Source organism: Peromyscus leucopus, chromosome 20 (assembly GCF_004664715.2).
Source record: "Peromyscus leucopus breed LL Stock chromosome 20, UCI_PerLeu_2.1, whole genome shotgun sequence".
NCBI classification, from domain to species: domain Eukaryota; kingdom Metazoa; phylum Chordata; class Mammalia; order Rodentia; family Cricetidae; genus Peromyscus; species Peromyscus leucopus.
Genome location: NC_051080.1, coordinates 2080430 through 2149439, shown reverse-complemented (window position 1 = coordinate 2149439; position 69010 = coordinate 2080430). Strand labels below are relative to the sequence as shown.

Below are 69010 nucleotides of genomic sequence, written 5' to 3'. Positions count from 1 at the left end.
ACTTGGGAGGCAGAAGCAAATGGATCTCTGTGAGTTCCAGGTCAGCTAGGCTACATTGTGAGACCTTGTCTCAAAAATAAAGAAAGAAAAGAAAAGAAAAGACGAGAAGAGAAAAGAAAAAAGAAAAGAAAAGAAAGGATTTAGGAAGTAAATGAAACTTAGAAAGCCCAAGAAATAAGTGAAACTCACAGGTCTTAGGAAGATCTTGAAGCTTACAGGATTCCAAGAATTCCATCCCAGGGTTGTGTAAGCGATAACAATCGATGGAGAGAAGAGACTGAGCAGCCAAGCTACGTACATGTTGTGCCAAGAGCACTAGAAATATAGATTTCACAAATCATCACTCATGTGGGGGTGGGCTTTTCTGCAACACAGCTACCTTTGAGTCACCTGTGGGTCTGTAAGTGAACCATATAAATTCACTGGTTCACTAAGCTAGGCTTGAATAGGATAGGGATTTGCTTGTTGTTTGTTTGTTTGTTTGTTTTAACTGGGTGCCCTGCCTAGGATGGATAGGTGTTTGCATTTTCCCAGGAAAAGCCACATAACACATTTATGTCTAATGATTCCCCTCTTGAGATCCTGAATGCACAAGCAGAGGAAACTAATAAGAAGAAAATCAAAGAGGGTGATGCCCAGGATTCATAGCAAGAGGTGGATTCTAGGCCATGGCTCTTCTTTCACACTCAGACTGGCACTGCTTCTCCATCATCCACTGCCTCAGGGTCCCCAGCCACTCAGTCCTTCCAAGGTATTTCTGCTGCCTGCTACCCGCTCTGCTCTACTGCTTCCCATGCTCCCTGCGGCTGCTGAGACAGCTGGGGAGACCAGCTCCAGGCTGCTTGTGTCAGCGCTGGCGTTGGTTTGCTGCACGGTTCCTACTTGGTCACCAGCACCTTGTTCTGTTGTTCTGGGAATCAGACTTAGAAAGCGGAAGTTGGGGCTGGAGACGATATATGAGTAATGTACTTGCTGCACACACAGGAGAACCTGGGTTTGATCCCCAGAATGTCAAAAGCCAAGTATGCTTGTAATTTCAGTGCCAAGGAGGCAGACAGGTAGATCCTTGAGGTCCCTGGTCCAGCAGCCTAATTTAATTGGTGAGCCCCTGGTCCCAGGGAGAGACTTTGTCTCAAAAAACAAGGCAGACAGTTCCTGAAGAAGAACATCCAAGGTATATCTCTGATCTACATGCATGTGCATGTATACACATACACACATACAAACATAAATACATACATACACAACACACACAGAGAGAGAGAGAGAGAGAGAGAGAGAGAGAGAGGAGGAGAGAGAAACAGGAAGTGAAAAGCTCAGTCACAGTAGACTTGAGAATCCTGCTGGCCTGGCAAGAGTGTCAGTGATCCCCTTTGGCATGGACCCCCAGCATACTGTGACAGAAGTCATTACCTCTGCTACATCAAGTGCCACAGCCAGCACAGCCAGGAACATCACAGGGACTTGGACACAGGGTAATGGTAGACAGACACACAGGACTCCGGGTTCACTTCCGGAGTGAGTAATTTTTATTTTTCCCACTGTTGTTTAGTTAGATACTAGGGATAGCACTGCCAGCAGACCTTGACCAAATAGCCTATTTGACTGCATTGGGTTCTTCCCGCCATACTTCCCGGCCCTTGTGGCCCTGTTTTTCCCTAGAGGACATCCCTCCTAGGCTTTGTCTCATGCCCCCAAGTTTTCTGCAGTCCAGAGCCACATCTGAGTCAGGGTTCGTGCTGAGAAAGGAGCTGCAGATCATCTACAGCATTACACTTTGTTCAGGTTCGTTCTCCTGGCCTGCGGCATTTAAAATAGCAAACAGCAAGGATGCTAACGAGGATGCTGGGGCGGGGAGTCCTTGGCATTCTTACCCAGTGGCGGACTCTGCATGCCAGGCAAAATGCGCTCAACAGTGCAAGAGTGGTATGACCGTTATGACGGTGACCGCCGACTGCCTTCGGTTTTGATTTGAGGCCCACGTCACCAGAAAGGATCCATTAGAACCATAAACCTGGTTAAAAGGCCGTAGATGGGGAGGTCATAGGCCCTAAGTGGGGAAAACCTACTACTGTTGCTTTGGTAAGGGGACATGTTGTCAAACTCTCTCAAAGGTTGATTTTAATACCCATAGATCAGTGCTGCTCTCAGCCTCGATAAGAGAAGCTTCTTTTTACTGTGGGCAGAGATACACACAGAGACTCATAACTTGTCAAAGCACTGAGAAAAATTGGCTGTTGAGTGTTCAGCCCTAAATGGGATCTGGCTCTCTCTGTCTCCCTCCCTTCCATGAAAGTGGAAAGAGTCTAAGAAATGACGCTTGAGGTCATGACCTTCATGTATTCAGAAGCAGATGCACATACATACACACATACATACATACATACATACATACATACATACATACATACATACGGGAGGGGGCAGGTATAACAAGGCAGGTCTAGAACATTGACTCTTTTGCTCACTCAGTGGCCAGCTGACTGAGTGAGTATTCTGGGCCTGGGCTTTTCTTGTCCACTGGTTACATAGGCCAGGAAAGTAAGGCTATCTCACTGATCAATGGCTTCACCTCTAGCCCTAATTCTCCTCTTTTTCCTGAGACAGCAGACCTGGCAGCAGCCACTTGAGACAACACACACACTTGGCAGGGTTCAGCACAACTTTTCCCACATGGTCTCCTATGGGCTCAGACCAAGATATGATACCCTAATTCTGTGCCCTCCCTACTCAGCCAGGCTCTTTATGGAACCCACCCACCACATGAATTTCTCTAACCTGGCCACGGGAGGAGATCCAGACAGATGAAAAGACAGCCGGTGTAGTGAACAAGAGACGGGATGCAACCTCTTGACCACAATGTCCAGTTCCAGGGCTACACTTTCTAGTTCTATGATGGTGAGCTTTTCAGCCTCAGTATTTATCATCTGTCAAATGGAGTGAATAGTGACATTCTGGCTGCATAACCAGGGTCTTATTTGAAACACTCAGGGCATGGAAATAGTGTTCACTTTTAATCATTTTTAATTTATTTATTTATGTGTGGGAGGGTTTTGTCTGCATGTTTATCTATGTACCACAAGCATCCCTGATGCCCATGGAGTCTGCATCTGACCCCCAACCACTGGAGTTACAGATGGTTGTGAGCTGACAAGTGAGTGCTGGGAATGAAACCAAAGTCCTCTGGAAGAGAAGCCGGTGCTTTTAACTGCTGAGCCATTGTTCCCGCCCTATGGTGTTAACATTTTACAAAGAGAAATATTTCAGTCTGTGTCCTTCCCATCTGCAGCAATACCAGCAGCTCACAAAACACCACCACAAAAACATTATATTCCAGAACTGTTAGGTTTTTGACAAAGATAGTGTTTCTTAATCCTCACAACAGTACTAGGAGGTGATTACTAATGTCTTTGTGTTTCAGAAGTAGACAGTAAGGTTCAAAAGATTAAGAGCTTTTCCAAAACAATGCAACCAACTAAATGGTAGATGTAGGATTTGAACCATGGCCAACTGGTTCCACGCTCAATGCACACGTGCAGACTTGAATCAAGTACTGGATCCGTAAGTGCCCAAGGGGACACACAGTGAATGCCCTGTGTGGAACTGGTGAGCTCCTCGACTTTCAGGCAGTACCTCCTACCTTTTCTTCCAATGGAAAGTAATAAAATATTTGGAGATCATCAAGTTACAAATATTGCCAGCGATTGTGTGAGTCACCATAGCACAGAAATGCTAGTCAATACTAGTCAAATGTATAAATAAAAGCAGCCTTGTTTCCTCCTTCCAACTTGTATGTTTTATAATTTCTTCGACTGTTTAGCAGCCCCAATATAATACTAAATAAGATTAGTACCATTCCCAGTCTTATAGGAAAAGCATTAAGACCTTCAACATTTAATGTTTACTATAAAGGAACTTTCTCTGTCTCTGTCTCTCCCCCTCAGACCCACCCCCGTCTCTCTCTCTCTCTCTCTCTCTCTCTCTCTCTCTCTCTCTCTCTCTCTCTCTCTCTCTCTCTCTCTCACACACACACACACACACACACACACACACACACACACATTTGCCCCATGTGACTGTAGAAGTTTTACAATCCAAAATCTGATGGAAGAGCTGGCAAGCTGAAGATCATAGTTCAAATCCGAAAACTGAGTCCCAGGTCCACCTGCCAGGGAGTCACCAGCAGGTGCCCGCCATCTTGTTCGTTCACTCCGTGCTATCTGGTTTAGTGATGAGTGAACGTTCGATTTCTTCAGGTGTTTTTGCATTTGTTCAGGTGGCCATGAGTGTTTTTCTTCTATAATATGACAATATACCAAATATGGGTTTTCCTTTTCATTTCTGGAGGGTGAATCAAGTAACTGAGTCTTAATGTTGACCAACCTTTCATTTCTGGGATAAACCTCCCATAGCATGATGTGGCATCCTTTTTACATACCCCTAAGTCAAATTTGCTCTTATCTTCTTGAGAATTTTGGAATCTGTGTTTTTGAGGGATGTGAACATGTTTAGGTTTTTTACAATGTCTTAGTGTGGTCCCATAAACAAAACAAAAGGTGTTGACTCTTCTGTCTTCTGGTAGAGTTTGTATAGAATTGGTATTATTTTGTAATTAATCCTACATGTCCTTCAGGGCCTAGATACACAGTCATTGCATCTGAGAAACCTTTTTTAGTCTCACAACACTGTCTAATAATAATAATAATAATAATAATAATAATAAGAAGAAGAAGAAGAAGAAGAAGAAGAAGAAGAAGAAGAAGAAGAAGAAGCACCTGCTGCATGTGGTGAGGGCGCAGGCCCTAAAGAATAAGTAGACATTTAACATTTTCATTGTGTTTATCTTTCTAATGGCCCTGTAAGAAGATGCTATTTTATTGTTTTGTAAATGTGTAAAATCAGGCTCTGAATTGTTAAATAATGTACCCGAGAGCTTACAGTCTCTCATCTAACCATTACTTTTTTTACTAAGAGCCCACTGAACTTCAAAAATAGGAGGAAATGAGCCCAACACAGAGCCTGCAGAATGCAGTTCTCACACCACAGACTCAGGTGTGACCGGGCCTGGTTAATCATGTGGATTTCCAGGATCCTCCCCACTCCCCTGTGATGGGAACTCCAGGGAGCTGCAACCAAGAGTGTGTATTTTAAACAAGCACCCAAACGACTTGAATACACACAGTGGGTCCCAGAGTAGCCATTGCACTAACTACATCCACTTCGTAAGAACAGCTGTTTGTGAATCCCCCACCCATCCCCACCTAGACCATGAACTTCCTGCAGGATGCTCTGCCTTTGTCTCTGTGTGGCCAAACACAGTCCCTCACCTCCATCATGGTGTGAGACATTTGTCTAAGTAGAATGAGAAGAAATTGGAGCAGCCTACACTCACACTCATGCTCAGACTGGTCTCAAGCCTCCTCACCGACTCAGAGTCCCAAACCATTATCACTGGGAAAATGAAGGACACATAGACTGTGTTCTTGCCTTAAGAGCTTCAGGGTCTTAGAGGCTCTCTCAGTCCAGCCCCCTGAAATCATACAGAAATAAAAATTGGGAGAAAAAAACAGTTCTCCCAATGTCACACAAGTACCTCATTCCCAGTATGAGGCTTTGGCCATTTTACAACTGGAGTGTTCAATTTCAGAGGGACTCCCACAGAAGTCCGATGGGAAGGGGAGTTCATGAGAAGGAGTCAACAAAAAACCTAGTTGGATTTACATGAGATATTATAGAGAGAGAAAGGTAGGGACTGGGTATCCCAAAAACCTCACATCATCACAGTATAAGTAAATTCTTGTCCTTTTTTTTCCTATGAAAATGGAATTCACACAATCCTGCCTGGATCTCTCTGCCTTTTAAAGCCCAGAACTTGACAAATCAATCTTTGAACTTGATGGAAAGAGGGCAGGGGTGATGAGTAGAGAGTATGACCAGATTCTATTCCATTCTACTCAGGGGGCAAAGCTCGCCTCTTGCCCAGTCCCAACCTCTGAAAGCCTCGGGCTGTACCTTTCCATTAACATTCACTCAGGGCTGACTTGGCTGTTGGGAGTCCAGTATGAAGGCAGCTAGGGTCTGAGTGGGCTGAATCCGTGGAAGGGCTGAGAAGCTGCGAATTCAAGGACTAAGACGCCTGTCACTGAGAGCACCAGAATGAAAGTGCTGGGAGGGAAACCTGCTCCTGCCCTGCCTCACCTCTCTACCCCGCAAAAGTTACCGGGCAGCTCTCAGCTGTTGAAGCCCAGAAACAGAATGTGAACCGGCAGGTGGAGGTTAGGATTCCACGCCTCCTCCTGGGACTGGACTGTTTTCTTAGCTAAAGTGGAAGTTCAAATTCACTGACTGCTGGAGCTCCCTTCCTGCTCCATGTGTCTGGGGACTAGTTCCTGCTTATGGCTGTGTTCATGTTTATACCACGGGTGTACCAGAAAACCACCAACAACCCGCCACGACTCTGCCCAGCTCGCCCTCTTACTTCCATAGACATCTCCACCTGGCTGTGGTCTCGGAAGCCCTGCTGAGAGTGTTCAACCTCCTCTACTGCCACTTTGCCATCTGAAGCCCCTGGAGCGCCTCCTCCCGACACTTTCCATTCTTCATCCCAGATGCTCAGGGCCAGCAAAAGCACCCGTTCTTTGTGAACCCCTCCTGTATCTGCCAGGCTCTCCTCCATCCCCCAAGGGTGAGACAAGGGCCCCATCAAGGTCTGTCTTCTGTTCGCTCTGACCACTGACTACCAAACCAATGGCCCAACCATTCCTCATCTCCCTGGAAGCTCCAGCCCGGCATCAGGGCTTTGTGAGGAAAAAGCTGAAATCTTCTCCACACCTTCAGAAACTCCTCATGAGTGGCACATCCCTGGGTAGAGACTCCAGGGAGTCCCTGAATGAAAGGGAAAGTGAGGCACCCGGTGTGTCGAGACAGGGCTGCTCTGCTGTGCAAACAGGAGCAGATTTTTCTGGAGATCCCACTTGGATGTTCTGTTTCAGCCTGGCCAGGGAGGGAGCACTCATAGGGACATAAATCCGGCCTGTGCTGGGTGGAGTGTGCTGTGCACTGAAAAGCTGTGCTGTAATGACCTGAGTGTCTATCCAGGGCTCAGCTAGTTTTCCCTGCAGATAAGTAACTTCAAAGCAAAGCTCTTGTCTGAAGGGGGGACACTCTGTGGGAAATGCTTCTCAAGAACAGAACTTCTGCCAAGAAAGAAAATTTCTATAGATTCCCCCAGCTCACCACCTGGAAAGGCCACGGTCCCCCAATCTGGCAAATCCTTCCTGACCATGTTGCACCAGCCCTTACTCCAGGGCCATCCCTGGCCCCCTCCTACTAGAGGAAAACCTCCTGAGCACCCCAGCCACCCCTCCCTCAAAGGCTCATCCCTTCCCCAGGAGCCCCGCTTTTATCACTCCCAAATCTCCTTTCTCTGTGGACCCCACTTCCACCAAAGCTTGACATCCAATAGACACTGCACAATATCCATTGCAAATGAAGTTTATTATGCAGACACCCAAACCACAGTGCTGAGAAAACAGAGTCCCTTTGAGAGGCTATGTACACAGAGGCATAGTTCCCCGGGCCACTGTTGGGGGATGGAGGAGGGAGGCTACCTGGGGTCCCCAGCAGAGCACCATCTGGAAAGGACTGCCAGATGGGCAATGCAAGGAGGCCAGGCACGGGACATGGGTTGAAGACACACTGGGGCAACACAGATTCTCCTCCAGAACACAGTGCGTATCTCTGACTCTAATTGTTTATGAGAGGTCTTTCATCAACCCCCTCTCCAAAAACAAGAAATGCCATCAGAGGTGGATTACAAAAACTGGGGTTGCTCCGAGTTAAAGATACAGAGATACAGCTGACATTCTGGAATCAAAGCGTAGGGAGAAGACCCATCTCTATCTAAAAGAGAAGGTCACCCCGGAGCCACAACCTTCCCCTGAACCAGAACCCCCCCTTTCAGAGCCAGATACTGCGCCCCCAGATCCTGATCCTCCCCTGGAGCCTCCTCCAGAGCTATATCCTCCTCCTCCTCCTCCGGAGCCTCCCCTGGAGCCTCCCCCAGAGCTATATCCTCCTCCGGATCCTCCCCTGGAGCCTCCCCCAGAGCTATATCCTCCTCCTCCTCCTCCGGATCCTCCTCTAGATCCTCCCCCAGAGCTGTATCCTCCTCCGGATCCTCCCCTGGAACCTCCTCCAGAGCTGTATCCTCCTCCGGCTCCTCCTCCAGAGCCTCCTCCAGAGCTGTATCCTCCTCCAGATCCTCCTCTAGATCCTCCTCCAGAGCTGTATCCTCCTCCAGATCCAGACCCTCCCCTGGAGCCAGAGCTTCTGCCTCCAGAGCCATGGGTGCTACCTCCACCTCCTCCATAAGACCCTCTTCCTCCGGAACTTTGACCTCCAGAGCCAAAGCCAGCCTTCGATGCCACGGTTGAGGAAATGGTGCTGCTTGTCACGGCTGTGGGAGAGATGATGTCAACCCAGGAGTTCTGACCACCTCTACCCACCACCGCCCCATTAAGACAGGCACATGCCCCACTACGTACACACAGACACGTTGTCGTTGAAGTCTCCAGACATCCTGCCAGGGAGGGGGAAAAAATTGTGACTGAGCATCTGGACTCCGTGTGGATGAACAAAGTTGTTTTACAACTTCCACCTCCTAATGTGCAGCTCAGCTACTTCAGTCAGCCACACCTTCTACGCTGACAGATGACAGAGGATGACAAATGTGGCGACAGACCCCATGCATCTCTACAACCTGAATCTCAATCCATCCCAAGATCTCGCTCCAATCAAAACACACACTTGCTTTGTAGATCCAGAGCGGCCGAAAGTCCCAGTCACTTCTGACTGTGTACCCCACGTTGTGTTTACGGCCACCTCAGGGAATCTGCAATGCAGAGTTCACGCCACACCCAACATTTCAAAATGAGGCCTCACCATGAACATTCAGCAGAAGGAACTGAAACTCTGTGAAGCTGCCTACCCTTCCCAGGTTTCCTGCCGTTTCCACCGAAGCCTTGGCTGTTCCAGCCCAGGTTCCAGTGCCTGCCAGCTCCTTCATGGGAACAGGAGGCATTGCCTTTCAGACATGTTTAGGGCAGTGGCTTGGAAAGGCAGCTCCTTTGTCATACTAGCTACTGACACCCAGGGCTTTTCCTCTCCCGATAGCTTCAGCCACCTTAAGTCCCCTAAGGATGCTGATGGCAGAGGAAGAAAGTGCTCCTCTTTAAAGTAGTCAGGTGATTCTGTTTGTCATTCTAGAGGCCTTAAAAGAAAAAAAGTGTGTCCCTCCAACACATTTGAGGCCATCTCCCCATTCTGGGCCAAACCATGGAGGGAAAGGAAGCTAGTCACCCTATAGACTTAGAGATATACCCTTCAGTCTCTCTACCTATGTTCATGTCATTTTGTGTTCTCTTTTAAAGAAGGCCAGGATGTTTAAATTACCACCTAGTTTAACGTCTTGTAACAGGTCCTGTTCGCCATTCTCTATTGATAAGAGGACAATGTTATGGTTCTCATCCTGAATGTCTGCTTGGAGAAACAAACTGATGCTAATCTCACTAGCCAGAGGCCCTGCCCAGTCCTCAACCTTCTCTCCCTTCACTCCTGCCCTGACTCCAGGAGACAGGAGAGTGTACATCATGACACCCTCTGTAGTGACGCCCCTCACCTGCACTCCTCCCCCTCCAGCAGCTTGCGGTAGGTGGCGATCTCCACATCCAGGGCCAGCTTGGTGTTCATGAGCTCCTGGTAGTCCCGAAGCAACTTGGCCAGGTTCTCCCGGGCCTGCTGCATGGCCTCCTCCAAGTCAGTGAGCTTGGTCCTGGCATCTTTGATGGCATGCTCTCCACGCTGCTCTGCATCTGCGATGGACTCTTGTACACTCTTACACTATGAGGAGAGAAGAAGAGAAGGCCTCTGTGTTGCAGAGTACGGTCAGCCTGACAGAGGAGATGAAGGACAAGGCACTTGGTGTGGGAGGCCAGAATCACTGGCCCTGGAAGTAACGCCCTCTTTGGAGTTAACAGATGTTGCAGACCACTGTGCTGTGACCTGTAGCTGCTGTCTTCAAGCTAGCTTCCTCCCATATCCCTTTGACTGAACCCATATGCTTTCCCTGCAATGCCCTCGACCCTCCTAACACAAGAACGCATCATCCATCCCGTTCTATGTGCAAATGAAGAAACTCTATTCTGCATAACTTCTGCTACCTCTTAAGCAGACTCTGCCCCAGCAATCAGCTCCAAAGCCAAGGTCCAATGTGGACCAGCTTCCTCCCACTCACCGCCCCTCATGAACACAGGCATCGCAGTGGCTGCCTAGGGGCTGCACCATGATGGAACAGGAAGCTGTGTCTCTGGTCACACAGCAAGCCAAACAAGATCTTGCTTTATTTGCTGTTACTTCCTTTAAGTCAAGCAATCCTTCCCCTTTGCTGATCTTCACCTCAGAATGTGTCTTGAACTACTCTGCAGGTCTTAAATAGCATTGATCCGGAAGAGATTGGGATTGGTGTAAACGTCTCGGTTTCTCTTCTGTCTCGTAATCTCTCTTCTACACTTGGGGGGAATGACAGAGGTGGGGACCCACTCTGAGCCCCAGGCCTCACCTGCTTCTTCACATGTGATATCTCCCCTTGCAGCCTTTGGATTGTGCGGTTCAGCTCACTGATCTCCATCTTGACCTCTTTCAAGCTGTCCCCATGTTTTACAGCAGTGACCTGGAGTTCTTCATACTGATGAGGGAAAGGGGAGACAGTTCACAGGGAAGTCCTGTCTGAGGAAGGCTTAGTCCGAGCTAAAGAGGGCCAGTGCCAGGCCAGGGGTGGTCAACCAACCTAAGAAACAATCTCACATGCCCCTGAGGATTTAGTGCAAGTCTCTGAACTGTCTTAGAAATGATGCTCAGCTTTCATCAGACAAACATTCCGATGCCCTTCCCAGACCTGACCCAGATAGGGGTGAGGCTCCGCTGTGGCTCCCTCTGCATCCCCAGGACTTGCCTTGCTGTGGTACAGCTCCTCTGTCTCGGTCTTGCTCTTCTGGGCGATGAGCTCATATTGATTCTGAACCTCAGCAATGATGCTGTCCAGGTCAAGGTTCCGGTTGTTGTCCATGGACAGGATGACATTGGTGTCAGTAACATTCTGCTGTAGCTGGGACAGTTCCTACAACACACACACACACGCACAGTGATGAGCCATGACCTTCTGCCCACAGCCACAGAGAGGGAGAGGCCTCCTTTCCCTGACATTGAGGAAAGGTAGACTCTCAAACTAAGCATGCCTTGGGTGGGATGGAAAGTGGTACCCCCACAGGGTTATCCTCAGGATGGAGAAGATGGCAGGAAGGTATTGGTGGGCATCCTAGTAAAATGCCCTCACCACCAGGCCAGTCGGCCTAGCAAGAACCTGGTCCGTGGCAGATTCCTTTAAGTTTCCTTCCTATCTCAGAAGTGGGCTGGGGAGAGAACGGGAGGCATGATGAATTTTAACCTCTGGAGTACAATGGGCACATGGACACAGGGAAGTTCTGTGCTGGACATGCAGGGGATGGAGGAAAGGAAAGGTGACCTGCTGTTTCCAAACCTCACATGACATCAGAAGAAATCCCTCTCCCCCATTCCTGCTCTAGGGAAACCGCTTACAGGACTGCAATGGTCTCACTGCATTGAAGTCAGCCAATCAACAACGCCATTCCGGCAGGCTTTTTCAACAATTGGAAAGGACTTTTCTTTGGTGGGAAAGGTGGGAAGTTGGGGTCTGTTGGGGACAGCTCCCTTTACCATGTCATAGAGTGTTCTCAGGAAATCAGCTTCCTGCATCAGTATGTCCACCTTGGCCTGCAGCTCTGTCTTGTCCATGTAGGAACTGTCCACATCCTGCAGAGAAGTCAGAGGCCTCTCGATCAACTCATATGCCCCACCTTGAGTGGCCCCCTGCATGGGTCCCATATTCTCTCTGCTGCCTCCACCTAATGCCTGTCAGTTAGCCACCTCCAGCATCCCAGGGCACTTCCAGATGAGCTGCATCTCCACAGACCCTCATTTAACATAGAAACTACCTTTGTAGTGAGCGCCACGCACAGATCAGCTGCTCAGACACCCCAGCATCGTGAGAGCTTGCAATGGGCCGAACATTACCGACTAGTCTCCCTTGCTTGGAGACATGGTGTGTTCCCATAATAGATGCGATGGCTTTGGTGCCCTTCCTCAATCTTCATGCCTCCCACCCTGCTTGTCCATCCAAACTCTCCTGAATTTACCTGGACTATTCTCTAAAATCCTTGCAGGACCTGGGCTAACACTTTGTAGTTTTCTAGCTCAAACCTTTATCAGCATAACTCATCAGTAAGCAGACATTCTAAAGAGTCCCATTCCTCCTCTGCTTTTTAGAGGAATAAAGCGCTTTTTTCTGTGGGCGTTTTTCATGACACTCTTTAAGTGGGTAATCAATGGAGGTGCTCTCCCAAATACAATAGGCAAATTGGAAAATCACCTATGGAAGTTAGCACACAGAGACCCTGTTCTTCTCAAAAAAAAAAAAAAAAAGCCAGCTCCTGGTGTGCCGCACCCTGTTGCTGGCTCTGTGTGTGCACTCACACGGGTTTTCTGGCTCTCCTTCTAGACACAGTGAGGTGTCAGGCAGTTCTATTCCTACCCTGCCCAGGGCATTCTCTTGCTTACCTTTTTGATCGTCACAAACTCATTCTCCGCAGATGTGCGCTTGTTGATTTCATCCTCATACCTGTTGAGCCCCCAGAAGACAGCAGCAGTTAGACTGGCTCTGTTTGGCCAGCTCCCTCCTTTCCCTTTTTCTACTGGAAGATTCACCTCTCTTTAAATGCTTAGATTAAAACTATGAAAGTTCGACATGAAGGTAGCTTTCTATTCATTAATCTGAGCAAATGCAAGCTCCAAAACCCCGCCTTCTTTGTAACCCACAAAGATGCCCCTCCACACCCCCCTGGTGCACCAGCATGAGGTCAGCAAGTGGATGGCTGCAGTCAAAACTCCATCTCCACTCTGGGTTTCCTCAGCCACCTACCTCTTCTTAAAGTCTTCCACGAGATCCTGCATGTTGTTCAAGTCTGAATCCTGCGAGTTTCTTTCTGCAGAAAGACTGTCCACTCGTTTCTTGAGCATGCCAATATAGGCCTGGAAGATGGGGTCCAGGTTGGTGGTGCGGGTGCCCACATCCAGCTGCTGCAGCAGCTCCCATTTGGTCTGCAGCACCTGGTTCTGCTGCTCCAGAAACCGAACCTGCAGTGGTCAGATGGGAGAATCCATAAGGTCCGGATCACCTGTCACACCAGGGAGCCACTCTTGCCCCCAAGAACCTCTGGTGCTGCTCCAGGAGATGTAGAAGTCACAATGCTTCACCCTCACCATCCACGGGAGGCTGGAAAACACTAGGCAGGGTTTCTGAGCCCCACCCCCAACATCACACATGGAGAGCATGTACAGACTTCTGACACCGAGTCTGTCCCGCTCGGCTCTCAGAACTCTCCTACTTCATGATCACTGTTTTGTTCACAGCTGCTCCCTAGACACCAGGCACTTCTAGGACTCTGCCAAGGTCCCATAAATTCTGGAGAAAACAGAAAGCAGGCATCTGCTGGCCTGGTAGCAGATGGCACCAAACAGGAGAGTCCTGGGGGGTGAGCAGAGCTCCTCCGCCTGAGTTTTAAGAACCTTGTAAATTCCTGTCTAATTCAAGGCAGAGGGAACAAGACAGGAACACCCCAAAGTGACACCAATAGAGACTTTATGGGTCACCAAAACGAGATGGTTCTCTTGAGAGCTGGAATTCTATTCATCCCCAGACATATTTCAAGTACAGGCTCCCAGACTGTATTAGACAAATAATGCACAGGAGAGACAAAACCTATCCTTTCTCGATACCACCTTCCAATCCTGCTGTCACCTGGCCCAACATGCTCTGCCACTACTTGCCTATTTCAGCTTTTCTATGACGGCAAATTTTTCTATAAATGGTATATATTTGGACTGAAAAATCAAATGCGAAGAAACTGTTGTACAATGTGTGGCCCCCAAAGCCGGCATCTCTTCCATTTGAAATCCGCAAAGGCCCCTGGCTTTGGTGGCCACATCAATGACTCCCGACAGCCTCTCCTTGCCTTTTCACCCAGCACCACAAGCGCAGCAGCCCCGCATCTCACCCCAGAAGGCGCGGGCCTCTCCCACTCACCTTGTCGATAAAAGAGGCGAATTTGTTGTTGAGAGTTTTGATCTGCTCTCTCTCCTGAGACTTCACGTTCTGGATCTCTGGGTCGACTTTGACATCGAGAGGCTGCAAGAGGCTCTGGTTGACGGAGACTTCGTGGATGCCTCCACCAGGGAATCCTCCAGGCCCCCCAAAGCCGCCGCCGCCTCCAAAACGGCCTCCACCAAAGCTGCCTCCACCAAAGCCGCCTCCACCAAATCCACCGCCTCCGAATCCACTGCCACCTCCGAATCCACTGCCACCTCCAAATCCACCGCCTCCTCCAAATCCTCTGCCTCCTCCGAAGCCAGAGCCACCTCCGAAGCCAGAGCCACCTCCGAAGCCACCGCCGCCTCCGAAGCTGCTGCCGCCTCCAAAGCTGCTGCCGCCTCCGAAGCCTCTGCCACCAAATCCACTGCCGCAGCCAGCCACGCTAGTAGAGATGCTCTTGTACCCTCCGAGGCCAACAAGACTCTGACTGCCAAAGCCACCTCCACCAGAGCCTCCTCTGCCACCACCATGGCGGCTCAAGCAGGAGAAGCTGCTGGTTGATCTCCGGCCCCCTCCAGAGACCACAGCCGAACCACTGCTGAAGCCACGGAATCCTCCACCACCTCCTCCGCCTCCTGCTCTTCGAGACTTGCACGAGATCTGACAGCTCATGATGTTTTTTACTCAGCAAGGGAAGCAGAAGATCCAAGAAGATCCAAGAAGAACCCGGAGACTGAACTGTGCTGTTGGGAGACTCGCAGGGTCCCCTTATATATCTGCCAACTAGGTGTTGGTGAGCTTGGGTGTGGGCCCGCTTATGCATGGGTTTGGTCTGCCTGGAAGCTATTCTCGGTGAGTGATTATCAACCTAATGGCCATTAAAACATCTACTAATCAGCTCCACTCCAGAACCTGCTTCGATTGCGAACTCCTGTTTATCTGCGCATCTGTCACGCAATTTGATTTTTGTAAAATCATCAAAGAAGAGATTAGGATTTGCGTTTCTCAACTTGAAAAAAAAATGTCCTGCAAAATGCTGCTCCCTGTTCTGGACCGACCCATGGGAAGCTGGCCACCACCCATGCCTGTGTGGGCTTACTATCTAGCTTACCAGGGGAGGAAGGTGGGATTTGAGGCTCTGAGAGCACGCACTCCAGCTTTCCAGCTCTCTTGCTTCCCTGTGGCCCAAGGGGGATGGGAAGACAGTCTCTACATATGGTGACTGTGGTGGAGAATCAGCCTTTGCTTATAAAGAGGAACGGGCCTGCCATGCTGCAACAGTGTAGCCATTGATCAGCTCATCTCAGCCCCCTTCTTCCCAGGCCACACCAAACAGACACATGGCCGAGCATTAGGGAAGGGATCCTTTTCAGCCCTGTCACCACGAACTTTGACGACCATCAACTCTATCGATTTCTGCGTGAGAGCAGAGGAGATGAAGGGGGAAGGGGCAAGAGTTGGCTCTTAAGTCTGTGTGACTCAGGGCCCTCGTGAAAGTCTCGCAAAGGCCACACGGCTTTGAGATCCAAGAGTGGACCAACTCTTGCTCAGAAATCGTGTACTGCCTTGTGATTCGGAAGGCCATGAGAAGGCAGGCTCTTCACTGCCTTCAAAGACGGGTGAGCTTTGGGGAACCCAACCAGTCTGTCTATGCAGGGTCATCAGCTGCACAGCACGTTCACACCAAATCCGGGCAGCCTCTCCTGTTCAAGTGGCTGCTCACGGGACAGATGCTGCAGAGAAACAGAACCAAGGCCAAATCAGAGGTTCTAGCTTTACATCGCAGTCTGGCCATGTATTGGCTTATATGACCTTGAATTAAGCTTTGTGGTTTCGTTGCCTTAGCTACAGAGTAGAAAACTGATATGCAATGTTTTGGTAACTATGCGATCATAAATGTTAAATGCTGTTATTTTGAGTGAAACAAAGGCATTTTCTTTTCCTTTCAACCTCAGTGTGCTAGTCTCTCTTCTAATGGCTTAGGTCACACTTTCACTGTTTGAGAGAATGGCATTGTATAACTCACATTCTGTGAGCCTAGGTTGCTCAGTTTCCTCTGCTATAGAAAGCAGGGGAGGAGGAAGAAAGAAGGGAGAAGAGAAAGAGAGGGAGGAACAGGAATAGGAGAAGAAGGAGGCGGAGGAGGAGGAGGAAGAACACATTGCAGGATACAATGCTAGTTAATGACTGAAACTCAATGCATTGGATTGAACCCTCTTCTTCTCCCCTTCCCGGCCCTGTGTGGTAACCACACAGCGGGGTGGGAACAGAGATAAGGACGGGGAACGTGTTGGGCTGTTTGATTTACAGTGAAAGATGCTGAACGAAGCTGAACGAAGCAGCCCAAGAGTCTCCTCGATTTTTTCCCAATCCAGCTTATATAATTACAATCATGCAAATCAACTATAGAGCTAAAAGCTCCGGAGTCTCACTCCAAAGCCAAATGTGTCATTATCTATGGGTATCTCAGCAACGCCCTAATTGTCCATTGCTCCACGTATGACTCTGCCGAGGCCATGCCAGCTCCAGAGGGTCTTAATCCCTAAGTGAAGAAAAGGAATAAACACGCAGGGGGCATTTGCTGCGTCCTAGTTTTGTGCCCAGTGCCTGGTCAACACAAACATTTTGATTCTGCTCTCTCGAGTCTCCACTGAGCACCTGCCCCTTCTAGACCCAGCCTGTGGTGTGTGAAAATCAAGTTGGGGGAGAATCCTCTTCGTCTATTGAAAAGTGGAGGTTAGAAGTGTGGAGATTTTATTTCTATGTGTTTTGTTTTTAATTTAACCTTTTTAAAAATAATTTTGATGTATTTTTAAATATAGCATGTTTGGCATTATTAAAGGGGGTGAGATGGGAATTAAGACCCTTGGTCTGGCTGTGGTTTGATGTTTATGTCCATGGGAATCTTAATCCCACCCAGATCCTCAGATCCTCACTGTGTTACAAAGACATTAGCTCCCGTGAAAAGGACAGCTTTTGTCTCTCAAAACAGAGCAGGAATCCTGGGGCACAAACCCCTTCCTGCTGCCAGCAAGCTCCAGCCCCTGGTGCTTCTCAGGGGTTTGCAAAAGCCTGTCTGCTGGCCAGTGGGGCAGAACACTGAGCCCTCGGTGGTAAGCAGAGGGAGAGTCATTCTCTAACCCACAGAAGTGAAGTTTAAGCAGAGGTGGGTGCTGAGAGCAGGAAGTCTTCCGCTCCACACCGCCTTAGCATCGTGTCCCTTACAGCCTCCTCGGCACAATGTTCCCCATGTTATAATGAACCTGCTCCTAGACTTACGCAGAGAAGAGCCAAGGTCATATTCATCTTTACCAGAAACCTCCCTCTCCCAGCGTAGTCACCCCAGGAATAAGCCTGTGACCAAAACCTCCTCATTTCTGAGGTTTGGTTTGGGACTGCAGGCTGGCCCTGGTCCAGGACTACAGTGGTGAGCTTGCCTGAGTCTTTGCAGCCTCCCCTGTATAGTCCCTGAAGATCTTGGGAATGGTCACACGTCTCTGTGTCTCTCTAGCAGGGTTCCCTCTTCCTAACCTCGAACGAGCTCATCTCCCTTTCCCAACGTCTGTGCATTAGCTGAACAGAATAAACACCCAGGCACTCTCGGGATACTAAATAAGTGTTTGGGTTTTTTAAAAGCAAAAAATAAAACAAACCACAGCCCTCCTCCTCCAGCCCCTGATTGCTGAAAGTGGCAAAAACCCAGAGTAGAGCTAGTCACGTCCCACGGTGGCCAGCAAGCCTGCACTGCCTGCAGCCCCCTTCTGTTTCCCTCCCAGCACCAAGACGCTGCTCCAAAGAGCACCACCATGGAGCCAGTGGCTGCAAGCAAAGGTGGGTCAGCCTGGCAGACGCCCAGCGGGAGCCACTTGCTCAACTTCTTCCTCCGGGGCCTTTCTTTACAAACGATTATTCTAAACTGCTTACTCAGTCCAAGTCCCAGGCCCTGACCCAGTTCCCCATCCCGACTCAAGCCTCCTCTTCATGTCTTACCTAACCTGTTCATTTTTCAGTAGTTTGGGCTCTGTTCGCCCCCCTCTTCTGAAAGAAAAGCATGGGACCGCTGGCTTTAAGGGGCCCTAGTCAAACTGGCTGTTCCTGAAAAGGCTAAGTGGCAGTTCCCTTCCTCTGCAGGACAGTCCCAGACGGAGGACATTCCAGGACACACATGTCGGCTTCTGGGAAAAGCAGGCTGTGCAAGCTTCAGAGGCAGATGGACTATGAGGACAGGAGTGGGCAGGGCCCAGTGACCAGCAGGCATCATCTGTCATACGTTTGTGGAATGCAGTAATTGGTGAAAAACAAATCAATAAGTCAACGAAGGAAAACACTAGCATAGAACTTGGTAATGAATGAAAGTCACTTCCCTTCCCTTTTGCTGTGGACATATATGACACATGTAATTTAATTCTAATTGTGAGCGTGTGTGTGTGTGTGTGTGTGTGTGTGTTTGGGTGTTTTGAAACGGAGCCCCTTAACCCAGGCTAGCACTGAGCTCAAGGTCCTCCTGCTCTAGGCTCCCAAGTGTGAGGATTATAGACATGTACTGCCATGCCCAGCCTTCTGGCCCAGAAAACTGTATTCCGTATTGTGGATTTGCTCTCTACATGGTGGATCTGCAGCTGCATCTACTCAGCTTTTTGTGCAGGCATCATAAAGGTTCATGGAGACCTGTGCCCTGTTAGCTAACACGGTACGTAAGTGTGGTCCCATGCCTTCATTCATACAGAGAAAACTGTCATCCATGGACAGCACTACTGTTCCAGCCACAACCCTCCTTCCAGACATACAGTTACCACATTCTCCCCGGCCAGATCCAGGCACTGTCCATTTCCTACAAAGCCACTCAAACCTAGAAGAACCAGGTCGTCAGATACCCGACCCTAGGCAGGATCCAAACAGGAGCATCATCGCAGCTGTGGGGTCATGTGGTCCTCATGGTTCAGAGACTCCCCAGGCTCTTCACATTCAGTGTTCCCCCCCCCCGTCTCACCCAGCCCCTCAAAAGTGGGGGGCCCTCCTACCAATCCCATACCACACTGCCACCACTGACTGTCCTAATTCACACCTGACCTCCCTTCCCCTCCCCTCCAACACCAGTAGGAAGAGCTCCTTCTTGTCAGAGTTCCCGTATTGCCTCCGTGGGGATAATCGTAGGCGGAGGCTGGTGGAGCGACGCCCTCTCCCCAAAAAAATGAATCAAAATGTGCATTGAAACAAATTTTATTTTGAAAGTCTAAATGTGAGCAATCCCTGCTGCTCTGTCTAGCAATGAACTTCTTATAAACCATCTAAAACAAGCACAGGCTTTATCTCGGGTGAGATTTGGAGAAAGGCAACTGTTCAGAACTCTTTGAATAGCTTTGTGTTTCTTGACATCGAAAACAATGGATCTTGAGAATTCTTCTTTAAAAAACCCTTTAAATCCAAAACAAAACAAAACAAAATTAAATGAAACCATTGCTAATTAAGTGGTTAGAAATAGAGCTAGTACAGTCATTCAGCCCGACTGTATTAAATTTATGACCTGAATTATATTTTTATGGGCTTTGGGCACACTTCACAGCCCATTGGGTATTCAGAGAAGTGTGTTCACCTCTGGTTAATGGACTTACAAGCGAAGCTGTGTGGTAACCCAGGAAGAGTGCTTAGAAGCAAAGGTCAAGTCCTTGGACCATGTGCCTGTCACCTCACATGTCACCTCACTCAGTTCGTTGCCTGTGGACCGAAGGCCTTAGTGACCATCGGAGAGCCGCTTGGAGAAGGTGTCAGAGGACCTGGGTCCCCTGACTCGTGACCACTCTGGGCCCAACCCCTAGCCATTCTGGGCCTTGGGTTTCTCCTCTGTGAAATGTGGGTGCTGGACTCCAGAGCCAAGGGGTTCAGATAACAACCATGCTTCAAGAACTTCCAGAGATAAGCCCTTTTAAGGGCTGAGGCAGCTGTTGGGGAGCCTAGGGACAAAATATGCTATGCAATCCCTGTGTCCAACCATTCCCAGGCAGGTTCAAAGAAAAGGTGGACTGCAGGAGCCCTGCAGAGCAGAGAGGAAGGGAGAGTAGTCAGATCTCACCAGCTGGTGACCGGGTTTTGCCTGCGGGGTGAACAGACATTATAGGATCTGGACAGACAAGCTTCCTTGTATTTGGTGCCCCCAATCTGAGCTCCTGGGGATGGTCATCCCTGATCCTTCAGAGATGTCTAGAGCAGACCCACACATAGATACCTCTTTGAAACTCCTTTTTGCCTCCAAAATGGAGTTGAACCACTGTGAACCAGCTCTGCAGCTCTGCTCTCTCCCCGTCCCTCAGTGTCCTCCTCCTCCAAGGCACCAGGGCAGGTGGCCACTTCACCTCCCCTTCTGGGGTACCGCACCCACCATGCAGGAATACTTTAAAGAAATCTCTAAAAGACTGGAGTCTCTGGCCATGTGTAATTATCTCCAAGCCTCTCTCAGACACCAGCATCTAAACTGTGTCCGCCGCCCACCTCGACCCACCTGCCTTGTTTGGGTCTGCATGCCTCTGTGCTGTGTCTCCCACATCGAGGAAGACCCAAAGATGCAGGTGTCATCAAGTGTCTGAACAGAATCCTCACTGCAGGTTTAACTCCATGCCAGCTGTTCCCTGTCAAGCAGAAATAATGTCTCTGTAGTAAGAAAAATTACAATGTCAGAATTTTACGATGAAGATGTTATACAGGCTTGTCCAGGCAAATCCATGAAGCCAGATCATTGCCAACATACATTATCATTGCCCTGCCGGGTACAGATGCTGGGAAGCAGGAAGAAGGGCCTGGCTTCGCCAACCAGGTCTCCCCAGACCCCTCCCATGCCACAGAAGAGACAGCATCTGGAGTTACTGTCCCCCAGGAGCAGAGCAGGAGACAGGGGGCCAAAGCAGCCGCTCCACTTCTCTTTGGCATCCTTGGTGGGACCGGAAAGTCCTCTCATTGGATCAGTACTTCCGTGTGTGTGTGTGTGTGTGTGTGTGTGTGTGTGTGTGTGTGTGTGAATCTGTGTCTGTGTGTGTATACTTGAGTGTGTGTGATAGTGTATATGTGCGTGTTTCTGTGTGTGTGTGAATGTTGTGTGTTGAGTATGTGTCTGTGTGTATATTTTAGTGTATGTGTGTGAGTGTGTATGTATGTGTGAGTGTTGTGTGTTGAGTGTGTGTGTGCATGTGTGTGTGTCTGTGAGTGTGTGTGCATGTGTGTGTGAGTGCTGTGTGTTGAGTGTGTGTGTAGTTTCCTATTCTCATTCTCAATCTGCTAACAACCCAATGAGAGGAGAATCATGACAGATTGGGAAATGGGGACAGAAGAGTTTCTCCAAGGTACACAGAGTCTATGCCCAGGACATCTGTTTATGGTGTTCATCACAGGGATTCCCAGTATCTCTGCGAACTCCAGACTGTTGGTGGTGCGGTGTGCTCACCCTCCTGACTTCCTTTCCACCTGCCCCTCCTTCTCCCCCCCCCCACCATTCCACCCCAGCTCTCCTGAGAGAGGTCTTTGTTCCTTTAAACATATGCTCCTTGTTCTTCTGTCACATCTCTGCCTCCACTCCCCCTTCTTCTCTTATACCAGGTTGAGTGTCAAGGAACACTTGGGTTCTCAGATCGCCAACTCCTCAGCTTGGTTCTTAAGCAGGAGTCCCTGGCTGCACTCAGGGCCACCTGTGTGAGTTTGAATGCTGACCCAGGAGCAGTTTCTTCCTTGAGAAGGAATCTCACATGTTCACAGGCTTTATGACCTAAATATATTCGCCTCTGTCCTGAACTGCCCTGACTTCCCTGTGTTTCTCACTAGCTGCTCCAGGCCATGGCGCCCAGAACCAACGTTGGCACATGACAGTGCCCGATCAGATCCCAATTGGCTGTCTTTTCCTAGGCCACTGCTCCCCAAGCACATACCAAGACACGTGTGGAGAGAACTTTGCTGTGTCTGGATTCTCTTGGTTTCTGCTCACACCCCAGAGGGTGGAGATGGTGGGTGGGCCGGCACAGAGTGGGAGGGGCTGAGGGAGTGTTGAGCCACAGGACTAGGAGAGAGGAAAAGAACTACAAATTGTCAGGCTGATGAGGAAGAAGAGCAGACCCCTGGCTCTCTGAAGTCTCGGGAGTCCAGATGCCACAAACTGGAAGGGACAGGAAATCTTGTCATGCTTCCTCTCTGTGAGGAGAGAGCATAGCTTACCTCCTGTCGGGTGTGTGACATCAGCAGGAAACTACCATGGGACTTTTAAAGGACATATTTCAGAGACCCTTGTCCTGTTGACTTTGGGAACACAAAAACAGTGTGAAGACAAAGAGTTAAGAAAAGAGGGAATGGCCTACTTTACCCAAAGGCCTGCTTCGGGTGCAGTGGGAGTCCAGGCATAAAGCTGGGCTGCCTCCTCACCATAGGGGGTACCCAGCCTCCCTGGGAGAAGGCCATGACAGCTGAGGGAGGACTGCAAGACAGAGCGCGAATCCCTGAGTTCCAGGGTTCTCCGGAAGAAGACACGGAGGATGGTCCACTAGGTAAATGACTGGACCTGAGAGGGAGGGACAAAGCACCTGGGAAGCAGGGAGCCAGTGCTGGAGGATGAACACATTCGCCCAGCTCCTCCCTCAGATTTGGTCTCTTACTCACTACACACCCTCCTGGGCTCTCCTTTCACATCCTTCCTCCCTAGATGAGCAATGGGACACGGAGCCCTGCTCCTGCCTGGGAGTGCTCCAGCTACAAGAGATACCTGCCCCAGCCCCTGGCACCATGGCCCTCTGGGCAGTTTAGACCCATCTTGATTCACTCTAGATCAGGCAAGAACCCACTTTACCTTGAAAAGCAGATTTCGCCTTTGTCCCAAACAATGGCACCTGTCTGCCACCCAAGGGCGAGCAGTCCTGCTCCCCAGTTCCCCTACGACCCTGGAAAGGAAAGTTGCCCCGCCGAGGAAAAGATTCTCTCCCTGTCATTTGGGGCTTCTCTCTGCCCTACGCTCAGTATTTATTTTCAATGCCTGTGGTATCCCCATGGAAATGATTTTGAGGGATTATCTATTTAGGGGAGACAGCGATGATTCTAATCCTGACAATGGGGCCCTTCAACGAACATAGCATCGGTGCTGTCCTGAGCCTGGTTGGCCTCTGTCTCTTGACCTGTGAAGAAAAGATAACAGCGCCAGGATTAGCTAAAGGACCAGCTGTGCCCACAACATTCAGCACGGCCCCCAGCGCAAAGCACATGTGTCCCCTTGTCCACGGTTTGCCCCTTCTTCCTGCCAATCCCAGCAAGCTCTGGGCTCCTCCCTCGGGCCAGTGCCAAGCATCCAGCCCTTATATAGCAGCCTTGGGGAATGGACTTCCTCATAATAAATGGATTTTGTTTTTTTTTTAGTGTGTGTGTGTGTGTGTACACTCATGTAGCGTGTTGGGGAGGTTCCTGTGGAGGACAAAAGAGGCCATCAGATTCCCCTGAAGCTGAAGTTACAGACAGCTGTGAGAGCTGCCCACCATGGATGTTGAGGACCGAACCCTGGACCTTTGGAAGAGCAGCAGGCGTTCCTAACTGCCAAGCCTCCTCCCCAGCGCCACTTTTGCTTTTAGAGTTGCTTCTCATTGAAATTTCAGCTGCACGTATTTGTGGGGCAGAGGGCAATGACTCAACAGGGGTGGCCAGCATGTACCGATCAAGCCAAGACATCCACATTTCTACTCCAGGGAAGGTACTTGCGTGCTTGAAGACACAGGAAAATGAAGGGCAGGACACATCTCTTGGCCATCAAGGAAGTGGTCCTGCCCAGGAACCTCAGATGCACCTCATCCCACACTCGGTACCTTGTCAAGGAGGAGCAGCAGGGACAGAGCCCCTGCAGGTCACCCCTGTACATGTCATTCGCTTTGGCAACCTCCCCTTGAAATAACTATGGTCAGCACTAAGGCATTTCACACACAGTAGAGTCTCTAAGGAGCGAAGAGGACTGCTGAGGACCACAGATCCCACATCTGTCAGCTCCACCCTCTCTGGCCCAATTCCCTGCACTGGGGGACAAAAACTGAGCTGAGGTTTTCTGCCCCGTGAAGGGGTTTCTCCCTCATGGCCTCTGGACAGACAGCTCAGAAACCTGGCAGAGATCCCCTTAGCTACTTGCTGTCTTCACATTTAAGAGGACGAGGCCCAGCTGAGTGACTCGTGGAGGTCGGTGACAAAGCAGGATCCCGGCCCAGCTGCTCCCTCACCAACCTGTACCAGCCCAGCTGCTCCCTCACCAACCTGTACCAGCCCAGACAGCACTAATTTCACAGCCAGAACAAAGGGCTCAGGAGCAAAGCTCAGGAGCAAAGGCAGGGGCCTAATCAACACCGCAGTCAACACTCAATTACCCATAATGATGGGAAGTAGGGAGCACACAGTTGTGTCCTTTACAGCCGTCTAAATCTTTCATTGCAGTGCTTCCTTCCCTTGCGGCTGTCAGGGCACCAGATCAGCTGCACCTCCCTACTGGTTTCCCTGCAGATGGGCCAGGAAAGGGGCTGATTAATTTTGTTCAGGACCAAGTTGCCCAACCCCCGCCTCAGCAGTCACGGGTTGGTGGCAGCTTTGCCGTGAAATGACTGCATTTCCCCTGCTCCTGCTAAGCACACACCTCTCTGCGGTGGCACGTGGCAGGCTACATATACCAGCGAGGCGGCCCAAGGCTTCTGACACACCACCTTGCCTCCAAGCCTGATGTCTTTACCATGGAAATCCTTTCTGCCCATTGTAAAACCAAGAGAGGATGCATGAGGAGATGCAGCCAAAACCAGAGCACCCCCCCCCCCGGGAGCCCAGAAGGTTTTCTCTAATCCCAAACACACCTTAGCAGTTAGCACAGTGGGAATGGAGACACCCAACTGTTTCGCAGTACATGCCGATCATGGGTGATCTCGCCTGAGAATCGTTTCATTCTTTCTTCAGGAACACAGAGATAGACATCGTGTTCATCACTTGCCTGGAATGTTCTTCCAGCCTCACCAGGTACAGGACAAGAGGAAATCAGCTATGCTGACATCAGGGGAAGCTTACACCAATGGCCATGGTGCATGAAGAGTGGAAATGTTGAGTGTGAGGCAGTCCAGGGTTTGGGAACAGAAAGCTGAGTCTAGGCTCCGTCTCCCACACCACTTCTACAATTCCATACAATCGAGGTTGAATGGGACAGACGGGTGACGACCATCCAAACTGGAGACTGACTTACAGGCTCTTCTTTTGAGATGAGAAATGCCTGGGGATCCTGTCTACCCACCCATCCCTCCTCCACCCACGACCTTGATCCACTCTCCAAGACCCAACCCAGACCTGCTTTCTTCTGGACTGGTGGACCAGAGACCTGTGTCATGGGGTCCCTCCCTCTGGTTTCTGTCTATTTAAGTCACTAAACAACAAGAATTCCCTGCTCATCCGTAGTGTACAACATATACTCCGCTGTATCCTTGGGATGAAAAGGTAAAGACACGGTCCCCTCCCTCAAGAAAGTCATTATCCCATGGATGAGAGACTCATGAGCCAGGGTACCATAGAGCTATACACTGTGGGTAGTGTGCTGGTCAGTGTTTATGGAGGAGAGCCCTGATTTGGAGTATTTTCCAATTTATGTGGTGTAAAAAACACCCACCATGGCCAACTTCAGGCTATCACATGAGATGATAGCTAAAAACAGAGGCACTCAGCTGGTTTCCGTGAGCTGCCACACCACCAGACATGCCTACCAGGAAAAAAGAAAATAGAAAAAGTGATGCAAGACTGGGGAAGAAGGAATACCTGAGAGCTGGTTTTCAGAGGACGGATGTGTGTTATGCGCAGAAAAGGAAGAGGGGAACTCTGAGATGAGGAAACAGTTGCATAAAGATGGGTCGGTTTGGTTCGTTAGCAGATAGCAATGAACACCTCTCCCTAAGCCTGGCCTAGGCAAGAACATCCCCAGTAACACTCCCGACAGATGGACGTGAGAAGTGTCCTATGTAGGTTCTCAGCCAGGACCCCATGACCTTGCCACCTTCTTCCACAGGACTAGCCCCAGCAGGGCCTGCCTCTGTGGCATCTCAGGAGAACCTGCTTGGTGTATCTGCAGGGGCAGCTGTCATGGCGATAACATCTGAAGCAGGGTATCTTACTAAAGTTAAATGTTTGGTGTGGTTCATGGTTCGTCTCCTGAATTGGGTGAACTTGATGGACAGGTCTTTAAAAAAAAAAAAAAAAAATGAGTGACAAGGATATGGAGGTAGCTCAGTCAGCAAAGTGTTGTGTCAGCATGAAGACCTGAATTCAGTACCCAGCGCCCACGTAAGAAGCCAAGAGTGGCTGTGTGCGCCTGTAATTCTGGGCCACACTGACCGGCTGGCCTGCCATACTCAGGGAGACACAGGCTCCAGTGAGAGACCCTGTCTCAAGAAAACAGGCAGACAGCACCCGAGAAACAGCACCAAGTTGCCTCCTGTGTACACACACACACACACACACACACACACACACACACACACACACGGGAAAAGAGAAAGAAGGGTGATAACAAGACAGCAGCACCCCAAAGGCTGCTCATCCCAGGGCAGAGCTGACGGCATCTACCCATGACTGAGGCCTTTGGCTTGCCTTTCTAGTAAAATCAAGACGAGGGGCTTCACATCACCCGGAAACGGTCTCAGAGGCTAGGCTACCCTGGCACTGCTGCATGGCATGTTCCTCAGAACGGCAACATCCCCTCCGGAGTGGAGGATTTGCTCTAGAGAGAGGGAAGGCTCTGGAGCGGTGGGTCTCAACCTTCCTGACGCTGCCACCCTTCAATACAGCTCCTCACGCTGTGGTGACCCCCAGCCATAACATTATCTTTGTTGCTACGTCCTAACTGTAATTTTGCTACTGTTATGAATCGTAATGTAAATATCTGTGTTTCCCGATGGCCTTAGGCGACCCCTGTGAAAAGGTCATTTGACTCCCAGTGGGGTCGTGACTCACAGGTTGAGAATTGCTTCTCTAGAGCCTGGAGTAGTGAAAAAAGTCAGGTCTCTAGGAGGAATAGAAGCTAGAATTCCTGAGGGCTTCTACCAACGGAATAAAAGAGATTGAACAATGGGTAGGGGGAGAGACTTTGGGTCAGCCAAACTGAGACGATGTTTAGATTGTGGAGTTGCCTGAATAGAGCTCGGGGTTGCAGGTTTTAGGGAGTCATCTCCTACGTCAGGTGGGCTTTCTGCTTCTGAACTACCCCTGCACCACATAACTAACCCCTCATCTGTACTCCTGTTGTAAGCCCAAAACAACCTCCTTGGCTCACAAAATTAGACATTGGTGCAATTGCTGCAATGGTCTTCGTGGGCTCCCTTTTCTGAGGTGAGTAAACGTGTGTGTGTGTGTGTGTGTGTGTGTGTGTGTGTGTGTGTGTGTGTGTGTGTTTGGGTATGTGAGTAGATGTGAGTGTGGGTGTTTGAGCATGTGTGGATGAGTATGTGTGTGAGTGTGCATTTGAGTATGCTGTGTTTGAGTCTGAGGGTGTCTGTGTGTGTTTGAGTGTGTGTATGAGTGAGTGCAAGAGTGTATTGTAAGTGTGCATGTGTTTGAGTGTGTGTAAGCGTGTGTGAATGTGTAGGTGTATGCAAATGTATGAGTTTGTGTCAGTGTGTGCATGAGTGTGATTGTATGTGTGTGTGAGTGTGTGTGTGTGTGTGAGTGTGTGTGTGTGTGTGTGTATGTGTGTGTGTGTGTGGCGTCTCTTCAGGGAAAGTCTGTCACACAACACTGACACAGCTTTCCTATCTAACATTGCAGCACCCACTTTGCCCATGGCCAGTTCCCCACTAGTAAATGATTATGTGGCTTACTGTACACCCCCAACTCCCCACCTGATCCCCGATTTCAGGAGGTATTAGCTCTCTGTGGTCTTTCTAAAGAGATGACTAGTGCCCTCTCCTTGCTGGGCCTGCCGCCCCCAAGAATGGCGCTAGGGACTTCTCCAGTCCTGCAAAGTACAAATACCATTGCTTCTCCGGCCAGGCTCCCTCCCCTCCCCACCACTCCCAGCCCAGCCCCGCACAGGAAACACTGTCCTGGCACGTGCTAGATAGCAAGGAAAGCCAGTGAACGTGTTGTAGATAGCGGAGCGAACTTCACGAGGACACACTTCTGTACCTGAAGCAGTTTGAAGACTCAAAATTAAAGACCCCATATGCTGCTTCTTAGTGATGTTAAACCTATTTTAAAAGAGTCAGAAATAAATAAAGGATGACCCTGCCACCCAATAAGGCCTCCCAAATCACTCAGGTGACAGAGGCACATCATATCTCAAACACGGGGACATGGAGAGGTTAAAATGAAAAGGGTCCTCTCTTAGCATATCCTCCTAGAGATTGCGGCATTTGTCTGGACCTTGAGTGAAATGTCATGTTTTAATTCTTTACATTTACTTATTTCACTTCATGTGTGTGAGTGTTTTGATTATGTGATATGTCTATGCACCATGTGCATGCCTGGTGTCCAGAAAGGCCGGAAGAAGGCATTGGGTCTCCTGGGGCTGGAGTTGTAGATGACTGTGAGCCAATGTGTGTTTGCTGAGAATCAAACTTGAATCCTCTGGAAGAGCAGCCAGTGCTCTTAACCACTGAGTCGTCTCTGTAGCTCCCAAATGGTATTTCTTTAAAGTACTAGGAATAGAATAGCACCTCACACATGTCAGGCAAGAGCTTCGTCACCCCAGATCTCAGCTGACTGTTTTACTAAGTTGCCTGGGCTGGCCTTGAACTTGGGATCCTCCTGCCTCTGCCTCTGCCTCTGCCTCTGCCTCTGCCTCTGCCTCTGCCTCTGCCTCTGCCTCTGCCTCTGCCTCTGCCTCCGCCTCTGCCTCTGCCTCTGCAGCAGCTGGAATTACACCTGCTCTACCAGGCCTGGCTGAAAATGTCTATTTTAAACTTCCTAATAATTGTACGTACTTTGCAGTTCTGGCTGCAGAGTCAAGAACAAACATGGAAGCCATCATTTCTCATAGAGGTGACTTTTCATTCCTTTCAATCTTCTTTCATATTGCTATTACATTGTTTGTGGAATTTTTAGATTGAGGGTAAACAATAGGCCCTAACGACCTCAAATGAACTATTTCCATTCCCCACCCTGTAAATATCCTGGTGAGATGGCTAGACCATTACTACAGCTACAGAGAAGAGTGTGGGAGTGGAGGAACTGCAGCAGGCACAGCACCCCACCCCCACCCCACCCCACCCCACCCCCGCATCCCCCCACTCCCCCACCCCGTCCTCGGCATCTTTACAGTCCCTGTCTGCAAGATTTTGAGCTACACTGCATATGTACCAGGAACCTGAGCAGGATTAAATCATTGCAAAAACTGAACTCTTTTTAAAAAAGAGTTCTATATTTTCAGTTTATGTGCATAAGTGTTTGTCTGCACATATGTATGCGTAGGCAATAGGCCCATGCCTCATGTCCATGGAGGCCAGAAGAGGACACTGGATCCCCTGGAACTAGAGTTACAGATGGTTGTGGGCTGCCATGTGGATGCTGGGAATTGAACTCAGGTCCTCTGCAAGAGCAGCCAGTGCTCTTAACCACTGAGCCATCTCTCCAGCCCCTAGCTTTTTTTTTTTTTTTTTAACTGAACAAGCAAAAATGTTCTCCAAAAAGCCTACAAGGTAGCCCAAGGCAAATCCCGGCCTTTACAGTTTTTAAAATAGATGGTCAAAATATTCTAGAAGTTCAGTCCAGGAACCTGAGACTATTTGGCACAGGAAAGAAAGAATCTGGAAGATGTGGGACGAGAGTGGGGAACAGACACAGACATGGGAGCTCACAATTGGAAGTGATCTGCCTTTTACCCAAGGCTTGAGTTCGCTCTATAGCGCCCCCTAGCTGGAGTCACCTCCGTTCAGGGAGCTTAACTAATTCTCACAGGACAGCCCCTGCCATGCAGACTGCTGGGCCTGAGTGAACGTTCTTTAGAGTGACTGTTATAATTCCTAAGAAGCCTGACCCTCTTCCATACAAGAGTGGTGTGGTTCAACTTCACCAAAAGTAGCCATCACACCCCAGCCTCCATCACCATCTCTGATCTTTCAAGTCCCCTTTCTGTTCTCCTTCTCTCTCTCTCTCTCTCTCTCTCTCTCTCTCTCTCTCTCTCTCTCAGCATTGAGGTTTTGCCTGCATTCATGTCTGTGTGAGGATGTCAGATCATCTGGAACAGGAATTACAAACAGTTGTGAGCTGCCATGTGGGTGCTGGGAATTGAACCTGTGTCCTCGGAAGAGCAGCCAGTGCTCTTAACCACTGGGCTGTCCCTCCAGTGCTCAGGACTGAGCCCAGTCTCCAGGGATAAGACCTTGCACATACTGCCAGCGAATCCCCATACCAAGAGGGATCGAGCGGCCTCCCCACATCTTCACAACCAGCGAACAGAACAAAGGAAATCGCTTTTCCTGCTGTCACTGCCAAGAATCGTCCTGAGCTGTTCCGACTAAAGCGTCTTCCCTCCCTGTACGCAGAAGCCTTGCCCAGCTAGTCCGGGCAGCAGTGTCTGTGTGTAACGACACCTCTGTACCAGCAGAGGACACTCCACACTGCCTAGACAGAACAAGAAGGACCTATTGACAGATTGGAAACTGGGTGTGGGCCCCTGGGAGGGGTGGGAACACCTCTGCATGAACCTGGGAAGGTCACAAGTTGACTAAGACAGCGCCATTTTTCTGATAATGGATGGGCAGGGAGTGTCAGGTGTCCTTCAGCAGATATGGGAGGAGCGAGAACGTGACACAGTGGTGCAGGGCATCATGGGTATCCATCCTTTCATCAAAGACCTAAAATTTACCGGCACCACCCAGATGTCTCGTGGGCATCTTCCCGCCCCTTCTGTCTGGCACAAGGATCCAGCCAAGCTTTGCTTTAGAGAGCCGTTCTATAGACCACATCTGTGCCTCCCCTCTGCAGCTGCCTGCAGGCCGCATCTTCAGGGAAGGGGCCTCTGACAGCTTCCCCCTGCCCGTGTCTTGACCTTGCCCTGGCTCTTCTCAACTTGAATCCTCGGTCCCCATGGACTTCTCTTCCAGGCTGCTTCTTGCAATTCGCTCCCCTCTCAGTTTCCATGACAGCAATTAGTGGCAGCTCCCTTAACACAGTTAACTGTTTGTTTTCTTCTTCGTCTGTAGGCAGAGTGGCCCTTGGGTTTTGTTTTTAATCATCTTCTCTCTACGACCACCAAGGTATTTTCAAGAGAAGTAATTCCAGGTGGATGGATGAAATTTTAAAACAACGGCAGGAACCTTTGGGCTTAGATCGTTCAAAATACTCACCAGAGTTTGCAAATATTAGGACAAAGACGATCAAGTTTTAAATCGCCCTTCAGCAGTGAAGGTGCTGTCCCCAGAAGATGGAAAAGCGGGTGCTGTGAGAGCTGCCCAGGACTTTTGCCGGTTAGTAGCTCAGCAGCAGAGGAGACCCACAGATTTGGATGTAGATCTGCTAGATGGCTTACTTAGTTCACACAGTTTCCCTGGTCCTGATTTAGTGTTGAAGTTTGGTCCTGCGGACAGCATGTTAGGCTTTCTTCCCTGGCAAATCAGATTGACTGAGATCATCTCTTTGCCTTCTCACCTAAACATCAGTTATGAGGACTTTTTCTCCGCCCTTCGTCAGTTTGCACCTTGTGAACAGCGTCTGGGGAAGTAGTGGTTCCTGCTTGCATCATATGATTTCAGACTTGGAGAAAAGGACCCAATTGACTCTGATGTTTACAAAGTACCTATAAAACCTTGTACACAGCTAGTTCATATTCCTCATAATTTATCAACAAACACAAAAAAGTGTCTTACTTGAGAGCAAATGAGTGTGTGTGAGTGTGTGTGTGTGTGTGTGTGTGTGTAGATAAATTTATAAATGGGGCACATGGAGAATGGAGTACATAGAATGGGGTACACAGTTCAAGCACGTAGCCTCCATATCTGAGGAACTGAGATTTCAGATGTAGAGGCTTCAGCTCCTGCTAGTTCTCTGTTTTTGTGGGGAGTACAGGCATTGAGTAGAGATGACTTAGTTGTTTGTGGTGGGAGGTGATGGTTTTTGTTCAGTCTTTATAGTGACCAAACTTTAATTTAAAAAAAATATATATTGACTTCCTAGTGGAAGTATTCTCATTATGAGGGACATTCGGAGAGTCTGGATTGTCCACATGTTGAAAATTTGCTCACCTGCAGAGCAAAGGGAATCTCCTCAGTTTTCCATCCATTTCATTTCATTATAGTTAGCAGTGTGACCTGAGAGTGTTGCTCTCATGTCTGGGTTGTAAAGATCATTTGAAGAAAAAAAAAACTTACAATATTGAAGTACAGAATACAAAAAATTTAAATATTGAATTAGGCAGTCAAAAACCAAAAGTGAATTAACTATCATCTTAAAGACAGAAAATTTTCTAAGAGGACAGAGGAGATGCTGCCGCCATGATGTAAAGGTACCGGTAAGCCACGAGCCATGCGGAAAAGTAGAGATTTATAGAGATGGGTTAATTTAAGATGAAAGAGCTAGTTAGTGAGACGCCTGAGCCAATAGGCCACACAGTACATAATTAATATAAGCCTCTGTGTGTTCATTTGGGTCTGAGTGGCTGCAGGACCACAAGGACACAGGAGCCGGGTGGGCACAGGAAAACTTTCAGCTACAAATGGCACCCAATGGCTCGAGTTTCCACCTGAAACCTGAAAATATTTAAGAAGCAATTCTAAACAGAGCCAAAAACAGGTTCCTGCTTCATGTCTCACGTGGGCGGCAAGACACCACAATATGTGGGCTTAAGCTACTCTATGGCAGGTTCATGGCGTGTGGACTTAACCTGGGGCATCTCCAAGCTGCACATTATACTGTGTGGTGGATTTAGCCTTTGCTAGAACAGACAGGAAAAAAAAAAAAAAAAAGAGGTTTCTGAACTACACACTGCTGGATGGAAGCATAGACCCACTGCTTCCCAGAGTCGGCAGTGAGCATGGTTCCCAGAGCTGGCTGTAAACATTCTTCCGCCATGTTGAGAAGCTGAGGTGGGCGGAGCCAGCAGCCAAAGCTGCCATTTCAGTCCTAGTAATGCAGCAGTTTAAAGCAATAGATTCACAATAAGGCAGATTCAGGCTAAATAAACCTCTAAATGGTTTATAGTGTGTGTAAAAATGTACGTAGGCTTAAAAGAGAGAAAAAAGAAATATATGCAGTTATATAAAGAAACAGAAAGTTTTAAAAAATAAAGCCTTTAAGAGAGAGTAAAAGTAATATAAAAATAAGCCATGTAAAGATGGATATTACACAGAGAATCTGGACTGTGTTGTCTTTAGGATTTTTAACTGCAGAGAGTCATTTGATTGTAAAGGCTACCCAGGTAAACCAATATGTAGATTTTAAAGGTACCTTGACTTCAAATTTTGGATCTAAGGATATGTTGCTTTGGAAAGGAGGCTCTGCTTTTGCTTCCACAGGAAGCAAGAGACTATGGATTTGTTCAAGATTAAAATACATCAGGTTTGACCAGCCAAGACCCCCTGAAAGGTCTCTGATGACACCATAACCCAGATGATCCAACATTCAGAACGTTTTCAAGGCAACTGGCTCAGACAATGCAGCCTCACAGACTACTCCAGTCAGGACTTGACCATAATTCTTAATTTTCTCAGGATCCCTATAAGAACACAGTGCCCTTTATCAGCAGGAAGTAGCCTAGAATACTACGTCCACATTCCCAAAAAATGGATTATAGATGTTTGTCTTTGTTTCGGTTGTTGGTTACAAATTGTTATTGGTCATAATCAATCTTTCTAAAAAAAAAGGAGGATATTATATAGAAATATAGGATATAGATATGATAAGATAAAAAGATAGATTATTGAATCTACTGTTAAAGAACAATACCTTGTTTAAAATGTTTTACATTGCTGTGGATTTTAGTTTCTTGATAAAAATTTAAAGTTAATTTTGTTATACTGTATGTGTATTTCTACTCTTGTTTAAGGTATTATGTTTGTGCAGCTCATTTACATTGTAATATATCATTAAAAATACAGATTAATAGTTAATCATCTATGACAGTCAAACTTATAGTCATGTTAGTTTAGTTTTCTAGGTATACATAGATATAATTCAGTTATGTAGGTAATCTTCAAATACTTCAAAGACCTACAAAATATTGTATTTAAAATGTTTTAAAAACTTAGACTTTTCTGGACAATGAGACACATCTGCTCCTGGCAGCACCAATTACTTCAAGGAAGATGACGGGCACCAAAGACACTTCATATGGAGTTCATCTTCTTCATTGCAAAAGTTAGCCATTTGGACAAGAAACTGCTCTTGCCTGGACTGCTTGACAAAATGTTGTATTGAGTGGACATGCAGAACTCATAGGAAGGTGACCACTGAACTTTGCAAGACAAAATGGTCCTTCAGGTTCCTGCTTCGCAGAGGAAACTTCCAAACATTCTACAGGACACAGGAAAAAGTGACTGAGAGACTAGGCCTATAGGCTGAAGATAGCTGACCCAACATTGCAGAGGAACTTTGGGTGACTGTCCAGGCGGCCAGCTGTCTGTCATTCTATATTTTTGGAAGTTGCTTTCAATGCTCTTCCTGTTTACTTAGGTAATATTATATACTTCTGAGATGTAGTTGAAGACTAGATAATTACAATTTTCCTTGGTTATGATAAAAGATAAATTAAAGATAAAACTTTAGACTCACAAATATAGGATAGATAGAATATTTTCTTTAATTTTGCCAAATACAAATAGACTAGATATTATAACTGTAATTCTTGCTTGATTACTGTTTTGTTATATGTAATTTTACTATGTTAAAGTTAAACCCTTCCTTTTTGATTAGACAGAAAAGGGGATGTTCTGTATGCTGTGAATTTGTTGCTGTGATTGGTTGATAAATAAAATGCTGATTGGCCAGCAGCCAGGCAGGAAGTATAGGCAGGATAAGCAGATAAGGAGAATTCTCAGGAGAGGAAGGCTGAGTCAGGAGATGACAGTCCACCATCCAGGGAGCAGCATGTAATGGCACACAGGTAAAGTCATGGAACACGTGGCAACATATAGATGAACAGAAATGGGCTGGGTTTAAGTGTAAGAGCTAGTCAGTGTAGGCCCGAGCCAATGGCCAAGCAGTTTTAATTAATATAAACCTGTGTGTGCTTACTTGGGTGTGAGCAGCTGCAGACTGGGTGGGACACAGGAAAACTTCATTTACAAGAACATGTTGTTTTAATGTCGAATAGAACAAACTGATGAAGAAAGTTATACATTCAAGAATTCATCTACTATTCTCTCAGGTGGAGATTCTCAGGTGGAGATAATGCTTTTCCACGACCGGAAGAGATAAGAGGAGTGGGGATATAGTTGAAATGATGTGCCTTAGGTTAATCTCAGAATGCTCTAATAATGTCCCCACTCTAACACTCATGCAAATGCACGCACGCACGCACACCCTAAAGATGGTTGCTGTCCTAGGGATCTTTTGGAAAGCTCTGGATACAGTTTTCGCTTGTCACTCTGACACGGTGGTGCTGCTGACATCTAGTGATTGAGATCAGATTGTGCTTGATTTCCAGAATACGTGTCACATGCAAATGAAAAGTGCTTCTGCCCCTTTCAATGCCCTGAGTTCTTGCGGAAGTAGCTGCTATCTAGAGAAAAGAACGCATTTCCCTTTCATCAGGAAACTTACCGGAGTTTTTCACCTCATTGTAAACTTGTGTCATCAATGATGAAGCTATTCAGAATGTCAACAACACCAACAGAGAGCCCACATTTGCTGCTGGTTGAACAATGATTCCGGATTTGGGCACAACACTGATTCCTTCTCTATTCCAAAGCAACCTGGCCTGAGATCCTACATAAGAAAATATGTGGAGTGGGAAAGGGTTTCCAAGTCCCCACCCCTGGCTAGAGACCATTCACAGCTGATGGCTACTGGGGAAGAAGAATCAGTTTTCTTCAAAGGGGTGTGGCCCTGGAAGGTCGACCACGCCCCCTCATCAGATAACCCCCATAGCTATGAGTATAGGTGTGGCACAAATTAGACTTGGTAAGTTTTTTAAAGGTGGGAGAGATTGGTGGGGAGAGGCTGGGGGGAGTGGAAGGAGGGATGAGAGGGGAATCTGGGGTTTGTATGTAAAATGAATTTTAAAAATTTAAATTTAAAAAGGTGGGGGACATAAGTCAGGCAGGGGAGGGGTGGGGCTGGATCTGTGGGAGGTGAACAGGATTAAAATACTTGAACATATGAAATTCTCAGTGAATTAATAAAAACTTATTTAAAATATGCGTGTGAGAGTATTACCAACTTTTCCTTTTGTGTCTCCTGTGTACAGCTGGGCCAGTATAATCATAAAATATCTATGCTTTTCTCATCCTGACGGTGCAGGGTCTTACTTTAATTTTTTGTCATGAGTCAAGCGATGAGACTGATACCTTTAGAATCCTGACCCAAGGAAATAACATTTTAACCAGACTTGGTGGCTCTTGTCTGTAATGCCAGAGCTTGGGAGTCCAAAGTAGGAGGATTGCCACCAGTTCAAGGCAAGCCTGGGATATACAGTAAGTTCCAGGCCATCCTAGGCTAAAGAGTGAGGCACTGTCTCCAATAACAATAATGATAATACTAATATTCTTTTTCCAAAGAAACTTTTATCGATATTCATAAAACTAAGATTTTATGCCTTTTTTGTTGTTGGTGGTGGTTGGTTGGTCCGGTTTTTTGTTTATTTGTTTTGCTTTGCTTTGCTTTATATTTATTTACAGTGCTGAGAATTGAAAATAGGACCTTACATATGTTAAGCAAAACTCTGCTATTGAGTTATATATTTCCAGTCCCCAAGCTGAGATAGATAGATAGACAGACAGACAGACAGACAGATAGATAGATAGACAGACAGATAGACAGATAGATAGATAAATGTAGATATATGAGACCACTCTGTCTTTATTCTAATGAAGGCTTCTTGAGGATTTTAGTTTCTAAAACTCAAGAACATCAAAGGCTCCACTTCCATATCGTCTTTTGGCTTTCTTTCTCCCTAAGTGCTAGCAAACAGCCCCTGACTCAGTGAAAACCCGCAGGAAGGAGCTGGATGGTGAATTGAGCTAAGCCATATCAGGATGCTAGAGGTGACAGGTCTGGGGAGAGCTGCTGGAGGAACTGTGGTGTCCCCAGGGTCTCCAGAGGTTGTCTCGGGGCTGATGTAGTGGGAGAGGAGGCAACTGGTGTGGAGGTAGGGAAGTGGGAACCCAGTCATCTCTGGAGTTAAAGGGCTCAGCTCTGTTAGAGAGGTGACTCTAGACGAGCCAATCATTGTAGGGTGGGAAGACTCCAGCCAGCTATAGAAGGGACTGGCCAACAACTAGAACATAGTGACCTTTCAAGGAAAAAGAATGGCCCAGAGATATTCCCATGGCTTCTTCAGTCAACAGCTAAGGAAGGGATTCTGCCTTTCCAGCTCTATGACGCTGAGGGAGACGCTTGGGTCTAGGCCAAGGGAGGAAGTATCTGCAGGTATCTGAAAATTCACACAAAATGCGGAAACCAGGCAGTGCTGTATCACCTATGGGTAGAAGCTACAGCCAGGTTCCAAAAGGCTTATCAGCTGTGTGGCTTGCATTCAAATCCCAGTGGGGTGGGGACAGTCAAGCAGGTTCAGGAAAGAAGTCCAGAGCAGCAGAAAGCCTGAGAAAGAACAGCAAGTAGGTCTACACGTTCTCTCTTGATGTACCTAAATACCTTTGGGAGGTTATTTAAGACACTCAGGACCGTGAGTGCCAGAAAAAGGGGGAGAAGGGACAGGAGAATGTTGGCCATGCCGGTGCATTCGTAGAGTCCCCTCCTGCTGGCTGTGACTGCTTAGAAAAGTAGCAGGTGTCCCATCCGCATTAGGCCACCAAGAGATGACATGTTGCAGCTGACTTCTGATGATGACTTTTGAGGAGTCTCACCAGAGACCTCAAGGTTTTTGCTGAATGGCCCTTCAGGAAGCCTGACTCTCACTCCTCGAAGCTTTCTCCACTTGAGAAGGTGTTTCCTTTGGAAGTTTTCTGTGGCCCACACACTAGCTCTTCTTTCCAAGTTATCTGAGGACTCACTCTGTTTTCCAGACACGGGTGACTCTAGTTTACACCTGCAGCCCTGGTAGGAAACGAACCAGAGCAGAGGCAGCTGCTGACTTCCTGGATCGCCACCCCATCCTCTGCCTGTAGCCACTGGTGTCACCAGGCTGGGTACGTAGAGGCCAGCTTCCCCAGCCGCCTCAGTCTCACCCTCTCACCCTGCCCTGCCTACATCTAGTCTTCCACCAACCCCCGAGATCTGACTGCTTATTGTCTATGAGATAGATAGATAGATAGATAGATAGATAGATAGATAGATAGATAGATAGATAGACAGACACACAAAATGGGGATACAGATACACACATATATATAGATAAATAGATAGATAAAGATATATAGATATATGTATTTAAAGGTGGCTCTACCACCTTTAAACTTAGTGTCTATCCTGATGTCTCTTGATTGTACTCTTGCAATTCTCCCTGTCCAGGAAGGGCCTATCTAGTCTACCCTGAGTGATCTTCTTTTCTTTCCTTTCCATTTTTTTAAGGGACAATGGATGTTTCGCAGGCTACTAGCCACCTCTAGTGCACATTTATCTAGATTCTAAAATTAAATTCAGATACATGTCTATGATTTCTGTGTCATTTTGTTCCTTTCCATCAATTGCCAGTTTAAAATAACCTTTTTGTTTTGGTTTTTTGAGACAGGGTTTCTCTGTGTAGCCCTGGCTGTCCTGTATCTCTCTCTGTAGACCAGGCTAGCCTCAAACTCACAGAGATCCACCTGGCTTTGCCTCCCGAGTGCTGGGATTAAAGGTGGGCGCCGCCGCCACCGCCGCCGCCGCCACCACCCGGCTTAAAATAACCTTTAATAATATTTTCTTATTCAAAATGTACACATCATGAGAGTCCATTGTGCTTAGTAAATTTTCACAAGTACGAAAACCCATGTGGCTAACACATGTTTTGAGGTCTTTTTAAGTTTTCCATGAAATAGAGAATGTAGGAAAAGTCTATTCCGTTCCAATGAGAGGTGCTCTCTAGTCACAGCGTCACCAATGAGGGGTCTTAAAGCTACGATGGATCAGATATGACATGTTCTGCCCCGCCTCACTCACACCTGAGACCGGCAGGTGAGTCTACCTACAGAGGGTCCACACGGCACAGGAAATGGTCGTCTTTGGAAATCATCTTCCTGACATTCTTGTAAGCAGAAAATTTCAGGTATGTTAGTCTGATCTCCTCTTCCCCCCCAGAGAAAGTGTCACCGCGTGAAACCTAGGGCTTTTGCCCGCCACGATGAGCTCCCTGAGTGCCGAGCTCCCTGAGTGCCGAGGATGGTGCCTGCTTGTATTTGTGCCCTCAGTGCTGCCTCCAGGCCTAACTCGCACTCAGAAACTCAACTGTGGGATGGATGGGCTTGCAGAGCTTGCTTAGCACTCCTTAAGTTCCTGGAGAGTCAGCCAGTGTTCCTCGACAGGAGCACAGAGCCACCACCATTCCTGCTACGCAAACTGAAATGCCCACCGAGGCAGTCCTTGGCGATCCTTCTAAAACCCCAGTCTGACCATGTCACTCTCCTAGTCCTCACCTACGGCCGCTGTGTCTATCTATGCACAGCTCTCCCTCGGGCAGATGTCTTTGAGAACCCAGGCACAAGGCTGCTGCCCCTCCGTTTCCTGTTCCAGCAGCAGCAATGTGACCCCTTTTTCTTCCGCTGGCCCAGGATGTATAAGCCAATGGGTCCCCAAACTCCATCCGAGAACTTCTGCCCACAGCCACAGTCCAAGCTCCTTCGGGTCAACAGGGCCCCTTTTGGTTGGGTCTGGGAATCTCTTCGACTTCATTTTTGTCACTAATTTTATACTCTGTGCAGTTTCACTCTTCCTTCCCTTTGCAAGGATTGTCCCCTCTTCCTGGAGTGTCTTTCTCTGCTTTGAATAGTTGTCTTATCTTTCCCACAAACTCGCAGGCCTCCCTTAAAGCCCTGCGGTCATCACTTTTAACCCTTCTATATCTGTGTGCCGTTTTCTGCACCTCGTGGGTCCCTGTCATCGCCCATGGGGTCGTGGGCATTGTCATGATATGCTTCTATACTCCCTAACCCCCAAGTTTCTAAGACTTCTGGGAGCGAAAACCACGTTTCACCCAGCAGAGTGTCCCCAATGCTTGGCTTTGCCCTCTAAATCAGACTGTTTGAGCAGGAAAATTTTATTTGGGAAGTCTTGAATCCAGATACCAAATTCCAAACAAGAAACACGCTGAAATATGAAAAATAATAATATAACCCAGTGGCTGGAAAGATGTCTCTCTGGGTGAAGGGCTCGCTGCACAAGCGTGGAGCCTTGAGTTTGGATCTCCAGCATTCACATAAAAGCCAGGCACAGTAGCACGTGCCCGTAGGAGAGACAGAAACCAGCAGATCCTTGGAGCTCATTGGCCGGCCGGCCTAGCCAAAGCGGTGAGTTTCAGCTTCTGTAAAAGAGCCTGTCTCAAAAAAATAGAGAATGATTAATCAAGGAAGATATCAATGTCAACCTCTGGCCTCCACACACATGCACACTCAACATGAGCACACACATACACCACCACATGACAGTGTAACAGAATCCAAAACATACAAGTTACACTGCAAGAATGTGTGGTGTCCTTGAAAGGGTAGTGTTGTAACCATTGTCCCCAGAGGTCAGCTCTTTTTATGCGGACCATAAACCATTCCCTCAAAACCACCCGACCCCCATTATTCTAAATCTACACACACCAAGGTACCTTTTGTGATGAATCAGGTATCCTGATAATAAAATAAGGTGGGGTGGCTCTGGTAGCTCAGTCAGTGAAAACATAGGTTACTTCACAAGCTAATGCGTGCGTGCTCAGTGACACACCCACTCCTTAGACGTTTAGTTCACACAGATCACTCGTCAGGAGGAGGTTCAACTTTGTACACACTGGTAAAATGGATTCCGCTGCTCTACAATGCTCCGTAGGCCCTGAGGAGAGCACCACCTCCTACTCCTTGGCCGTTCCCCTTTTCAGATCGGATGTCTCGGGCATGTATGAGTTCCTGTTGGTGCATGCGTACATGTGTATGTGTGATATACTTATGGATGCCAGAGGTCAGCACTGTCTTCTTAGGTCATGCTCCACCTCAGGTTTTGAAACAGAATCTCTCACTGAATCTAGAGCTCGCTCGCTTGGCAAGCTAGCTGGCCACCGAGTCCCAGAGATTCTCCTGTCTCCCCACCTCCTCCCCACCCCTCCACAGGTGTTACAGAGACATGTTGCTGCACCTGGCTTTTATGTGGGTACTGGGGATCCAAATTCATGCCCTCCTGTTTGTGTGGCAAGTCCTTTACTTAGTAACCCAGATCCCCAGTTCCCTCACTCCCTTTCATATCTATTTCTATATAACAGCCACAATTACATGCTTTACTCTCTTGGTGTCTAGAGCAAATACTCTCTTGTCTATTTTACCTAAGAGACAACTGAGACACAGGAGAGGCAAAGAGCTCATTCAAGGGTCTACAAACCCTGGAAGCTGTGAGTTATTCTTCTTCACCTGCCCTTTAAGTATCAGAGTGGAGTGAACACAGGTGCTGTAAATCAAAGTTCCTCATCCTTCCTATTGCTTCATGAGCCTTTTCAGACTCTCACATCAGCCCAGGCAGCAAGACACCTGGTGAAGATATTTCTTCCAGCTGAACATAAAGCTGGAGTGACCTCAAAAGTGGTGGCATGGAAATTTCCACAAGGGAATGCCCAAGCCATGCCAAGTGGCCTGCAGTCAGCATGCTATGGAAAGAAACACTGTGTGCCAGGGTGGTCAGCCTGCAGCATTTATTAAGGAGAGTTGTATAAAGCGGTGATAGAAGCATCCTGCAGTACAGGTAACAGCAAGATGAGGGCTGCCCCCCTCCAATAAATCAATCAGGAGTGGATCAATTTAGCCAGTTTTGTATGAGAGCTTAAGGAATTTGATTCAGGGCAGGGGCCAGTTGCTACGTGTTTAGCAAAAGGATTAACTTCTCAGTGTTTTCAGGCACCAACCTAAACAGGTTTTCCAGTGCAGGGGAATAGTTGAGGCTCAAGCCTGCAGGGGAAGCAAGCAGCTGCCTGGTGGCCGCAGAGCAGTCAGCACACAGAGAACCTGGGAGAACTGACCCTACAGAAGAGATGATCCCACAGGAAGGAGACAGCACCCCGCTGAGTGCTATTTACATACTACCTCTGCCCATCGGAACCCTCCTTAATCCTTAGCCCTGGCTGAGCCTGGAGGGAAGACATTTTCTAACTAGAAGCTAAGAAAATTATGTTTAGAAAAGTTAACTGACTTTTTGATGGTTTTTTGGAACCATCAGGAAGGTGGTAATTTGTTGGTTCTTTCAGATAAGCATTTACCGGGCTGTTTAGAGTTCAATAAGCAGTGTTAACAGTGGCCAGCTCATCATCATTGCTGTCACCATTGTCATGAAAAGGGTGCTCTCCGGCCCACAGAATTAACTAATCAGGACTCATGAGGCTCACAGAGACTGGAGTGACCATGAGGGAGCCTGTGTGGGGCTGACCTAGGTCCTCTGCTTATATGTTATGGTTGTACAGCTTGGTGTTATTGCAAACCGCCTAAGAGTGGAAGCAGGAGCTGTCTCTGACTCTTTTGCATGCTTGGGGACCCTTTTCCTCCTACTGGGTTGCCTCATGCAGCCTTGATATGAGGGTCTGTGCATAGAATTACTGTAACTTGTGATGCCATATTTGGTTGAAACCCAAGAAGGCTTGTTCTTTTCTGAAGGGAAACAGAGGAAGGGTGGATCTCGGGGGAGAGGGGAGCTGGGGGGGGGGCCTGGGAGGAGAGGAGGGAGGGGAAACTGCAGTCAGGATTAATATATGAGAGAAGAATAAATAAATAGGTAAATTTAAAAACCAACGCGGGGAGAGGCATCCACTCTGGCTGAGCTATAGTTCCTTTTTCTGGCCTCACGATGACTCCCATGAGGAAGATGTAATTTTATATCCCTATGCAGAGCTACCAAAAGTAAGATCTGTAACTGGCGCGTTTTCACCTCTGAGTCCAGATGCCTGTGCTCCAACTCCTTCACAAGCTCGATCTGTGTGCCTAGAATGTCACTTCTTAGATTAGGCAAAGCGTTGGCTGGTGGTCTGCAAAAGAGGGGAAATGGGAAGGCTGCTTCTCTGGCCCCATCACCCCTCCAGGTTCCTGACACCCCTCCTCAGGCCACAGCTTGTATGTTGACTGCTGGAGCTGCCGACCCTTCATCACTGGTGGTTCCATGTCAACAGTTTCTTCCCATCCTCTCAGTGCAGGTCCCCTTCCCAACCTGCTCATTCTAAGAAAGCCTTCTCACATGAATAGAGCCTCTGCTGTGCCCACCTGCTGGGACAGAGCATGTGCCCTGGGGTTCCACCCTTGTTCAAGCAGCCTGATCTGCCTCCTTTCTCGGAAGTTCCGGATCCCAACTCCCCCACAAGCCGTTTTGGTGGCGCAGTCTTTCAGTCACACAAGACATTCATTCACCCTCCGCCCCATCGTAAACCATGAGACCGAAACGGATTGAGAATTTCAAATGCAGTTTATTGCAGCAAAACAAAGACATGGGAGAGTTTCAGAGTGCTTCATAAAAGACAAACGACTCGCAAACACCGTATGTACAAAAACCAAAGCAGCTGAGCGAGCTGCGGGATACAGGATGCTAAGGGGCGGTCCAGAGCACTGAGTGCTTTGGGCGCTGCAAAGAAGCCCTGGGTCTGACGCCCTCTTTGAACTGTCGTGTAGGTGGTGGCAGTTCCGAACTGTTACTCGAGCAAAACATAAAGTGGGGTCGTTACCAGGGGACTCAGATTGCTACTAATCTGAAAACTTCTTTGGAGGCAGAGCAGGGGAGGGAAAAGCGCAGAGGAAAAAAGCTAAATCGGTGCGACTAACCATAACTCTTTTCTCCAGTAAGGCTGGTGCAATTGGTCTTGGTCTTGTCAACCATATTTGGTCGTGATGGGAAGGGAGAGCTAATGGGGCGGTGAGCACCTCTCTATCTGGTCCCTCGGGAGTAACTAGTGGAAACAAACTTCACGCTAGAACTGCCTCCCGAGGACTTAACGCCCCCGGAGCTGGATCCTCCACGGCCTCCTCCAGAGGAACCACCGTAGCTACCTCCGGAGCTGCCACCGCCCCCTCCAGAGCCACCTCTGTGGCCCCCACTGCTGCCGCCGGAGCCACCGTAGCTGCCGCCGCCGCCGCCGCCACTTCCGGAGCCGCCGCCGTAGCTGCCGCCTCCGGAGCCGCCGCCGTAGCTGCCACCTCCGGAGCCACCGCCGTAGCTGCCGCCTCCGGAGCCGCCGCCGTAGCTGCCACCTCCGGAGCCATATCCGCCGCCACCTCGGCTACTGCTTCCGCTCATGCTGGTGTGGCTGGTGCTCACCGCTGCAGAGAGACTCGGTTACTCCCCGTCCCTCTCAACTCATCCCACCCGGCAAAGCGCCCCGAGAAGCCGGCTTGTACTTACACACGCTCACGTTGGGGGTGCACTCTCCAGACATCCTGCGGGGGGGAAACAAATCAAACTCTTCAGGACACGCACCCTCTCAGCGCCCCTTCCCATGGGGCATATCCTAGACCCCCCCGCAGTGTTCCCCATGAGAAAGCTGATCCTTAGCTCGGTGCCTCCCAAGTCTGTCGGTTTTCTCAGCCTGGCCCGAGTCCAAACAGGGAGAGATCTCCCTAAATCAGACAAGGCTCTTACAGATGGCTGGTGGGGCTCAGCTATAAAGGCTATGTCAAGAGATTCAGCCCAGCCCCAATAAATCGTTCCATTTCAAACGTAAAAGAGGAATGGGGAGGCAGGCAGGGGACAAGTCAGAAAAATCAGAGTGGAGAGGAAAGGAAAAGAAGGAAGAAAAGAAATTAGGGCTTGTGAACACAAGTCCTTGTTTCTACCCCCATGTAGTGATTTCCCAAACCCAAGACAAACTGCAATCAGAAGGGAATCCCTAAGAAGTGACCGAGCTGAAAGGGACCTTCCTCACCTGATCTCCTCTCCCTCCAGCAGCTTGCGGTAGGTGGCGATCTCCATGTCCAGGGCCAGCTTGGTGTTCATCAGCTCCTGGTAGTCGCGGAGCAGCCTGGCGAGTTCCTCCTTGGCTTGTGTCATGGCATCCTCCAGCTCGTTCAGCTTGCTCTGAGCATCTTTGAGAGCGTTCTCACCACGCTGCTCAGCATCGCTGATGTTCTGTTGCATTTGTGCGATCTGGGAGCAGAACATAGCACATTACATGGGCACATAGTCCCTAATGTCGCCTGGATCTTCCCATCATGTCAGCCTCCCAACCTCAGTGGACCAGTACACTGAGGCACACAGAACCACCAGCCCTCAGGTCGCCTTAGCTGACTTCCTTAAAAAGGTGATGATGCAGTTGCTTCTCCTGGGCCTGACCTAAGGTGCTGAAGTCTTACCACACACCAACTTTGAACCTTCTGACCATGTCTCCTCACTCCTCAGCTCCTAAGCCTGCTCTGGTCAGGGGCTAGGCCATTTACTGTGACCATCATTTTTTTCTCTACTAGGTCATTTTCACAAAGTTCCCTTGAGAGTATCCCACATGAGAGCTAAATTCTGAAAGCTGGCATCGACCCCAAAGAGAATGGAGAAAGTAGTGTAGCATTGGTAAGGACTGCAAGACTCAAAATCAGGAAAGATTTCCCCTGTGGCCAGAAGGTAACCCCATTTTGCTGTAACTGAGGGTACCTGCTTCTTGACAGCATCAATTTCAGATCGAAATCTCTGGATCATTCGGTTCAGCTCAGAAATCTCCATCTTGGAACTTTTCACACTGTCACCATGTTTACCAGCAGTGACCTGCAGCTCTTCGTACTAAAGATGACAAGTTGGCTCAGTTAGACATGGGTAGAAACTGGTGTGCTTGGGCACACAAACATGCCAGCAGGCACAGGACACCACACCAGACCTTCTAAAGAACCCGCTAAGCCCGCATGTGTTTACCTTGCTCTGGTAAAATGTCTCAGCTTCTGCCTTGCTCCTCTGGCAAATGTCATCATACTGGGCCTTGACTTCGGCGATGATGCCGTCCAAGTCCAAAGTGCGGTTGTTGTCCATGGACAGGATGACATTGGTCTCACTGATGTGTGTCTGCATCTGAGACAATTCCTGGAGGACATAACAGTTCAATGACTCTTACAGAATCAAAAACCAGCTCAGAGGGAGAACTCAGGGATTGGAAGGGAGGCAGAGCAGTAGGATCAGGACTCAAGGATCTCCGTCGAGGTGTTTGAAATGCAAGGGTTTTACCTCACGGTAGAGTGCTGTGAGGAAGTCAACCTCTTGCTGCAGGCTGTCCAACTTGGCCTGGAGGTCCACTTTGGTCATATAAGCCGAATCCACATCCTAGAGGAGCAGAGGTATCATAAAGCCATGTTCTTTCCAGGATGGGCCTCCTCTCTCTAGCCATAAAGGAATTTTCCTAGTAGAAATGGAATTTGGGATCTCCTCCTCTTCTCCCCAGTTAAATCACAGTTCTAGACTGTTCCAACTCTTCGTGCCATAGAAAGCCTGCTTGGCTTGCTGAGAACTTGGAGCTAACAACATGGTTCCTCTCTGCCATGGCCCTTATCTACTGTTTCACAGGTGAGTTCCACCCCACAGAATTGGCTCACCTTCTTGATGGTCACGAATTCATTCTCTGCATTGGTCCTCTTGTTGATCTCATCCTCATACCTGCAGGAAAGCAGAGTTGACTGGGCAGTTAGAGGAGGTTGAGGCCTGAAGCTCGGTGTTCTCGATGAAAGGAGTCACTGCCCATTACTGCCTCCCTTCACAAGCAATGCCAGCTTCTGAGCACTCAAATCATTTAACTACCATCTTCTGAGAAGATGATGAGCTTGGCTGTGGTTGTTGTTTTCATGCCCAGTTGATTTGCCCCTAACTGAGGGAAAGCTGTTGTTACATAAGTCATATTCCCAGCATATCGCTTTCCAGAAATCCTCTGGTTCAATAGTCAGCTTACGCCCGACGAGGCCCCCTTACTTGTTCCTGTAGTCTTCCACCATGTCCTGCATGTTCTTCAGCTCCGAATCCATCCGTGATTGGTCGCTCTTCAGCTGGTCTACGTGCTTTCTGAGGTTGCCAATATATGACTCAAAGTAGGGATCTAAATTGTGGGTCCGGGTGGAGGTGTCCACCTGCTGCAGCAGCTCCCATTTGGTTTGCAGCACCTGGTTCTGTTGCTCCAGGAAGCGCACCTAGGAACAGAAGACCCGTTACCCCAAGTGCAGGAATGGGGTCTGTTTGGCCACTGAGCAAGACCAAGGCTTCATTTGAAAAAGAGCTTCAAGTCCCATTTGACAGCAAGAGACATAGGGAGAAGCTGATTGAGGTGACATCAATCTCAAAGCAAAAAACAACCCACGGGTTAATCCAGAGAGGCCCTGGAAGAGAGTAGCTGTATATAGTCCAGCACACACAAAGTTACAGGAATGATGCTTTGAAATGGAAATGTCATATTTAAGAAGTTACCTTCCAGGCCGGGCGGTGGTGGCGCACGCCTTTAATCCCAGCACTCGGGAGGCAGAGCCAGGCGGATCTCTGTGAGTTCGAGGCCAGCCTGGGCTACCAAGCGAGTTCCAGGAAAGGCGCAAAGCTACACAGAGAAACCCTGTCTCAAAAAAACCAAAATGAAAAAAAAAAAAAAAAAAAAAAAAAAGAAGTTACCTTCCAACTGTTTTTAGGCAGATAGAAACTTAGGTCACCGGGATATATACACTGTTCAAAGGTATGTTAGGGAAATATCAAATTGGATTTGAAGTTTAATGTGGCCAAATTTATATTAACATTATTGATAAATTAGCATGAAGGTCAAACATGGCTCATGTTTTTCTAGACCTGAACATTGGAGTATGTGTATTTTTAAAAATCCCCTCCCTAATCCAATACTCATGGGGAATTGCCAGGGAACAGCAGTCCTCTGACAGCACAAGATATTTGGTGCCAACCTACTCCATCCTTTCTGCTACTTCACAGGGCACCCTTCATGCCCAGGAAGACCCTTAGGGGTTTCTTATTTGCACCCTAGAAAACTCCCACCAGCCCCATGTCTATATAATCTTCAGTCAACAGATGTGAGTTCAAGTTCTTACTTCAAGAGCTCAATAAAAATGCAACAGGATGTCAACACGCCCATTCAGGTTCCCTTTGTCCAATTAGCATCACTCCTGAGCACATGTCCCAGAATTCCATTCCACCTGTCCTTTCCGTCATCAAATGCAGACACACAATGCCAAGTCTACCCCATCGTGATGCTCGGTCTCACAGCCTTGGAGCAGCTAGCTCTCCCTGAACTCCAAGCAGGTGAACTCACCTTGTCGATGAAAGAGGCGAATTTGTTGTTGAGGGTCTTGATCTGCTCTCTCTCCTGAGACTTCACTTTTTGAATCTCAGGGTCGACCTCCACATTGAGTGGCTGCAGGAGGCTCTGGTTGATAGTGACTTCCTGGATGCCACCAGGGGGGCAGACAGGCCCCATACCACCCCCAAATCTACCACCCCCATATCCCCCACCACCAAAACCACCTCCACTGCCAAAACCACCACCACCAAAACCACCGCCACCAAAACCACCGCCACCAAAACCACCTCCACTGCCAAAACCACCACCCCCGAAGCCACCACCACCGAAGCCGCCACCACCGAAGCCGCCACCCATGCCACCACCCATGCCACCACAGTGTCCACCTCCAGCCACACTCATGGAGATGCTCCTGCCACCCCCAAGGTTAATAAGACTTTTACTTCCAAAGCCACTACCAGAGCCCCCACTCCCACAGAAGCCTCCTGAAAACCTCCCACCGCCGCCTCCTCCGCCTCCTCCTCCTCCTCCACTGCGGCGCACAGAGCAGCTGGAGGATTTACGGTGGAAGCTGACCAGGCCTGCAGAGCCGGAGCTGAAGCCCCTGCCGCCCCCGACCCGGCATATAGACCTGGAACTACACTGTCGACTCATGCTGGCTTAGAGGAAGAGCAAAGACAGAAAGGAGAAGGAAGGAGCTGAGAACTCCTCTGCCTTGTGCTCAGCACCAGGCCCTTTTATACTGGGAGGAAATTGGGCTTGGTCCTCCGAGTCAGCGGAGATGCAGAGCCTGCAGAGGGTTTGGTTTGCCTGCAGCCATACAAGATTTTTACGAGCCTCAACAATACGATAAACACCACACACCTAGCTCGCAGGATGGGCTCTCAAAATTGCTGTGCAGACAAGATTGACTCGTGTGGTAATCATTTTATCTGACAGGATCTCTCTCCAAGTGTACGTGGCTTTGAGAAACCAGGACCCCACATTGACTCCTTGGTGTTTCTTGATAGGATTTTGTAACCCCCACACACAACAGTATGCATGCCTGCAGTCTCAGCCTGCCACTGTAGGCTGCTTGAGGAGCAGGTGAAATTCCAAGAGCTTGGATCCCTAAAGGAGCTCTCATTTTCCCCAAGATTGTCCTCTGAAACCCCAGCACTTACCAAATTACACCTCCTGGAACAGAGTAAAGGCTTTGGAAGCTAAAAATCAAATGTCTTCTAAAGCAGGCTTTTACAAATGCACTGTACTGATTGATTCAAAGAAAGGCAGCTGTCACCGAGCAGGATAGATGGGTAGGTGGTCTGGAAGCACCTGAGGGGGACGCTGTGTTCTTTCCTAAGCTTCCTAGTTGTTCCTTTTCAAAGATAAACACAGAGCAAGAAATGGGCAGAAGAGGCCAGCAACTGAAAATAGGTGGTGTGTAAATGCCAGTATAGAATGTGGAGTGGTGAGATGGGTCGATACCTAGGACATGTGGTAAAGCAAAGTGGGGAAGTTGAGGCATGACAGTGGGTTTGGAAGGGACGGCAGTCATGGAAATCTGGCAAACCTGACCTGAGAAGTTCACAGTGTTTCTAGAGTCAGTCACAACAGCCATTAAGGGTGGAAAGTGGGGAAAAGCAAGTCAGAAGCTGATCATGTGCCAGGAACTGTCTTACGGTTTATATGCAGTAAGTTCATGTTCATAGCAACTTTGAGAAAGATGTTAATCTACCCATTTTTAAATGAGAAAAATGAGGCAGGAGGGTTGAAAAGCCTCCCCATACCTCCATAAGTGGTAAGTGGCCATTTGGAATGTGAACTGAGAGTACCTAGCTAAATACAGTGTATAAGATCCTAATACATGTTTTTATATGTCAGCATGCAACTGAGTTCACATTCTCCTGTGTGCTGTGGGGAAAACTGGATGGCATAAGATGCTGTCCTGCTGTGGAGGGCTCTGAAAGAAAGGTGATTTTATCCTCTGAGTCCTTGGCTCCTGGCACATGGGAAATATTCCTTCAATTCACTTCGAGAAGAGGAGCTTGAAGATGAGGGAGATTCTGCTTCTCTCTAGGTGTCAGCGTAGGCAGTACGCATCGCACCAGTCTGGGGCCTTCCTGGAGAGCAGTGGTTGATCGATATTTACAGAATGTAGTGACACCGAGATCTGGAAAGACCTGAACCTACACCAGTGATCACTTACGAACTTCTTAGAAGCCTGGTGTGCTCCCCACCCTCGATGCAAATGGAGGGAAAGACACCTCCTGGAGGAGCCTGCTGCTCTGGCTTCTGGCTCCTTGTGAATGCACGGGAATTCCCCGCTGTACAAACAAGCTCTGAAGGAGAGGGGCATCCGTAAAGACCATCCTCCCCAGTGCCAGGCAGCTCTGAACCAGGGAATTTTGCCAACCCTCTGTGCCCTACTATCAAGCTTTCTCTTCTATCAGTGATTGCCTACCCTCCTCCAAGAAGTACCCAGCCTGTCCTCTGTCCCCCACTCCTCCAGTTCCCACAGCACTGTCTTCTGGAACTCTGTCCTAGTGCCCACATCCTCAGGCTGTTCACTAACCATCTCTTTAGGGAATGAGTAATCCAGGTCTTGGGAACAATGGGGACTGGAATGGCTTTGGTGTGCTAATAATGACTATTGCCTAACCATCTTCTGACAGGCAATCAAAATTCTTGTAGTCCAGCATACTCCCTTATGAGACATATCATTCGGCACAATCGATTCCTTCTAGCATTTTGGAGGGGTGTGCATATGTGTCTGCATGCATGTGTATGTGCATATGTGTACCAGCCAATGACAGATCTTTCCAATGAGCCCTGCTTCCCTAAGCAAACAACAGAGAGAAAACCAGGCAATGGTGACAGTTTATGGCTCTGCAAACACATGTTCTAGCAGGTGCCCTGAGACAAGGAAAGGCAGGAACTAGAAGGATCAAGAAGACACAAAATCACCCCCAACTTAAATTCACATGGCTCACTCAGGACACATGTTGTTTCCCACCAGAGCCAGGGGAACTATGCCGTTGAACTCACTATATGAAGCTGAAAGCTGAGGCCTGGAGAGGCTTAACACTCTCCAGCTAGGACAAGACACATGTGGGACCAGATCCTGGGCTTTCTGCTGACCTTCCTTCCAACATGGAGAAAGCAAGGGGACCTGGGGACGATTCTCATCTTCTCGTGCTCGAGGCTCCACCCGCAGGCCTGCCTACCACAGAAGTGAGAATACAGCTCCAAAGAAGCAGATGGCATCTGCCCAGGTTGTAGAGTCAATTCTTGGGGATGCCCCAATTTCTGAATCGAACCCCTATTCTCTCTCCAGAGCCCATTTTTAACCCCTAAAGGGTGGGAACTGCAGGACTGCTAGTGAGCCACAGTTATTTCCTAGGATGTCCTAGGATTCAGGATACCTTAAAAACGCCTGTGAAATAAAAGTGTAAGCCACACACTGGGAAAACACAGACATGAATGAAGAGGAGAAACAGCCCAAACTTCTGCAGGTGCCAAGCACTGGCGGGGGCTGTACCTCGTGTAGACGTTGCTGAGAGGTCCTGGCCCCACTTTAAGAAAAGGTAACTTAGGCTCATAGAGGTTGAAATGTGTGCCCTGGGTCACTAGATGGTAACTGACAAGCCAGGCTTGTCCAGAGCTCATGCCTCTTGACCTTGGCCTGCCTGTGACCTGCATCATGTATACCGTCTCTGCTCAAGCGGTGACACCCCCCCCTTTCCTCTGTCTCTCTTCATTTTTCCAGTCTGCTTCTTCTCTTTCTGATAAGGCCTTCCAGTATCCTGGCAATTTGTTCCAAAGCCCATCCCACAGACAGGCTTTAGGCACACACACACACACACACACACACACACACACACACACACACACAGAGTCTCACATCCTGATTAGCTGCTCTAGACTCTCATTTCGATCTACCACACCACTGTAATAACCAACCACTCAGCTTGTCGGTGGTCAGCCCAGACCTCCCCTTCTCCAGGGAGGTTTCCTTGATTAACATCATGCTGCTGTTCTGTTGGACTGTTTCCCTCCCCCCTCCCCCCACGAGGTTACTGCCTTAGCTGAGCATATGCTGATGTACTGGCTCTTTTGCAGGTCTGTGTCTGTATGCTTGTTCACCGATACTAATCGTCCACATCTCGGGGGCTTCTCAGCCCCCTTCATGGGCCCCAGCAATGGAAGAGATAATCCCAACAGCACAAACTGAGAGCATTCCAGAACATCTGCACTGGCCCTTCCCCATCCCCCACCCTGCCACTGCTGCCAAGAGGCAAGCTTTGGGGCACAGCAGGGGCAGGTGTGGTGATGATGTTTTGAGAGCTTTTTGAGGGATGGGACCTCGAAGAGAATTAAGAGGAACATGCAATGACAAGCCACCCAGCCCTGCGGGACTCTTCCAGGGCCGTGGGAGAAGCAAATTTCAGGGGAGTGGGGAAAGCTGAGGCCTGGGAGGAGTTCAGGGGAGTCACAGACAATGGGGAGGTGGGGTGAGATGTTGAAAGCTGACAAATGGCTGAGGAGGAGCCGAGGCTTTTTAATGACAGATGGAAAGGTGCAGAGCAAGGGGCAGATTCATGGAAGGCAGGTGGCAAAGAGGACAGTCCCTAAGAGTCACTGCTGAGCAGTGGAGTAGCCAGCAGAGGCCAGAGAGGAGTGAACCCAAGAGGCCTATGTAGGGGAGAGATAGTGGATGCTGTATCAGTCTGTACGGGGGGTGGTGTGGGGGGAGGGGGTGCTGTCAAACTCCTGATTGCACGTTTCTAGCTGTATGACCCTAAGCAGGTCACCAATCCCCTTTGAGACTAAGTTTCCTCATTTGTAAAATGGGGGGGTGGTAAATCTACCTTCCAAGGAGGCTGCAGGGTGTAGAGGGTAGGTGGAGAGAAGGAGGTCAGTAGCCCTTGTATTTGGAAGGACCCAAAAGCTGATAGAATCACTGGGAAACTTTTGGTACAAGCCCCTTGCTGAAAATTGTCAAAATACTAAGGTTTAGGTTCTTGAAACTCCCCAGGACTTGCAAAGACCACGAGTTTGTCACAAGGAAGATAGTGTTGCATCCCACAGAAATGATGCTGGCCGCCAGTGCCTGTAGCAGAAGGGAGGCAGGGTCAAATGCAAGGAGCCCTGGCTGAAATCATGGAATGCCTGTTATGTACTGTGGAGCAAAGCCGCACAGGGGGCAGTAGGCTGGAAGCCAGGCTGCAACTTGGAGCCCCCAGAGGCCTTCCAAGCTTAGCATTGGGACATTTGGAAATGATTGTTCATTCTGGAGAACCTCCCAGATACCCAAGTTCCCAGCCCAACCCAGCAACAGAGCAGCGATCAACTTGAAGACATCCAGTTTTCTGAATTGATCGGAAAGATGATAAAAACCAGGGCAGCAAAGCCATAAGAGCAACAGAGAGCTTGAAGAAGGACTGCTGGAGCCCCTGGCTCTTTAATTTGAAGATCCTCCTGGGCCAAAGGGCTAGGCAATTGGGTGGCAATCTCAAGACTCCTCCTTAGACTGAGAACTTTCCCAGCCCAGACACGCACATCTCATCCAAGGTCAGATGGAGTTAGAACGGTGGTGAGCCAATGACTGCTCTTCCTGTTCGCCGTGTCCTAGATAAAAATCTCTGCAGCTGAGAAGCTGGTGGAGTTAAATTTAGATTTCTATTGTGGCCCGCCCTGTCACAGCCTCCCAGGGGGAGGAGCAGCTGGCAAAGTTCTCCTGGAAGCCACACTAGCTCCTGCCAGTCGGTATCTGATGGGTGATGGACGATGGGCCAGCTTTGCTCTCCTTCTGGCTACCTTAAGGGGAAGCACTATCTCAGCACTATGGAATACCTCACCGAGCCCCCGCCGGGGCCTCCTAGGTTCTGTCACAGTGACAACGGAAACCACATGAGCTGATACAAGCTAGGCCTTCTGTACAGTTTATAGACTTGTTTGTTATTCTCACTGGGATTGATCTGGGTGTGATGGCATTGGCCCTAATAAGACTGCTCATTGACCAAAGAACCTTCTCTAGAGTCTTCTGATGGCTCCCAGTGCCAGACTCCGTGGTTCAAGCCCTAGAGAATTCCCTGTTGCCCAGAACATAAGCATATAGACTCTGGATTCTAGACTCTGAGAGATCTTTGCTTGCCTCCTCCCCCTCTCCCACCATGCCCCTGCTCTGGAGCACCTCCCTGTGCACAATCCTAGAACTGGGACATTTGGTTCCCTCCTTCTGGTCCAGTTTCCATTCCTCTCTGACTAAGACAATCAAGTCTTCAGGAGTTAGAAAAGGCAGGGCTGTGTTTTCTGGGGCAATCCCAACTCCTGCACAGAAGGGTGGGAAAGACGGCCTATGACTAGCCCCATCCTGATGCTTTTTCCCAGAGTCACCCTGGGTTCCCTTCCAATCGTCATACATATATGAGTGATCCCAGGTCACACCCTCAGCTGTGTCTAGTGCCGCCAGAAAGCTCAGGTTTGTTTTACGGCCCTGGCTTGGCGCTTGGCCTTCCCTGGTGTCCGACCTTATTCTTCCTATTAAACATACAAAGCAGGATCCCCTATTTTCCTCTGGCCCTCCCACATGCACGCTTAGGGCAGCAGAAATGTGAAGTGCCTCCATGCACATATCCCCATCATCCTTGGTGACTTCCCTCAACCCTCCAAGGGGCCTCTCTCATCGCAGCTAAGCAGTTGGTGTCTCTCGTACAGAATCAAATCTACTGTAGCTCCACCTGCCTAAGTGGGTCATCAGCTGGGGCCAAACCTCCTTGTCTAGGCAAGCTCTTCAATTCTCTGCAGCTAATAAGCCCATCTCCCTCTGCCCCAGGCTTCTCTCCAGAACTTCCAGTCATTCCACGATGACCAGGCTTCTTATGCCCACCACTGCTGCCCCTGGTCACTGTTCTCTGAATAGGCTCCTGTCTGTTACCAGTGTTGGCATTCAGAGCCCCCAGAGTGGTCTCACAACAAAAGGGACTGAAGGACTGAACAGGGCTCTTCCTGGTTCTCCTCTTCCTGGTTCCCACAGCTGTCTTCAGTCATCACCACGCCCTGTTGACTAATGTGTTCTCACACGGGTAAACGCTCTCAATCATTTTTGTGCTCAGTGCTGTCTGTCCTCCTCTTCCTTCACTACTGCCCCGGCTCTTGGCTTTCTGCTGTAAGTACAGAGCCTTGCTTCCATATCCTCTTTCTCTTCTTCTGTTGGGACAACCCCTCTGTTCATCTCTCCCTTCCTTAGCCTGCTTCCAACAGGCCTGCTGCCAAGACGGAGTGTCAGGTGTGCCTGGGAACACATCTTACCAATATAGGTTGTGGTCAAAAGTGACCTTGTATCTAAATTCTATCTGTATTCCTTCACTGAATGAGAAGCCAGGTCACAAATCTTACGAGGCTCCCTCACACTGACCCTGAAATCCCACCTACGAGGCAGTTATGGAGTGATTGGCTCCGTTTTTATAATTTCTGCATCTTGCTTCCCTTAAAGAATCTATCAAAGGTGCCCTGGCCCTTGTTCACCCTCAGTGGATGGGCCTCCGCTCCCTCGCCTCCTGGCTCAGTTTCTCCCATGGCACTGCTCCCTCTCACTCACACAGTCTCACGCTTCCATTCAGTCTCCTGTCCAGAGCACCCTCCCTGGCTTCCTGCCCACATCTGCCCCAGCTTTAACCCCAAGCCCCACACCACTCTCCAGTCTCTGCCCTCCAGTGACCCCTGCTGCAGCCCTGTGTGCTAGCCCTGGGTGTGCTTGGGTCCTGGGGTTGGGAGAGGGGTCTCGTTTCCACCGTCAAGCTGGCGAGCTGGATGCATACTCGGCTTCCTCTTCCCTCTGAGCCTCTCTCTCGGCTTATAATGGGTCATTTGTACCGCAGTACCTCGAGATCCAGAAACCATTCTAGGTAGCTTCTCAGTGCCCAGGTCACTGCCTGCTGCACAATTAGCCATTGCAGGAGAGACACAGATGTTGAACAACTGTGCAGCTGGCTTCCAAATGACTAGCAAGGGTGAGAGCTTGGGAGGCTTTTCAAGATGGTGCGCTGCTTGTACCATAAAAAAATAACGAAGACAATAATCCTTGGGGGCTAAAGATAACACCACGGGAACGTGCTTGCCTTACAAGCACGAGGGCCTGAGTTGATGGCCCAGAACCTACAACTCAAAAGCCTGGCATGGTGACACGCTGTGGGGGTAGTTGTCTGCTAGGGGGTGCTCCAAGAGTGAAGCACAGACAACCACCCCTACCACACAGACTTGCAATCTCAGCACCAGGTTAGGCGGAGATTGGTGAGTGCATGGGGCTCACTGGCTAGCCCGCCAGACCAGCCTAACTGACAAGTTACAAGTCAGTAAGGGAACCTTTCCCCCCACAAGGGAGATGGACAACACCCAAGGACCAACAGCTGACGTCCTCTGGCTCCATGGGCATATGCACATACCTGCACACACATGCATATACATATACACCTATACTTACACACACACAAATAATAATAATGTCTTAACTTCCCAAATTTGAATTAATTTCAAAGAACTGAAGAAATAATAACTCATCTCCTGACCACACAATGTACTGAGATCACAGAAAAATTTATTATAGAAAAAACCAGGACTGCCAAGCCCTTCGAAGAAGAGCTTCCAACCATGCAACAAGCATTCCCCCAGGAGACCCCTACAGAGAAGCCATTCCAGACAGAACTACAGACTCAGCAAGCCAGGGAAGGGGACCCCAGAACTTGGAAGCAAAGCCACATTCCCTTCTGTCACTGTTCATTGGCTGGTACCTTCCTCTTCCTGCACCCTCAGCACAGTTCAAGGATTTTTCCTAGAACTGTAAATTAAACTTTTAATTAGGAGTCAAAGTTTGGCAGCATGCTCAGAATCAGAGATCGGAAGGGACTCGGGAGATCAGGGAGAGAGCGTTGGATTGCCACCAAAACCCAGGCCATTTCCAAGGCCGGGCCTCTCCACAACCCAAGACAACACCTCTCATTCCTCAGGCCCTGGCTCTGGGATGGAGCAGGGCTGCCCTACAGGTGCCCGGTGTTTGGGCAATTCTCAGCAGAGTTCTAGAGGGGGGCTGTCTCCAAAAACAGAGGTTTGCTGGAAGGGGGGCACAGACACAGAGTTTGATTTTCCACCCCATCCCACCCCCACCCACTGCTGAAAACAGCCATTCCTTGAACAAGGGCTTAAGTTCCCATGCCCGCTGAAACATCCCTACCTGGGGCTGTAAACCCAGGGAATCAGAACAACAAACCTACCCTTGCTATCAGGGTGAGTGAGCATGAGGCTACAGAGGAAGGAGCCCCGGTGGCCCTGGGCTCAGATGTGCCCCTCACTAAACAAGCTCGCCTTGCAATAGGCTTCTGGGAGGGAAGGTTTCAGAAGGTCACGGAGGAGATGGGGTATTATTTACTGAGCTACCCAGTTTTAGAAATGGGGACCTGGGACTGAGGCCCCTAGTGACGTTGTTCCCCAAGCTCTTTTTCTTCCTTGCTGGACAAGGGCCCTGGGGATCAGGACCATGGAGGGACCAGCGGAGGGGCGCCCGAGTGAGCATGTGTCTTTGACGAAATGAAGAGGTTGTAACTCTGACTTGCTTCCCCACCCAGAGTCGAAGTGACCTGGAAGCTTGCTGAGACCCATTGGGAAAAGGTAGGTGAGAGAGCCCGGGAGGTTTTGGCGAAAAGGCTGCCGGAGAGGTACTGCAGCCGCGTGGCCACTACTCCACCACGCGCCTGCGCGAGCTGTGGGTGGAGGTCTGCAAGATCTGAGTGCGGGAGGAGCCGCCGCTCCGGCCGCCACCGCCGCCACCGCTGCCGCTGCTGTATTTGCTGCTGCTTCTGCTGCTGGAGCCGTAGCTCCCGCCGCCGCCGCCGCCGCCGCTCCCGCGGGAGCCCGCTCCTCCTCCGTAACTGCCACTGCCTCCCCCGCGGGAGCCGCCGTATCCGCCGCCGCCGTAACCTCCGGAGCTGCCGCCTCCGCCTACGGTCACCTGGCTGCTATGCACAGCTGCACCAGGGAAGGACAGACGCACAATGGTCAGAAGGACTCGACAGGGGGACCCAGCTACACCTGCCTTGAGCGCCTGCAGCCCGTGATCAGTGGTGACCTCCACTTTGCGAAACAGAGGCATTGGAAGTCAACTGAGCGTTTCAAAAGGCTGCAGGCATTCATTTAAGTGTGCCACCCCTGTTTAGCGTCAGGTCCTCTGTGCTCTCCTAATGATCTCTAGCCAGTGTTGTCAAGTATCACAGGCAAGAAGAGCAGGCCTTGCTCACTATGGATTTCCTTGTATGAGACTAGAAAACAAAGGCGACCCGGCCCAGCCCAACCAGCCTCCGTCCCTGGATGCTGCTACTTACAGATGCTCACTTGACTCTGCAACTCCCCTGACATCCTGTGAAACCAAAACACAACCATCAGCCATAGGAGCAGGGACGCTGGTGTAAGGGTAGAGTTGCCCCCTCCCCGAGCACTTCCATGAAGCCTCATAGCATTTGTGGGTCACACCTGGCCGCCCCTAGCTTAGGCCGGGGTACAGGAGCATGGTGCTTGGGAAAAGGCGGGTGGTAGCAATGGCTTCTCCCCTACCCTTCTAACCTATCCATCCTAGCTTGAATGTTTCTGCTCGCTGTGGGCCACCAGTCGTTCTGGGAACACCCGGCAAAAGCCTTTCTCCAGCCTCATTGCCTCATGGGCACATCCACATCTTTGGCCCACGGAACGTGGCTGCTGCGCACCCACCTGCTCTCCTCGCCCTCCAGCAGCTGGCGGTAGGTGGCGATCTCCACATCCAAGGACAGCTTGGCCCCCAGCATTGCCTGGTAGTCTCTCAGCAGCCTGGCCAGCTCCTCTTTAGACTGCTGCAGGGCGTCGTCCATGTCTTGCAACTTCTGCTTTGCATCCTGGAGCGCCCTTTCTCCTCTCTCCTCCGCGTCGGCAATGGACCCATGCATCTGTTCGATCTATCCCAGAGACAAGTGGAGGACCACAGAGGTCTTGAGATTCCGGAATCTGACCCAAGCAATGGACCCATGCATCTGCTCTATCTATCCCAGAGACAAGTGGAGGGCCACAGAGGTCTTGAGATTCCGGAATCTGACCCGAGCAATGGACCCATGCATCTGCTCGATCTATCCCAGAGACAAGTGGAGGACCACAGAGGTCTTGAGATTCCGGAATCTGACCCAAGCAATGGACCCATGCATCTGCTCTATCTATCCCAGAGACAAGTGGAGGACCACAGAGGTCTTGAGATTCCGGAATCTGACCCGAGCCTTATGGGAGATGGCATGTCTGGTGAGCCCACCGTGGGCACCCATCACACCTGCTTCTTGACGGCGGCGATCTCTGCCTGCAGCCTCTGGATGCTGCGGTTGAGCTCGGCGATCTCCATCCTGCTGTTCTTCAGGTCATCTCCGTGTTTCCCGGCTGTCACCTGCAGCTCCTGGTACTGTGGGTCAGAGGCAGCACCATGGTCAGCACCTATGGCTCACTGGGGTGACCCAGACAAAAGCTCTGGGCTGCTGTCTCTTGGAGTAAGGCCATCTAGAGTTGTGATCCAACGTACACCCATCCCTCAGCTGAGGGTCAAAAAGACATGTGTAGACATAGTACGTACACACACACACACACACACACACACACACACACACTGTAGCAAGCCTCCCTCCTCCCTCGTTTCCACCAGTCTCTGGGCAGGCTCAGATCCCACCCAGACAAATCTTTCTCAATGCCATTTACCACCTTTCTTCACACCATCCTCACTCACACTGGCACCCCTCACTCTCTCCCACCCACCGTATTTCTTGTCCCTTTTCCAGAGTGGTTCTCCTAGCAGGAAGGTGCTCCTGGCCTCAGAAGCCCCCAGAGCACTCAGGTTCACTGTTTTCATCAACCAGACTACACACAGGGCATCCTCAGAAGAGCTGAAGAAAATGTGCCTTCTGACAAAGCTCCCCTTCCCCAGTCCCGTGACAAAACCCACTGCATCCCAGAACATCCGTTTTCAGACTGTGGGACAGAGGCCAGTGACCTTGGAGTTGGCTCCAAAATTCACGAAGCAGATCACCACATCCTGCCTACTCAGAATTCAGTGCCTGGACTGCCAGCCTTTGTTCCTTCAACTGGAGTCTTAACCGTTCAGAAACCTGAATTCATACCTAAGAGGTATCAGGAAATATGCCCAACGGCGTAGTGACAAATGGTCACCCAGTAAGTTTCCACACTGCTCAGAAAGTGGTAGACTATTTGGAGTCACAGAAAATCATTTCTCAGTGATTTATAAAGAAATGAGAAAATAAAAAGGTAGTGTTGTGGAAAATAAAAATAACAAATGTGGTGGTTAAAGAACACGTTTGTAGTTTGCACGCCTGAGTTTAGTTCGGGTTTAATGGCAGTTGCTGGTTACAAGGCTTGGGAAAATTAGGCAGTCTGGCACCTATGAGTTCTCCTTAAGTATTAACTAAAAGAAATAGCAAAAAACAGGCAGGAACTCACCACACACAGTCAGAGTGGTGAGAAGAGGAGGAGGATGTTTAGCTAAATTTTCTTAAGTCTTTATCATTGGCATGTTCCTCTTTCAAGCCAGGAGGCAATACCAGTTTGCGGGGTGTCTGTTTATTTGGGAGCGCGAACTCGGAGCCCGATCTCACCTTGCTCTGGTACAGCGCCTCCGCCTCGTCCTTGCTCTTCTGAGTAATTAATTCATATTGGACACGCACAGCATCGATGATGCTGTCCAGGTCCAGGGAACGGTTATTGTCCATCGATAGGATGACATTGGTGTCACTGATGTTGGTCTGCATCTGGGACAGCTCCTGTGAGACATGGAGCACAGTTCATTCCTTCCACCCACCTCCTAGAGCCTCGGTCTCCTCCCTGCTTCTCCCTCAAGGCTGTCTGGGGAAGCCAGAATCTGAGCTAGAAGGGCCTCTTGGGGGAAAGCTCTCTGAATTGTTATATGCAATGGAATGTAAACGGAGGGTCTTAAGTATCTCGACCAAAAGTGATGGGGCCCAGGCATCTTGGCAGGAGGAAGGAGCCCCTGACTTCCTTCTCCATCATGCCCCTCTTGTACTTGCTGTCCCAGCCTTGCTCTGGCTTCACCACCTTTTTGGTACAGCTCTTTGAAGGACACAGTTGCTCCTTGTAGCTGTAAGAGCTCTCAGCGACAACAGAAAGGACTCCAGTTTGGAGTCACCTGGCTAGCCGCTTGACCAAGCAAATAATTGAATCTCTCAGTTCATAGTTCTTCTGCTGAACGGACATGCCCATAAGGTGAATAGGGCTTCTAATACAGCACTCAGCTGGGAGCACAAACCCCCAAGTTGGACACAGGTGACAGGTGGACCTGGGGCACAAACTGTCCTGCTTCCCTTCCATTTGTCTTTTCCACAAAATCCCTGCTATCATTTTCTACAGGGTTCTCCCAGAGCCTGATGGACTTCCCACAGAGCATGAGGACCTGGTTGTTACTCTCATGTCCCAGGTGGCCTGAGAGAATACAGCAGGAAAGTACTTCCCCCTCACCTACTCAAGATCCCCACCGCTCCACCCACATCTCCACTGCCCCCAACAGAGCCCTTGAAGTTGAGGGAATGGCTGCCCCAGTGTGAAGAGTCGGGAGACTGGTGTGATGAGTCTTCTCCAGGTCATACTCTTACGGGATGTGGGGAAAGAGAAGGATTTCTCCTCAGGACTGAACTCACCGTATCAAATAGATATTTCAGGAAGTTGACCTCCCCATACAGTGTGTCTACTTTGGACTGCAGGTCTGATTTGCCCATGAAAGCAGCATCTACATCCTGAGCGGCAAAAAAAAAAAAAAAAGTTTGACTTCATCACCCAGGCATTGCCTGACACCCAGCTTCATGGCTGGCCCCAGGCCAGTGGCAAATGCTCTCTGGGTTTAGTTCCTGGCTAACAATGTCATCACTTCACTCAAATCAGGGACCTAGAAACTGACACTCCTAACCAGAAAGAGGCACAGCAGCCTCCACATGTGAGTCAGCCACATCAGCCCCCAGGTCCCTCCCCAGATCTCAAGGCAGTGTCCGTCTGATTTCCATTCTGTGCAAGTGCCCTGCAATTGGGCAGAGCCTACGTCGTGCTGGCCCAGGGGTTCACCTGCCCATAGCACAGAGAGTCCCTCAGGGGTTTGTCCTACCAGTCCTCGGCTCCCTGATGACCCCTCTTTCCCGTACCTTCTTCATAACAACGAAGTCATTCTCGGCGTTGGTCCGCTTGTTGATTTCATCCTCATACCTGTGATGGAGGCAGGAAGCAGGCTGCAAGGGCTAACCTGGGCTCCCTGATGTTCAGCCTCCCCGCAGAGAGCCTAGACTTCCCCAAGCCTGCACTGTCCTGAACCCACAGCCCTGCTCCCAGCACTGCTGACCCCTGTGTGTTCTGGCCTCACTGATAAATGGCCGGGCGGAGCTCCCAATCCTCCGAACCAACAGTAAGGACAAGGACCCGACATGAAGAACCCAGAGACACACAGAATGTCCCTATTTGTTCTGATGTTACAACTTTATAAGTGTTTACCACAAACTTTCCCATGAATTCCATAAAGTTAACAACTATTTGACTAAATCTCTTAAGAGAAAAATATTTCGTCTATAGTTCTATGACCTCTGACCTCCAGTGTGAGTTTTACTTTTCCCTGTAGACTCACACACGTGACCCTCCCATGGCCCAACAGAGTAAGCATTTCAAGGTGATGTTAAGAGAAGCATCTGTACCCCGTGAGGTGGGAGACTATAGGGGACGCCCCTTAGGCACTCACAGTTGTTCATGAACAGCTCGTCTGAAACTCAGCTCCTGCCATCCCTACCATCATTGCCAATAATTGCTGGTTCTTAGTAAGCACCAATACTAAAAACTGTTAAGTATCATTTCAACCAGTGCTTCTCAGTGTGGTCCCCAATCCGCTAGAATTATCATCACTTGGAAGTATGTTCAACACACATATGCTCTGGCTGCATCCCGACTCCCTGGATCAGAACCACTGCAGGGGGGGGGGGGAAGAGATGCAGAGTCTGATACAACGTGGTGCATGCTTAAGTTTAAGAACCACAGATCTGCTCCTCACAGTACTCAGCAAGGAGGGAACACTCTAGACAGAGAGATGAGCTTGTAGGCGGGGCTTGCCCTTTCCGGCTCAATGTAATTGACAGCTGCCTGTCACTGCTATCCTGCAGGACTGTCACATGTAAAATGTCACCCCCGGCAGTTATACAATGCAGAGCCCACGTGACTGCCCCTGGTCCCGCTGCAGCAGCAGGACCCTGCCATGTTTCTCCTTGACGCCTCCCCCACCTGGACCCTTACTTGCTCTTGTAGTCCTCCACAACATCCTGCATGCTCCGGATCTCCAAGTTTTGGCGCGACCGCTCGGAGTTCAGAAAGTCCACCTGCCTCTGCAGCTGACTGATGTAACTCTCAAAGAGAGGCTCCAGGCTACTGGTCCGAGTCGAGGTGTTCACCTGCTGCAGCAGCTCCCATTTTGTCTGCAGCACCTGGTTCTGCTGCTCCAGGAAGCGCACCTAAAGAGAAAGGTCCCCAGTATACCCCAAGCCGTGAGTCAGAACAGCTTTCCCCATGGGAAGAGCGATCAGTGGCCTTACAGCACACTCAAGCCTCAGAAATTCAAGACAGGCCTTCAGGCCATCAGGAGAGGTAATGCGGTTTCTCAGGTCACCTCCAGCCAGTTTCATCCAGTTACACCCCCTTACATAACAGAGCTGTCACCCCACACTCAATTCATCCATGCCAAAATTGCCATTTCCTTTGCCTTTACGATTGGAACGTGGGGGCACATGGCTGAGGACGAGAAGGCGGAAGGAACATCGAGTCTTGGAACATCCTGGGCAAGCTTCGGTGGGTGCCCCCGGCATCCACTACCATGTGTGCTGCCTGAAACTATGGTTTTCAAGACAGCAACCTCATTGAAATGCTATTACAGCCCAGTCAGGATTTTCACAATGAGTGCTTCCCCTCTTTTAAATCCCGCAATGCATTCAAATGCCCCAAGTAAGAACTTTGGGCTGACAGCTGTTTGGGGAAATGCCGAGACTACTAGTTCCTTGTAAGTCCAGGAAATAGAGGGTGGACATGGCCCTGCTTTTTCATCCCTTCTTCCCCTCAAACTGTGGGAACAAAGACTGGACACAGAGTGGGGGCTGGCTGCATAGATAAGTGCGTGGATTGACCTCTGCCAGTTGCCCATGGGTGGAGCTTCCTCTCCCATAGTGAGAGAGGTGGCTGTGCCAACTGTGTGCTTCCCTTGGGGACTATGCGTATGGGTACGTGTGCACACACACACATTCTCACATATTCATATACATATATAAATGTTCACCATATGCTTATATATACATATTTACATGCACAAGTATTCGCATTCACACACACAGGCATATTCACATATACTCACATTCACACACACATACTCACTTGTACACACAAACGTATTCCTACATAAATATATTTATAAACACATCCATTCACACATATACATTAAGAGAGAGAGAGAGATCTCCAAGTCCAGCTCCCTCCTCCAGGAGCTGTGCAAAGGAGGGGGAATCAGAACAGCATTTTGCAGACACTACCCTATGATGACGGACTATAAGCCACTCAGGGTTGCCAGGCCCCTGAGACTCCACCTGTCTAAGGAACCAGCCCTTGCCAAGTCCCTTTGAATTCTGACTCTAATCAGAAGAATGTGTGCAGGGAGCATCGTCTCTCAGGCTTATCTCGGCTGGCTGCATCATAGCAAGGGATTGGGCAATCAGTTCTCAGGGCAGACCTGTCAGCACAGCTTGTAACCCCCACGAGGAATTCCTGCCACTATCTATTTTTGTTCTGTGGTGACACTCCCAGGGAGTGGAAAAATCGGTTCTGCACTCCACTACAGCCTTGTGTTTGGTGACAGGGGCATGGTGGGCATGGGCCTTCTCAGGTTGTGGCTTTTATTCCAAATGAGACAAGGTGCCGGGGGAGGATTTATGATGGAGAGGGTGTTGTCCTTTCGAGGCACGGCTCTGCTGTGCTGTTGAGAACAGGTCAAGCTGTACTAATGGGAAACCAGGCAGAGAAACTACAGTAACAAAAGCTTGCTTTCTTCCAGATTGGAGGCCAGCTGGCTGATGCTCATCACGGCCTGCTCCAAAGAGGGAACAGGAAGTCACTATCTCCTGTACCTTGCTACCCGGCTGTGAAACTAAATGGACCTCTGTTGATGGCAGGAGCCTTGATCCAGTGAAAACCCCGGATTAATTTCCAGAAGTCAGTGGTACTTTGTTGATGTCAGTTTTCCCTGCTCCTCCCTTGGCCAACCTTGACCTCCTGGTAGCATCTCCTTCACTATTAAGTCCCTGCTCCAGGCAAACCTTTGGGTTTCTCTTCCAGAGCGATCAGAAGTAGCCACAAGCACCTGGTTTTTTTGAACTCGCTGGGGCTGCCCATGACCTGCCCTCTATGTCCTCTGCCTGCTCACACACCGCTCCATCTCCAACACTCGCCCTGACATCAAGCAGTGCCATTGTGCCTCCCTCTGCAAGTGCCAAAAGGAAGGTTTTCACTGTCTGCCAACCTCTCCTCAGGGAGCTCAGCATGAGGCAGACCTAATCAGTGAGTTAGGGTAAAGGGCTCCGTGGTGGCCCTCTGCTGGCCCCAGGTGAAGTAAAAAGGACAACTCAGACAGAATGCTTCATTACGCATTACTGACCTTCCATTTCTGCAGAGACCTGCCACCAGCACACCCACTTGCAGCCCATGGCAGCTTCCCTGCTGCTGCTGCTGCTGCTGCTGCTGCTGCTGCTGCTGCTGCTGCTGCCTGTCCCTCTACCCTGTCACCACCACGCTCCCTTCTGGCACTTTCCCAGAAATTTTGACATTTGACATTCTCTGAGGGGGTCACACTTTTCGTGCCTCCTTGCTGCATGGACATTCTCTCTGCCTAGGAGCTGTTTGGCTCTTCTTCCACCTTCAAGACCCAGATAAGCCCCAGGGTCTCTCAGGGAAGCACTCCCAGGATCCAGCAGACACAGCTCATGGGACCTTCAGGCTACCATGACCCAAAGAGTACCCCCATAGTACCACATCTCCTGTAAACTGTCACAAATCCCTGCCATTTAGTTTTGGGGTTCCCAGTAGCTTCTGTGTATGGTGGCATACAGTAGACCTAATAAAGTATTGTGAATTGAATGGGAATGGGGCAAATGGGCAGGTAGACTGATAGGTGGGCAAATGGGTGGTTTGTCATGCATTTGAGTGTGCAGCAGGGGATGGGTGCAGGCATAAGTTGGTTATATGAGTATATGAGTGTGAGCAGAAGGATGGGTAGATAATATTTATTATGCAGGACAGATGGGTGGGTGGGTAGATGGATATATAGATAGATGGATACAGATGGATGGATGGATGAATGGATGATGGATGGATGGATGGGTGGGTGGATAGATGGATGGGTGCATAGATGGATGGGCATGTGTGTGGAATGGATGGATAGGTGAGGATGAGTGGATGGGTGGATATATTGGATGGATGCATAGATGCATGGGTGTAGATAAGTAGATAGATATATAGAGGTGAATGGATGGATGGATAGATAGGTGGGTGGATGGAGATGGATGGATGTGAATAGATGGATGGGTAATAGATGGATGTGTGAGCCTGAGAGGATAAGTGGATGGATAGATGTGTGTGGATGAGTAGATAAATGGATGACAAATGTGGGTGAATGAATGTGTGTGGATAGATAGATAAGTGGATGGATGGATGGATGGAAGAAAGGAAGGAAGGAAGGAAGGAAGGAAGGAAGGAAGGAAGGAAGGAAGGAAAGATGTGGTTGAGTTGGTGGGTGGATGAATAGACATGTGTGTGTGGATGGTGGGTAGAAGGATGGATGTTGGGTGTGAGCAGTTAAATGGATGAATGGGTGACTAGGTACACAGATGAATGGAACATGGGTAATGATGCCTGAGAGTGAGGTTATTGTCATGTGTATCCATCAGGTATTGTCACACCCCTTATCTGCTTTCCTACTAAAAGGGAAAGATTTTTTAAAATGCATCCCTGAGAGGCCTACATTAAATACGATCTATGTGAAAGCCCAGATCAAGTGCTTCCTTTGGGTCCCAGAACACACAGAAGAGGAGGTGACCGTCATCGTCAAACGAGATAGCATCGTAGTCGCAGGACTATGGCGATGACCAAGGACTCTGTCTGCCCCTGGGGTACTCACCTTGTCGATGAAGGAGGCGAACTTGTTGTTGAGGGTCTTGATCTGCTCCCGCTCCTGGGTCTTGACCCTCTGAATTTCAGGGTCCACCTCCAGGTGTAGGGGCTCCAGGAGGCTCTGGTTAATAGTTACCTCATGGATGCCCCCGGGAGGATAAGCAGGACCGAAGCCCCCAAACCCAAAATTGCTAGCGCCAAATCCGGCGCCCCCAAAGCCGCCTCCATATCTACCACCACCGTAGCCACCACCCCCAAAGCCGCCACCCCCAAAGCTTCTTCCTCCTCCAAATCCTCCTGCTCCTCCACCTGGGCAGAAACCACTGGCACTTCTCCCGACTAGGCTTCCAAAGATGCTTTTACTACCGCCCAGATTGTAGAGACTCCTGGAGCTAAACCCCCCTCCATAACCACCGCCACCACATCTCCCCCGTGCCAGACACACAGACCCCACAGCCTGTCTCCCACCGCCAAAGCCTGAGGAGGACCTGCTGCTGTAGGCCCTCCTGCTCCTGGAGCTAAATGCAGACTGAGAACTAAACCGGTGGTTCATGGTTGCTAGGGCAACCACAGGACACAAGGGCCCAGCTGGAAGGAGGCAGAGAGCAGGAGAGAAGGAGCCGTGACTCCCTTGGAAAGGATCTGGCTCTGTCCCTATATATACACACACACCTGTTGGGCTGGACGCCTGGGAGGGAAATATTTGCAAGTAACATCTGCCTAAAAACCTCACACCTATGTGTTGCTGAAATTACATTGCCAACAAACTCCCCTAACTTGATCATTTATCATTCATCTCTTACTACCGAGAGATGGAGGGGGAGCAATCTCTCAGGATCTCCGTGTTGGAAACTCCGGTAGAGTTTCTCCTCGAATCTCAAACTGATCTTTTCCTAAGAAACGCGGTTGAGTTGTTTGCTTTGGGGTGTGCCTGAGAGATGGAGGGTAAAACTGTGGAGTGTCTAGTGACCTTGGGACCACAGCTGGGATGAGACACTCGCTGTAACAGGGCTGTCCCTGTGCACAAAACTGGTTTTGTTTTGCATCTTTTTTGTGTGACAACAAAGTGTTTTGTGAGCATCTCCCTG

General features: G+C 49.3%; 3 protein-coding genes, 1 long non-coding RNA gene and 1 pseudogene across 6 annotated transcripts; 1 reads left to right on the top strand and 4 right to left on the bottom strand.

Annotated features, from left to right (window-relative positions):
- Window positions 1-7478: 7478 nt before the first annotated feature.
- Krt2 (keratin 2) lies at window positions 7479-14982 on the bottom strand. The gene is made up of 9 exons (XM_037197343.1): window positions 14219-14982; window positions 13055-13269; window positions 12694-12754; window positions 11794-11889; window positions 11012-11176; window positions 10619-10744; window positions 9680-9900; window positions 8547-8581; window positions 7479-8458 (listed from the first exon to the last, which is right to left on the bottom strand). The coding sequence occupies exons 1-9, from the start codon at window positions 14894-14896 to the stop codon at window positions 7899-7901; spliced, it is 2157 nt and encodes a 718-aa protein (XP_037053238.1). The 5' UTR covers window positions 14897-14982; the 3' UTR covers window positions 7479-7898.
- A 4446-nt stretch (window positions 14983-19428) lies between these two features.
- On the bottom strand, window positions 19429-27254 carry LOC119086338. Of its 2 annotated transcripts, XR_005089588.1 has the most exons (8): window positions 27197-27254; window positions 25063-25156; window positions 24852-24958; window positions 24589-24715; window positions 22418-23364; window positions 22135-22262; window positions 20721-20847; window positions 19429-19639 (listed from the first exon to the last, which is right to left on the bottom strand). It is a non-coding gene; the product is annotated as an uncharacterized LOC119086338 (long non-coding RNA). The 2 variants fall into 2 exon arrangements; XR_005089589.1 differs by lacking the exons at window positions 19429-19639; window positions 24589-24715; window positions 24852-24958; window positions 25063-25156; window positions 27197-27254 and adding an exon at window positions 23892-24018 and having other exon boundaries at window positions 19670-20847.
- A 3676-nt stretch (window positions 27255-30930) lies between these two features.
- LOC114696543 lies at window positions 30931-31995 on the top strand (annotated as a pseudogene).
- An 11889-nt stretch (window positions 31996-43884) lies between these two features.
- On the bottom strand, window positions 43885-49408 carry Krt1 (keratin 1). 2 transcript variants are annotated; one of them, XM_037197342.1, is made up of 10 exons: window positions 48699-49408; window positions 47369-47583; window positions 46999-47059; window positions 46634-46729; window positions 46328-46492; window positions 46073-46198; window positions 45354-45574; window positions 44834-44868; window positions 44681-44751; window positions 43885-44632 (listed from the first exon to the last, which is right to left on the bottom strand). In XM_037197342.1, the coding sequence occupies exons 1-10, from the start codon at window positions 49338-49340 to the stop codon at window positions 44360-44362; spliced, it is 1905 nt and encodes a 634-aa protein (XP_037053237.1). In that variant the 5' UTR covers window positions 49341-49408; the 3' UTR covers window positions 43885-44359. The 2 variants fall into 2 exon arrangements, with proteins under 2 accessions (XP_037053237.1, XP_028730198.1); XM_028874365.2 differs by having other exon boundaries at window positions 43885-44751.
- A 7836-nt stretch (window positions 49409-57244) lies between these two features.
- Window positions 57245-68571, bottom strand: Krt77 (keratin 77). Its single transcript, XM_028874508.2, has 9 exons — window positions 67930-68571; window positions 64014-64228; window positions 62885-62945; window positions 62390-62485; window positions 61334-61498; window positions 60007-60132; window positions 59424-59644; window positions 59042-59076; window positions 57245-58688 (listed from the first exon to the last, which is right to left on the bottom strand). The coding sequence occupies exons 1-9, from the start codon at window positions 68473-68475 to the stop codon at window positions 58399-58401; spliced, it is 1755 nt and encodes a 584-aa protein (XP_028730341.1). The 5' UTR covers window positions 68476-68571; the 3' UTR covers window positions 57245-58398.
- Window positions 68572-69010: the final 439 nt, after the last annotated feature.

What these genes read in the sequence shown, in the direction of transcription:
- Krt2 (XM_037197343.1), bottom strand. Translation starts at nt 14,896, where the DNA reads ATGAGCTGTCAGATCTCGTGCAAGTCTCGAAGAGCAGGAGGCGGAGGA. An exon ending in TCGCCTCTTTTATCGACAAG is followed by an intron (nt 13,270 to 14,218) that starts GTGAGTGGGAGA and finishes TGACCACTGCAG; the next exon opens with GTTCGGTTTCTGGAGCAGCA. An exon ending in AGGAGCTGTACCACAGCAAG is followed by an intron (nt 10,745 to 11,011) that starts GCAAGTCCTGGG and finishes TTCCCTCATCAG; the next exon opens with TATGAAGAACTCCAGGTCAC.
- Krt77 (XM_028874508.2), bottom strand. Translation starts at nt 68,475, where the DNA reads ATGAACCACCGGTTTAGTTCTCAGTCTGCATTTAGCTCCAGGAGCAGG. An exon ending in GTGGAGGACTACAAGAGCAA is followed by an intron (nt 62,946 to 64,013) that starts GTAAGGGTCCAG and finishes CCTCCATCACAG; the next exon opens with GTATGAGGATGAAATCAACA. An exon ending in CTGGAGGGCGAGGAGAGCAG is followed by an intron (nt 59,077 to 59,423) that starts GTGGGTGCGCAG and finishes TTGGTTTCACAG; the next exon opens with GATGTCAGGGGAGTTGCAGA.
- Krt1 (XM_028874365.2), bottom strand. Translation starts at nt 49,340, where the DNA reads ATGAGTCGACAGTGTAGTTCCAGGTCTATATGCCGGGTCGGGGGCGGC. An exon ending in TCGCCTCTTTCATCGACAAG is followed by an intron (nt 47,584 to 48,698) that starts GTGAGTTCACCT and finishes TTCTGTTCCTAG; the next exon opens with GTGCGCTTCCTGGAGCAACA. An exon ending in CACCCCCAACGTGAGCGTGT is followed by an intron (nt 44,752 to 44,833) that starts GTAAGTACAAGC and finishes GTCTCTCTGCAG; the next exon opens with CGGTGAGCACCAGCCACACC.